Source organism: Nelumbo nucifera, chromosome 2, assembly GCF_055504915.1.
Source record: "Nelumbo nucifera cultivar China Antique chromosome 2, China Antique-T2T, whole genome shotgun sequence".
In the NCBI taxonomy this organism is placed as follows: Eukaryota; Viridiplantae; Streptophyta; class Magnoliopsida; order Proteales; family Nelumbonaceae; genus Nelumbo; species Nelumbo nucifera.
The window spans coordinates 109795466-109867554 of record NC_142650.1 but is presented as its reverse complement, the minus strand read 5'-3'; the positions used below and the strand labels follow the sequence as shown (position 1 = coordinate 109867554).

General features: G+C 37.8%; 1 protein-coding gene and 2 pseudogenes across 3 annotated transcripts; 1 reads left to right on the top strand and 2 right to left on the bottom strand.

Moving 5' to 3' along the window:
• The first annotated feature begins 17035 nt into the window (after positions 1 to 17035).
• LOC104613018 (sm-like protein LSM7) lies at positions 17036 to 41384 on the top strand. Its single transcript, XM_010280703.3, has 6 exons — positions 17036 to 17218; positions 17673 to 17757; positions 17933 to 18014; positions 19060 to 19131; positions 24318 to 24370; positions 40992 to 41384. Exons 2-6 carry the CDS (start codon positions 17755 to 17757, stop codon positions 41079 to 41081), a joined length of 300 nt encoding a protein of 99 aa, XP_010279005.1. The 5' UTR covers positions 17036 to 17218; positions 17673 to 17754; the 3' UTR covers positions 41082 to 41384.
• A 4989-nt stretch (positions 41385 to 46373) lies between these two features.
• LOC104613019 (serine/threonine-protein kinase UCNL pseudogene) lies at positions 46374 to 48451 on the bottom strand (annotated as a pseudogene). The gene has a single exon (XR_016082711.1). The product of XR_016082711.1 is annotated as a serine/threonine-protein kinase UCNL pseudogene (transcript).
• A 20175-nt stretch (positions 48452 to 68626) lies between these two features.
• LOC104613020 (zinc finger A20 and AN1 domain-containing stress-associated protein 5 pseudogene) lies at positions 68627 to 69558 on the bottom strand (annotated as a pseudogene). The gene has a single exon (XR_016082097.1). The product of XR_016082097.1 is annotated as a zinc finger A20 and AN1 domain-containing stress-associated protein 5 pseudogene (transcript).
• Positions 69559 to 72089: the final 2531 nt, after the last annotated feature.

The following is a 72089-nucleotide window of genomic DNA, read 5'->3' as shown; positions in this document are numbered from 1 at the left end:
AAAACCATAAGAAATCTATGGAATGTAAAAGATTGATCTGAAGGGGGAAAGATTAATTTATCAATTTCTTTAACATTTCCTAGTCCCACCATAACCCAGACACCTATTCCACAGAATGAAAGTGACTAGTAAATGACTGAGCAATGACCCTAGAGTTTCAACATTTTCCACTTGGCATCCACTTCCTAGGATCTCTTTCGTAGAACTGAAGTATTACACCAAATATACTGCCTATATAAAGTATCAGACTAGATAAATCTACTAGTACATCTTTTTGCCCAACAATATTTTCTACAACTCATAAACTTTTGTGCAATCAATCTCTTTTTAGATCTGTTTGTCAATCCTAAATTTCCCTACAACAGGTTTATGACCAAGTTCTAGCAAGCCTAAACCAATAGCAGATCCATATTATTTTTCTATAAATTTGCTCTAGATGATAAAGCACCAGTTCCAAAGTGCATAAGTACTACTACTAAAACATTTCTTCTTTTTCTTTCCTTCTTTGGTTCTTTCTCCTTTGTTTTTCTAATTTTCTCCGTTTGATATAAGTTTCTAAATAGCTAGTGCTTTTTTGTCCTACTAAAGTCCAATAAGAACTAAAAGGTCAAAACAAAATGTTTTTGCATGCTCAAAAATTCCACATGGATTATCTATGCTTTTAGGTATTTTCAGCTTTTTTTAGTCTTCATGATGACTTTGTTACCTGTATTGTTAGTTATTTATATCGTTTTTGACTCTTCATTGACTTTGTCATTTGTGCATTTTCAAAAATTAAATTAATAGTAGACAATTCTAGAATCTGAACTATCATATACATGTAGGAGATTTTGATTCTTCATTGTGACTTTGTCATTTGTGCATTTTCAAAAATTAAATTAATAGTAAACAATTCTAGAATCTGAACTATCATATACATGTAGGAGATTTCAGATCATTCATTACCAAAATTAAGCACTAGAAGGTCCAACACATAGCTCTCTATACACGACCAACTAGAAACTCAACATTCAAATAACCTTTGTATGAAAAACATCCAAAAGCTAGGCAACCAAAAAAACATTATAATAAGCGAACCAATTATGTACATTGTCTAGTATGGAGAGATAATAAGTACATTTTTCTTGGACAATTGCCTTGGTAACTAAATGGATAGCATGCCACTTATTGTTTTCATGAAAAAAATGATATAGATGTATTTACACCATGAACTATCCCCAATAATTGAAAAATTAAAATTGTTTCATCTATTAAATTTCATTATAAAAAATACTCCCCATCTGAATTGAAATCAAACTCAATTAGATGTTTTGTGGCATGCTTTCCTAAATGTGAATAATTCTTTCAGGTGTGTTTCTAGGACTGCAAAAATCAAACTTGGTTATCCCCATCTGAGTTGAAATCAAACTTAGTTAGATGTTTTATGGCATACAATAGAATGCTTTGTCATTAAACTCACAACAAAACCATTGTAGAGGCTATGCATATAGTAGGATGCTTTGTTTTATGGCATGCTTTCCTGAATGTGAATATCTCTTTTAGGTGTGTTCATAGGACTACAAAATCAAACTTGGTTATCCCCATCTTATTTGAGATCAAATTCGGTTATTCCCACATGAAATCAAACTCGATTAGATCTTTTAAGGCATACAGTAGGATGCATTCCTAAATGTGAATAGCTCTTTCAGGTGTATGTGGTATTATTTTTTATTGCTTTGAGAATTTTCTTTTTGTGATAACTTTGTGCTTTGAGATTGGGTTTTCTACTTCTGACATAGGTCATGCTTTATCATTAATAGGGGATTAGGAATGGCTATTGGAGATAATTTTGATAAAGCCACTTGGAAGGACCGAATCTTGCAAAAACTATTGTTGGACCTATGCCTTGATGAGGTGCCTACCCATGGGAAACAAGGTGGATCACTAAAGAAAGAATCGTGGACACAAATTCAGAAGAAGTTAATGGAAAAGATCCAAAAGAATTTCTCATAGAAACAACTAAAGAATGGGTTCGATTATCTAAAGAGAAAATATCAACTACGGGTGACACTTATCAATAGGACTGGAAATGGGTATAATCCATCCATTGGTACAGTGGATTGGTCAAATGAGTAATAAGAAGATTTCTTGAAAGTAATACTACACTGAAATTTTGTTGTTGGAAGGTAATGTATTTGTGTGTAGGATCTAATAGGATGGCTTATTTGTTTGTATGATAACAGGCCTATGCAAATGCGAAAATATTTAGGTTTGCAGGACTACAATTTGCCGATGAATGTAGAGCGTTGTTTCAATAGAGAAGTTGGTTGGACTCCATTAGCAAATAGGCCAAGACTAGTGGCCTCTACCAATGTAGATGATGATACACAAGAGGGTGGTCCTATTGACATTGATGACTCTCTTACCACACCTACCACAAAGCCCTAGACTCAAATATAATATACATTTGAGGAGTCTATAGGTCCAAGTGAAAGACCCTCCAAGTGGCAAAAGAAGTTCACTAATGAGATTGATATTAAGAAGGAGAAGTTTCTTGACATTATGATTGTTAAAAATGGAGGACCAACTGTGGAATAATGTATGTAGAAGCTAATTGATATCGGTTAGACAACTAGTACTCCTTTATATATAGGAGCTTCAATTATCTTTTTGAAAAATCTGAAATGTAGGAAGGAATGTATCTGTTGTATGGATCTTGTGACACACATGACGAGGAGGCGATGAAAAGGTGATTGTCACTTTATGCTAGGAGGATAAACTTATAATAAGAATTGTATGTCGGTATTTGGATTGATGTTTTGGTTTCAATCGTGGTTGTCACACCCGACATATGCAGTATACTTTTTGGCTTTTGTTTGATATTTTGAACATATTATATATGTTCTTATATTGTGACACTTGATGAGTTGATGTAGTTGATGTTTTGAATATGTTATACATGCATGAAGATTTGCTTTTAGATTAATCTCAATGTAGAAAGTAAATTACTAGGTACACAACAAATATGTTGACACTTAGGATGAAGAGGTTGGGTATGATTATGCTCTTATATTGGTATATAAAAAAAAACGTTACAGATGCATATTGTAAGGATGTCAGATTGTGAATCTACATTAGTCGGTTATATCTATATACAAAAGCTATTGAATGGAAATGACCAACAAACCATCGAGATGACGATGATGCCAGTTGAAGCATATGTACGGATATGTGGCCATTTTCACAATCGCGAATGGTTGTATGATAATCGATACATATCACTAGAGAAGAAGATGGTTATGTTTCTTTTGTGTTTAATCCATAATGAAAGGTTATCTATTTTGAAGAGAATATTCCAACATGCCATCCAAACAATGCATAGATATTTCCATCAAGTGTTAGCTGCTATGATAGAATTTGCATGAGAAATGATCCAACCAACTACATTTAACCCAAACCCAAACATCCCAAGGCACCATAAATGACTTCGACAGGTGTTTAAGGTAAAGAATTGGCAATGCCACACAAATTTCATAATTTTGAATAGTTTTATTTAGATGTTCTCTTTTATTATTGCAGGGTGCTATTAGTGCTTTAGATGGAATACTTGTTCAAGTTGTGGTACTACCAAGAAAACAACTAGCATACCGAGAAAGAGGGGAGAAGGAATGTTTCCAATATATGCTAGCAATTTGTGATTCTAATATGGTATTTACATATGTTTATGCTAGTTGGGAAGGAATAACACATGACAATAGGGTTCTACATGAGATTGCATACAACCCTAACAATAACTTTCCATTTTCACCTTCTTGTAAGAATGATGTTGTAGGGGTGTTCATTTTAAAAAAATCATTATTTTGGTAGATAAGTTTGATTGGCATAAGCAAATACTATCTTTGCGATGTTGCATATGCAAATACAAGACACTTTATGGCACCCTATCGAAATGTGTGATATTGGATAGCAAACTTTCGTCGTGAGTGTGCTAGGACAAAAGAAGAATGATTCAACTAGGCACATATAAAGTTGAAAAATGTAATTGAGAGATCGTTTGATGTTTTGGACACCTTTCAATTAGGCACAATTCTTAAATGGATGACACCTTTTAATTTCCATGTCCAATGGGACATAGTCATTGCATGCTTTACTATCCACAACTATTTGAGAAGGAAATCAATAATTAATACATTTTTCAATGACTATGATGAATATAATATACAAGTGTTAATGAAAATGTAGAGGAAGTAGAGATAGAAGAGCACGGTGATGAATAGACACCTCATGGTCAAGTTGATGCACAGTTCATGACCTCATTGTGAGAGGAAATTGCACAAGAATTATTAAATAGGAATATGCATTGAATTACTTATCTTTGATCCTAGTTATGTACTTGAACTATGTAGAACTTCTTGTTTGTTTGTTCTGTACTATTATGGTTATATACGTGAACAAACTTTCTTTTATGTAGGGAAAATGATTATTAGGCATTCCCCAATCATGTGTGCATGTGGGGTTGGTTATATAAAACCTTACAAGGCTAGACAAATGAAAATCAGGGAAGAGTTTTCTTGTATTGCCCAATGTGGGAAAAGCGTATGCGCTCTTTTTATTAGGTCGATGAATTGATTGTCGACCTAGTGGCAAAGATCAAGGAGTTCAATAAACTCACTTAAAAGCTTGTAGAAAATCTGAATATTGCAACCGCTCAAAGAAGAGATGGCACTTGGACGCAACGTGCATCTCTTATATGCAATGTCATACAATTTTTTATTATTGTCATATTATTATTTTTTTGTTTATTATTGCTGTTGCAATTACATATGATAGTTATGGAACATATGAACAAATGACAATGGCAATCGCTTTATTATGTGTAAACTTGTGTTTTATATTAAATGTTCTGTAACTTTTTTTATTTGTATTAATAATTGAAGATTTTATAATTATTTATTAAGTATTATATTACATTTTAATAAATTAATTTTAATTTTTAATTTTATATTTTTAATTAAATTAATTATTAAATATGTTATTAAGTAAACATGGAATTGATTCATATTTTTTAATGTCATTTGATTTTTTATAATTTATTCTTAATTTAAAATTTTGTATAAGTTTTATTTGAAGTTATTAGTTATTAATTTTAATTTTTTAAGTTAAAATATCTATTATATTTTTTATTATTTATTAATTTTTATTGTTTTATTATAATTATTAATTATTTTTAGTAATTATTACCAATTAGTATTTATTTTATTATTTTCATTCATGTTATTTAAATATTGTTAATAATTAAGTAATTAAATATTTATTAATTATTAATTTTATTGACTATTTGAATTTTTATTAAATTTAATTATTTTAATATTATTTGTTTGTTATTATTTATTTTTATTAATCTTTATTGTGTTATTTATAATTATTAATTAATTTTAACAATTATTATCGATTATTATTTATTTTATTATTTTATTCATGTTATTTCAATACTATTAATAATTAAATAATTATTATTAGTTATTAATTTTATAAACTTTTTTATTATTTTAATTTTTATTAAATTTTAATTATTTAAATATTTTTATTAGTGATTAATTATTTGTTTTATTATTTTTTTGTATAGCTTCAATAGTATTTTGATTTTGATAAGTTATTTTATATGAAATAGTGCTAATTGCATTCAAAATTACAAAATAGCATGTTTCAAGGGTAAAATAGTAAAACAAAGAAATTTTAGATGTTGGAGAATTGATCCAACACAAACAACATTATCTATTTAGATCATCTAAAAAGTAGAAAAAACATCTATGCCCCTTTTCAGATTTCAAACACTTTTAATATCTTTTTAACTTTTCAGACTTCAGATTTCAGATTTATCAAATGCCACCTTAAAGCATAATATATCATTCCAAATGGACATTTGTAACATAATGATTATAGTTTGTTTCGGTCTTGGTCGTCAACAGTGGCACTATTCATTTTCTACATGAACAAATAAGCCATTGTACTTTTCCTTGCAAGTCTTCAATAAAATATATCTAGAAATAAATATTCTGTAAAAAAAATGCATACATATATATATATATACACACATTTTAATTTATAAGAAATATAAATTATCATCATATCTTGTATTTCCTCAACTAATCCATTGTTGCCACCAATGTCATTATCCTCATCACTATTACCCTCTATTTAAATATCTTCATCTTCAAATTTATTTAACAAATAATTGGAGTAATTGTCTCATGGTTTTGTTTTTGATAAAGTTGTGTATAACTTGCAATCACAATTTGTCATAGTATATTAATAAAGAGTGGTGACATGTTTTAGAATTATGAACCTTGCTTTCAAAACTTCAAAAGATTATTTAATTACATTACGGAGTGAGGGATGTACTTGATTAGATTTCCCTTTTGCATTATTGGTCACCTTGTTCGCTTAAAATTCGATAGATGATATTATTCACCCCCAAAACTAGCATATACATAATGAACAAATAGTATTTACTTGCATTTCAATATCATATTGTGTTAATACTTGCCAATTTAAAACATGTTTTAAGGTTAAAATTTATATGCAACTTTTCAAGAGGTATGCATGGAAGGCCAACCAAGGTTTTTAAAACCGACCCAAAAATAGAACCGATTGGAGGTCTATTTTTTGGTTCGACAGTTCAACCGTCTGGGTTGAACAGTTCAACCCGTGATGTCATAAATCAATTAAAAATAAAAAATATTTATAAATAATAAAAATTAAATAAAATATAGAAAAATAAAACTATCTAAATACAAAATAATAATGTACAAAACACATATAAAATACAACAAAATACAGAAAAATTCTAAAAAATATAGAAAAATACAAAAAACATAAATTAAGATGTTCAAAAAATCCAAAAAAGTAATAATCAAGAAGCAATTAATTTAACCAAATAATTATCATTTGATTAATTAATTGAAAACAAAAAAAGATTGTATCATTCTTCATTTCTTTGACATCATCATCATCATTCTTTGGCATAGCAAATAAGCAATGTAATCGTACTTCAATAAATCCATGCATGAATCAAGAAGCAAAAATTAATAATAATTCAAAAATCAAGAAGCAAGAAACAATTAATTTAAGCAAAAAAACATCATTTGATTAATTAATTGAAAATAAAAAGGGATTTTATCATTCATAAATATCATCGTTATCATCATCCTTTGGCATAGCAAATAAGCAAGGAATTGGAAAAATGAATAGTGAAGCAAGATTAATTAAGCAAATGTGAATATGCGACTCTCTAAGTCTCTATAACTAATTAAGCGAAAAAAAGCAAAGAGTATTGGAATAGAGAATCTATGAAATCCAAATATTTTAGATGAATGCATACAAATTCAAAAGAAAAAACATGTTGGGCTCACAAAAATATCAATAGGAATTCAAAAGGAAAAACATAAATCATTTAAAAACATAAACTAAATTCCAAAAGCAAAAACATGAAAACAATCAAATGGTATGATGAAAATGGTGTTGGGCTCACAAAAATCGCCACCGGTTGATTTTACTTTGGTCGCCGGTGATTGCCGCTACAAATTCTAGCAAGCTCTGCAATGTAGAAAGCAGGAATTGCCTAGTCACCTATAGAAGCTACAAAACCGTCGTAGATGAAGCCTCACCGTTGTCGACGGTTGCCGCCAATTATCATAGGTCATGGCCGTTGTAGGTCGTCAAGGTATGAGGGCTAAGAGCTGGGAAGGGTTAGAGTTAGAATGAAAGTGAGTTTTGTTCTAACCCTAGCTCACAATTGAATTGGGATTGGGGACATGGGAGTCTTTTTTTATTTTTTTATTATTTTTTAAATCAGTGAAATTCAAAATTATAAACCCATGAACCGTTGCCCGGATTGAACAGTTTAGTGGTTCGATCGCCTGGGTCAGCGGTTCTCTGACTTTTTCAACGGGTTTTGGTGAATTAGTGGTTTACAGTATAACCAAGACCGAGGGCCTGAATGGTTACCGGTTTTTCCAGTCCGACCATCTGGTTTGATCCGATTTGAAAACCATGAAGCCAACACCTGACCTATTTAATGGCTTAAAGAATGCCTTAGAATCATTCATAAATCCTTCCTATTCAATATAAACAAATGTGAAACACATGACAAAACTGCATGCACACATCACATTTTAAGTGGTTACCAATTTCCTACCATGATATAGTATTTGTTTGTTTGCAAGAATAAAAATACTATGAAGAAAAAAAAAAGAATAAAGACACTAATATTAGTGTCATCAAAGACATTGACATAATCCTAAAAGAAGATAAACACTATAGTTAAGTGCAAATTAATGATAACACAAGTACTTTGAAATATGGGTAGTAGTTTGGGTTTGAGACAATCTCCATGGGAGTGTCCCATGTTGATGGTGGGAAAATGATATCCCGCCCTAACACCACATTTGCCTTTAAGGCCCATTCGTTGTTTGGTAAGTTACTTAGCCGGGTAAATGCAATTACCTAGATAAGTTTTTCTTGGGAAACACTTACCCAAGTAAGTGCATTTACCCATGTTCTTTTATTTCTCAGGTAATAAATAAGGCAATGACCATTTTAGCCATACAAGTCCATTATTAAAAGGGCATTTTTGTCCCATTCAGGTGTTGGCAACTTTACCCCTATGTGGGAAAGTTATTTACCCACCTAGGAGATGTGTATCACTTTCATGGGTAAGTAATACCCAAGAAAATAAGCATTCCATGGTCCCCACATTAATCTAAAAAAAACACCCCTAAAATTATCTTTAAGTGTTGATGGATCACATTGCTAGAGTGTTGCCAAAATTGATTTTCCTTTTTTATTCCTTAAAAGAAAAAGTATTAGGTTGTCAATTAGTTAAATTGAGTTTAACTTGAATTGACCTCTTTTAGGTCATTAAAGCCAATTCGGATCATGTAGGGAGTATTGGTGCAATTTGGGTTAGGTTATCCCAAGTCCAACCAAAAAAATTGGAGTGGATGAAAGTTTCTTATTAGAAAATAGGGTTGAAAAACATGAATACTACTTAGCTTTAGGTCGAGTTAGACTTTAGGCCTTTCTAATCTGACCTTTGTTTTTGGAAAATCTAAACATTCTTTCACTCAAAAAGTAAATTGTACAATGAAGTTAGGAAGCAATAGAGGTTCAACAAATCAAGTACATATGCTTTGAATAGTGCAAGCAAACTTCACAAATACTGTATTTTATATGGTTGAAATCTTAAAAATAAAAAGCCACAAATAGCAAAGGAATGGAGCAATATGGCTTTGGAAAGAGTATAAATGCAAATATGTACTTTGCAAATAAATAAAAAATAATGCAAAATATAAGATTTGATGCACATTTTCATTATCAAAGAGACAAGCAATCCATTTGAATACTCTACCATTATCAATGCATAAATCTTTATTGTTAAAACCTGCCCTAAAGTTTTTAATCATTGTAGAAACCTCCTCGAAAGCTTGGTAATTATAATTATGTCCCATGAACTCTTTAATACATTTGCAAGTAGACCCCATATGTTAGAATCCTACACAAAAATGTCATCTTTTGACCAAAATGTTTATCTTCCAAATTTTCTTTTCATATCAATCACTAACCTAAACCCTTTCAATCTCTTTTACGAAATTGATTTATTTTTCAAATTCACCCTTCATATCAATCACTTAAAAAGTAAAGTTGTAACTTTATACTCTTTTTTTATAAAGTTTGTATTTTTATTTTTATTTGTAGAAACCAGCCTCAATAATAAATGCATGGGTATTTTGGACATTTTAGGCCATTTATTAAAGGGTTCTAACATATGAGTTCTACTTGTAACTATGTTAGAAAGTTAAAGAAAGATTGTTGCAATTACAAAACTTAAAGGAAAATTTCTTAAATGGTAAAATTTTAAGGGGATTTCAATAATATACCCTAAAAATTAAGGTATTTTGGCTAACCTTGACAAACCCAAAACATTTGAGGGAAAACTCATATTCATAAACCCCATAATGAGCAATTAATAATTTTAGGCAAAAGCTCACAAGGTCTCAATTGCATTATGCAACCTTGCACTGGGAATATCTCTACATGAGGTACATAAATACAGAGTTTTATAGCCATGCATTGAGAATACCTTCGTACTGAATTATGTTGAAAATCTAAACATGAGGGAACACAACGTCTCTGAATTATGTTGAAAATTTGAAAAAAGCATGAAAAGATACCACCAAGAGAAAATGTTTAATGCCTTGTCTCCATCTAAAAACCTTTTCAATTTTTTTTTGTAGTTTTCCTTCTTCCCATTTTCTATTAACATCAGGTCAGATTTTGATTGGTACACCATCTATATAAAACCCAATAATCTAATGGAAAAAGTTGTACTGCATAATCGAGATCGCTGGTGGACTCCTCTAGAAAGAGAAGCTTCGAGTGCATCAAGGTCTCAACACAAACAAGTTCGACGGAATAGCAAATCATTCCAATTTATCAGAAAAATGTCGATTTGGGGTTTTGTGTTCTTTTGGTCCATGTCCATGCTGTTGCAGTTGGTATGGGTTGTAGGGGGTCCAAATTAGACGACTCCACTTGTGATTCTGTGTAGAAAGAGGAGGAATCTCATATCTATTGTGGATCAATGCTATGCCTTACCTTCTGGGCATGTTTCCTACTTTCAGTTTTTGCAAGACATCGATGAGGCTTTAAGTAATTTAATCTATTAATTAATTTCTTACTAACAGAAGAAGCTAGTAGTAGGCATTTTTGCTGCACTCATTATGTTTCCAGTCAGTGGGTATAATTAATTTCTTAGCAATGGAAGAGATTATAGAAGAGAGAAGTGTGGGTTTAATTAATTAATTATCCATGGAAGAAATTACAGAATAGAGAAGCGTGGGTTTAATTAGTGGAACCTCTCACTCATCTATCGTCTCTTTCCCCGTTTAACTGACCAATTTGATGACAATATTCAAGGCCTTTATGAATTATGGAACTTCAACTCTAACCGTCTTTTGCTAGCACCTTTTCGGCGAGGCCACTTTAAGTTAATTTTTTTTTATGCTGTAGACTATAACCAAATACGTAATGAAGGCCTATGGACTTTGAATGGCCAGTGGATCGTTATGGAACCCTGGGTCCCTGGTAGGCCCCAATACTCCTGGAACATCCACAACATAGAGGTGTGGGTTCAACTTCATGATCTTCCCTTCAAAACCCTCTCAGTGGACATTGGTCATCCCTTGTTTGAACGCATAGGACCTACCAAGCTGATCTCAATAGTACACAACTACATATGTGCAAAGGTCACTATCTCTGTCAACAGACCTCTCAAAACAGGTTGTTTTGTAAGTTTTCATCATTGGGTAACCTTTAGATATGAAGATCTCCCCTGGATTTGTTATATCTGTGGATGTATTGGTCACCAATTCCGCCGTTGTTCCCAGCCTATGCCCCATACTGTTAATTAGGCTTACGATCAGTTCTTCAACAAGAGAACAATGAATTCTCCTGGTCCTTGGCTGAAAGTAGAACAAACCCTACGACGCTCCTAGAAAAGGCCTTTGTTTAGTAGTTTTGTTGACTTTCCACCCACCACCCCCCATAAACCTTCACCCGGAAGACTCCTCTACACTGCCTTCTAATCCTATAACTCCCGCACCCCATCACTCCTTTCCAACTACTCCCCCAAGTAACCATCTGGCAATAGCCTCTCCTCCCAATCCTTCTCTTGTCAGAGTCTTAGCAAACACCTTTAACTTGGTGGCAAGTGCTCAGTCTCTATTAAATCGTGTCTTAGATGAACCTGAACCCTCTTCTGGCAATCGAGGTAAGCGACCTCGTATTGATATTTTGTCGAATCTACAAATTGAGTCTAACTTGAATCTTATCCCAACCTTTGATCATCCTGACATGTCAGATCCTTCTAATTCACCTGCTCGAATTATCAATGTGGACGATACTTCTTGTGCTAGTAACCTGACACCAGATCTTCAAGACTCGGTAATTCATTTACTTTATTTTCTTATCTGAGGGTAGAGGTGGCTGGCCCAATTCATTCCCACCCTCACCAATGTTAATTATAAGTTGGAACTGCCATGGGGCCTCTCGTCCCAAGGCTGTTCAAGGCCTAAAGGATTTAGCCTCTCAGTTCAACTCATATATTATTTTTTTTATGTGAGACTAAAATCCAAGATTCTACTTTAAATAATCTAATCAATGCTTTGAATTATCCTAACTCCTTTGTTATTAACCCTGAAGGCCGAGCCGATGACTTAGCAGTTCTTTAGAAAGCCACCCTTAATATATTAGTTTTTGTTCTCAACCCAGGTATGTTTTCTTGCAAGTTCATTATGCTTTTGCAAATTGGTTGTTAGGTTTCATTTATGGCTCATCTATTAAACATAAACGGAACTCGTTGTAGAGAGCTTTGAATAATATGTTGTTAACTGTCAATCTTCCTTTCTTTTTGATGGGTGATCTGAATGAAGTTGTGACTGTAACTACTTTTGACCCCTCTCCTTCTACCTCTCGCAGTAATCATCTAACCTCCTCCCAATATAGAAACTTAATTCTAACTCATAATCTTGTTGAACTTAATATCCAGGGAGGAGGTTTTTCTTGGACAAACAAGAGAACTGTAGGACATATTCAGAGAACTTTAGATAGAGTTGTTCTTTCCCCTGATTGGCTTCAACTCTTCCCTGACAGTTCTCTGTCCCTAGGTTCTAAATGGGGCTCTGATCACCACCCTCTAGTTCTCAATCTGCACCCCAAACATCAGAAACTCCCTAAGCCTTTCAAATTCTTTGAGACGTGACTTTCAAAGGACTCTTGCGGAAATGTGATAGAAGAAGGTTGGCACATCCAAGTTCAGGGTCATGCTGCCTTTCGAGTCACTAGGGAATTGGATGAAATTAAGAAACAATTAATTCATTAGAGAAAAAATTCATTTCATAGATCCCAAGCTAAAGATAGATATGCTAGAGAGACAAGTCATTCAGGCTGAACAATCTGAAGATCATAACTTAACTTAAAGCATGTATAAAGAGTTGGGAGCGGCATCTTGCCAATTATAAAGTTTTTAGAGACAAAAATCTCGCCATACTTGGCTGCTCCTTGGGGACAAAAACACTAACTTTTTTCATAAGAGTACTCTTTGTCGTAGAAAGAAAAAAAATACATAGAATAAAGGACAGTAATAATCAATGGAATACAGAGCACTGTGACATTGCCACTATTTTTATAGATTACTTCTTTGACCTTTTCTCTACTCAAGGTACTCAGGACATTGACAACCTTCATTCTCTTTTCCCTCCAATAATCTCCCAGGAAGAAAATTCTATGTTAATGAGCATTCCCTCTGAGGAAGAAATCAAATCAACTCTTTTCAGCATTGGAAGTCTTATAATCCCCGGGACCAGATGGGATGCCCATTTTGGTGCTCAAGGAATGCTGGGAGTTTATGGGCCCTGAAATTATCCAAGTGGTCCAAGAATTCTTTAGGAATAAGAAATTACTCAGGAGACTTAACCATACTTTTATTTGTCTTATTCCTAAAAAGGTTGATTGCACTAAGGTTCAAGACTACAGACCCATCGACCTTTGTAATGTTACTAAGATAATAGCTAAACTAATTGCCTCTAGGCTCCGTACCCTCCAAGATAAATTTATTGCTCCAAATCAGGTAGTTTTTGTTCATGATCGACATATGTCTGATAATACCATTCTGACTTAGGAAGCCTTTCACTACTTGAAACATAAAAAAAGAGGTATTGGCTATCTTGCTATCAAACTGGACATGCCCAAAGCTTATGATCGCTTGGAATGGAACTTTCTTTTACAAATTTTGTCTTCCTTAGGATTTTCTGAAGATTTTTGCCTAATTATTAAGGAATATATTTCCACAGTTTCCTATTCTGTCCTAGTTAATGGCTCCTCAGAAGGTCATTTTCAGCCCACTAGAAGCCTTCAACAAGGAGACCCTCTGTCACCTTATCTTTTTATTCTTTCTATGGAGGGTCTCAGTCGTCTTCTCTATTAAGCAGAATCTGAGAACCACCTCAAAGGGATATCTCTAGCTACAAACTCTCCATTCTCCCATCTCCTTTTTGCTGATGATGTGATGCTTTTTCTTAGAGTCCACAGGGAGGAACTAGACAATCTGAATTCCATTCTCTCCAAATTCCAATAAGCATTTGGGCAACTCATAAACTTTGAAAAATCAGTGATCTTTTTCAGTAAAAATATCAGCCCAAGGCATCAACGAATGATTAAAAGGCAACTTCATATAGACTCTCTAAACCCAAATTTCAAATATCTTGGCATCCCTCTGACTTGGTTGCGGAACAGACATAATCAACTTAGTTACATTCTCAACAATTTGAAAGCTAAGTTAAATAGATGGAGAGCCTCTACTATCAGTCAAGCTGAGAAAAAGATCTTAATCCAAGCGGTCCCAATTCATCCCATGAGTCTAATCCAATTCCCCCAAAATACCATTAATCAAATTACAAAAATAGTCAAACATTTTTGGTGGAATACTTCAGACTACCATAGACATTGTTACCGTTGGTGCTCTTGGAATATCTTGACTCTGCCTAAATCTTTTGGTGGCTTAGGTTTTAAAAATTTAACCTTGGTTAATCACTCCCTCTTGAAGAAAGTTGCTTAGAATTTCCTAAATGAACAACATAAACTTTGGGCCCAAGTCTGGGAATCCAAATACCTCAAAGCAGAGTCCATTTTCCCTTATTCTACTCCTTCCACTACTTCTGTTTGTTGGAAATCTATTTGTCCAAAGTTAAAAGAATTAGCTTCAGATGTTGAATATTCGGTAAATGAAAATTCTAATTTTCTAATCTCCCAAGTGCCATTCCTTTCCTTGTTTCTCCTCAGGTGAGAAATCTCCCTCTCTCAAATTTGATCACAGAAGGTCAGTGGAATTAGTCGATAGTTCAGCACTATTTCAATCAAGAAGAAACCAGGAAAATTTGCCAAACTCCTATATTTCCCTATGATGATTTGCATTGGATCTGGCTTCCTCACAAATATAGGAATTTTACTATCAAAGAAGAATACAAACCTAAACAAGCTCCTTCTATCCCTAATCTCCTAGATAATGTTAAACTTTGTCTTTCCAAAATTTGGAAACTTCCTATACCTCCAAGATATCAACTGTTTCTTTGGAGACTCTTTAATAATTTTCTCCCTATCCGAAGCATCATTTTTGCTGACCCTACAAACAAAACTTGCCATCTCTGTAACCAATTTGAAGAAACCATAGCTCAGCTGTTCATTCATTGTTCTTTTGCTTGTGCAATTCTCTTTGGAAATCCTTGGAATGTTGACCTTTCAACCATTCCTCATCAATCTTGGGATAATATTTTCAACCATCTTAGTAATCAAATTCAAGATAATCACCTTCTGCACCTCATTCTGAGTTGGTTTGCGATTGCCTGCTACTACATCTAGAATGCAAGAAATAATATTTTTTTTGAAAATAATCAGACCTTTCCTATGCGAACTCTCTCTACGGTCAACAAAATTATTTTTGTCAAACTAATATAGACAATTCAAGTTCCTTAACTTTGCATACCAAATCCTTTAATCTTTCTCTTAGCTCTACTACTGAATTAATTGTTTTCACGGATGTAGGTAAAATCTCTAACTCTTTTTTTTCTTTTGGTATTGTGATCTTAAATACCAACTTACAATGCCTAAAAATTCTTGGAGGCCGAACTTCTTATCTTTCAATGGTTGATCAAGTTGAACTGTTTGCAATTTTGTAGGTTTTTTTGGAACTTCGAAATTGGAATGAAAGAAACATCTGCCTATGCTCAGACAATCAGATTGTTATTCAGGCATTTGAAGAGACTACAATGCTTCCTTGGTTTTGCCAATGGATTTTGTAGAGAACCAAGCTTTTAATTTCCTCATTCCAATTTAATGTAAATTTTGAACATATAAACAAAACTTTCAACTTATCTGCTCACAAGGTATCCCATAAAGCAAAAACTTTCTATCAAGACTCTTTTGAATATAATGTCTATCCTGAAGGGATACCTCGAGTTGAGCATTATGTAAATATTTCCTCTTATTAATATATTTTCCTCTTTTATCTGCAAAAAAAAAAATTAATGGAAGAAATTATAGAGTGGAGAAGTGTGGCTTTAATTTATTTCAAAAAAAAAGAAGTGTGGGTTTAATTAATTTCTTTTTGGTCTGTGTAGCGTAAGGTTTCGGCATAGTTGGTTAGGACGTGTTTATAACAATAAAAAAGTATTGTCATTTTCTTAAAATATAACAATTACATGGTATGACATGTGAGGCGATTGTGACAAAATCCTAATGGCAAGGGGAGAGAATTAGTCAATTATTAGAGAATTTAAGGGTACTTTAAGTGGCAATATGTAAACAATAAGGGTATAGTTAGTCAATTAGTTAAACCATAAAGGTAGTTTAAGAAATTTGCCCTCGAGATATTACCAATGCATGATTGCAAAAGGTAGTTGGAATGGTGTGGACATGGGTTTGCCTTGATGGAAGTTGATCAGAGGCTTGGGTCAAGTTCAAGCCCGTTTGAGCCCCAGCCTTGCATTGAGATCGACTTCCATTAGGGCTGTTGGAACGGTGTGAACACAGACTTGGAGAGCGACTTCCATTAGGGCAAGCCCGTGCCCGCATTGAACTAAATCGGATTCAGCCAGTGCAAAAGCCTGTTCAAACACCCATTATACATGGCTTTTGAATTGTCGTTGACCCAGACAGTCGGAGCATTCGGCCCGGGAACCATCTAAGCAGCCGGTTCCCTTTTACCCCAAACCTGGCCTTTGACCAAAATCCATTGAAAAAGTCAAAATCCATTAACCCGGATGGTCAATCCATCAATCCATCCAACGGTTTTTGGCCTTTTTTATTTTTAATTATTTTTGTTAAAATAGGCCGTCCATTCAAACCGGATGATCAGACTATCAACCCGGAAACTGATGGCCAAAACGGTTCCGTTTCCGGGTCGTTTTTTAAAATGTTGCCATTATAGATATCTCCCCACAGGAAATGTTCGAACAGGCCTAGCACTGACTGAAGCCGATCTCACACCGAACTCGTTTCAGACTTTCAGTACTGTAATGCTTTGGTTACTTGTTATGCGAAGCGGGAAAAGGGGAAGAACGAAGCCAGACACTCGCGAGTCTCTCTCCTCTCGCTCTCCTCCGTCAGCGATAAAAGGAATACAGAAGTAAATCTCCAACTCCTCTTACTCTTCACTTGTCTCTTATCTTATATTGCTTCGATGAAATCTGCTTTATCTACTTGTTTTTTACCAACCATTTCTCCGAATTTTTGTCGAAATAATAATACGTTTATTACTTTGTTTTTCTCATTTTCACTAAATGGTCTCTGGAATCGGTGAAAGAGTTTTGTTCAGTTTATTATTATTATTATTATTTTTAATTTCATTGCTTCTATTCGTTTCGTTATGCAAATCTTTGATTAATCTTTCCGTTCTTGTTTCTATACGATGTTGATCTATATGGGTTTAGGGTTTATTGGTTTATGTCCAAAACAGGGAGGAAAGTCCTGGGTCTTCTTGATTTTGCTGTTATAGTTATTTGTTGTTACATTGTTACCTTTTCAATTCATTTGTGACATACTGGTGAAGCATGTGATTGCATGTGTTGTTGTTGATGTAGCTGAAGCAGAAGGTGGCATTACGACTAACCATCTACTAGTGTCTTCTCAAGGTTTGATAAACAGCAGTAATTGTACACCAACATGGTAAGTCTCTCTCTCTCTCTCTCTCTATCTATCTATCTATCTATCTATCTATCTTCTTTGTATGTATATGTCTGCGTGCTTATCATGTTTCATAGAATTTGATCTATATAGATTAGTAGAATTTTCCGGGGGATTCTGCTACTGATAGGCATTTTTACATGTTTTGTTGTTTCAGTCAGGCCGTAAAGAAACAGTTTTAGATCTGGCAAAGTTTGTTGACAAGGGTGTCCAAGTCAAATTAACTGGTGGGAGACAAGGTCAGTTGTATAGCTCTTTTTTTCCCTATTTTTATCTCTTTTTATTTTTTGGCAGACAAGGGGGCTAATTATTATCTTAGTGAACAGGGGATTGGCTGCCCTTTTTATGTTTCTATACATATTTGTATACTTAGAGTTTGGTTACTCCGGGATTTCATTATTTTCTCCAGCCACATTTTGGTTTAAGCAACAAATTTCTATGCATTGATGTTTTGGTTTAAGCAACACTTGAACGAGTGTTTCAGGATTTCAGGATTCTTCCCAAACTTTTGGCCTCCCTAACCAGGACTCTAAACTTCCAATCTGATTCAGTGTCAGAATTGAGCCATGAAATGACCACTTTACAATCGCCTTCAATGGTGAATCCCAACCACTTCTGCAAGGCCAGCAGTTTAAGTCCTTGTATCATCACCATCAGTTCAGCCCTTCAACAAACTCTTAACCCCAACAGCACCACATAGGCTTAATTTGATGAAACCCTGCCATTCCTTATCACACCCAAGGATCAAAATATGCCGCCTTTTATTTTTTATATTTTAGTTTTATTTTTTTTTTCAAACTGGTTCAGAGGGGTTGGTTTAAGGCCTGTCTACCCCCTGAAATAGGTGGAACCTCGAAACACTCAGTGTAAAGGCATATCAGAGGGTCACTGATATGATACATATTGGCTGATATGCCCCGGTACATTGCGATATTTTGATCCTTCATCACACCACTGACGAGGTTCATCTTGGTTGCCTAGACAGCAACCATCAAAGTAAAATGATGATTCAGCATTAGAGCATAGCAGTGCAAGAGTTGTATTTAGATTTCTTGGTTGTTCTCCTGTAGCTTGTCATGTTTTTGTACTGTTTTGTAACTTGAATGCGTCCATAATACTCTGGATTGATTAATCATTATGTTCTCAAAAGATTGACAGTGTTTGTATTAGCTATTTTCTTCATTCATCTTGCTTGCCTATTCATGTATTTTTGTGCGTGTACATTTTCTGAATATTAAGTTTGGTCTGAAGTTGATATGACTGTATAATCATTTTCTCTTACAGTGACAGGGACCTTGAAAGGATATGATCAGTTACTGAATCTTGTACTGGATGAAGCAATAGAATTTCTAAGAGGTATTCACCTAAAGTGTAGTAGTATACAAACCACATTTAATGAGCGGAAGTTTTTTTTCCCCTTAAAATCCTTACTTTTTTCTTTGGAAAGGTAATGCAATTCTATTGCTGTATCAGAAAGATCTGTAAGCAATACTGATAAAAGAACGAATCTGCAAGCATTCTGATAGAAAGTTCTGTAAGCATGTACATCAAATCCCGGTATACAGTGAATGGGTATGCAAAAAGGTATTAGATAAATCAATTTGTGTTATAAGCAAAAGAGTGAAAATCAAAGAAGAGGAATGAGGAATTTCCTTGAAGTCCTTGTGGATAAGTGTTTTAAAAGTGAAAGGCACACAAAAATTGACAGGTTCCATATGCGCCTGAGGCGCAAGGCGAGGAGGCGCACGCCTTTTTAAAAAAGGCGCACAAAATTAAAAAAAAAACTAAAAAAATAGAAAAAAAATAGAAAAAAACATGTAGAAATTCTAAGAAGAAGAAGAAGCCCCTGTTTTACTGTAAAAATGTTTTTAGAAAAAAGACAATGAAAAAACAAGAGTGGGCGGAGCCCCTGTTTTTCTGTAAACAAGAAGAACTGAAGAAGAAGAAGAAGAAGGTGGCCTCTGAAAGCTTGTTGGTCGTCCGACTAAGAGATGGCCTCTGATAGAACGTCGAAGGTGGCTGTTCGATTGAGAGATGGCCTGAACTTGTTGATCCAAGAAGAACGTGGGGGCTGAGGGATTGAGACTTCAACTGATACTGGGAGTCTGAGAAGCCTTGCATGGCAAGTTTTTTTTTCTCTCGAGAGGGTCGTGACTTTCTTTTGAATTATAATCTATCTATAAAAGGAAATAATCTATACACATAGCATTATAATCTATCTATTAAAGTCAATTTAAAAACAAATTAAAAAACAAAAGGCAACAAATATAGGTGCGCGCCTGGACCGCCTGGCACCTGGTCTGAGGCGCATGCCTTTGGCGCAGAAACGAGCGCCTTATTAAAGTGTAGGCGCCTTGACCCATGCGAGACGCCTACTCTCGAAAACGCCTCGCCTTGCGCCTCAGAGGTACGCCTTTTAAAACACTGGATAATAGAGTGCCAATAACTCTTCTAAGAATTACCTTTTCCTAGGTAGTTCAGGAAACAGCCAAGGGTCTTGTATACCAAGAAAGTCTATTTGATTCAGCATTGATTTGTGAATCTGAATTTTTTTGAAGCAATTCAGTGATAGAATATTAGTCTTAGGTTCCAGATTATTTTTGAATTAGTTACCTTAAATCAATGTGATATCAGAGCATCCACATTTTCTAATTTCTTTGTGAAGGGGCAACATTGCACCATTCACCCAAGAGCCAGCCCCTATTTTATACTTGCTTCCTTTCATAGTTTCATAATGGTATGAGTTTTCAATTCCTTTCCATACAACACATCCATATAGTTTTCAAGGTGTCTAGGCGATTCTGGGCGACACTGGGGCACCTAGTCACCTAGTCGCCTAGGCGATAAAAAGTTTTATAATATAAAAAACTAGCTTTTGGCTAGTTTCCTAGTTTTATATACCATTCAGCATGTATGTTAATTGAAAAAATAGCAATTCTCTTTATTAAGAACATTAAGTTTCCTCTAAAAATGTGGCAAATCATCACATCTAAAAGATAAAAATCTTTTACATATATTAATTTCATTATTTTCAAAAATAATACTACTATAATAAGTATTTAATAGAGCAAATTCATATTAATTAGAAGCTAAAGAAGGTTATTAACTTTATATGATAAATATTCAAGATGGAAAGTAAAATAGAAAAAAAAACAAGGATGGAGTTTCTGTTTTATTTAATTAGAGAGAGAGAATAGAAAAAAAGAACTTTATTATTCTATTCTTTCTTTCCTCTTTCTTTTCTTTCTTTCTTTCTTTCTTTCTTTCTTTCTTTCTTTTTCTCTTCTCAAAACCCTTTGATCTTTTAAATTTCAATAGTAAAACATCAAAGCAAAGTATAATTGATGTATATAGCATATAATAAAATGTATCAACACATGCATTAATAAGATACAGCAATATAAATGATATTATAAAAGCGGCCCACCTTGTCGTTTTTGTCGCCTAGGCAGGCGCCTAGTTGCCTAGAAGGGCATCTAGTTGATTAAGTCAAGGCGTTTGGGCGAGGTGCCCAGCCAAGGGCACCTAGTTGCCTAGGTGGGTGCCTAGGCGACGCCTTGACAACTATGCATCCATTTGACTGCTGAAAATCTCCCAGGTCCAACTTGAATTCTGTCTCTTTATCTTTCAACTATGGTTTCCCTTCATCGCCTTTCTTTCTTGAATTCCTAATCTATGAAATGAAATTTAAACTCTTTCTTCCACCTCTACATTAAATCCCTTATCAACTTTTCCGACTTGTCAAAGACACTTGCTGGAGTGGAGAAGACGGACAAATAGTAGGTAAGGAGGTTTAGTGAAGTGCTACTAGTGAGTGTTACCTTAACTCCTTTGCTAAGTTTCTAGTCTTCCATGATGCCAGTCTTTTGTTGAAGCATTTAATGGTAACCTCCTACATGAAGTTTTAGTTGCATACTTCATGGGTAGTGTTCTAATCTTGCAGCCCAAGGATGTAGTTAATCTTGTTCAGATTTGGGACTGTAATCACCATAATTTCACTTTTGTTCAGTTTGAAAATATGCCAAATACTTATGTTACTCAAGTATGCAATACATGTTGGCATCTAGACCTCTGGTGCATGCTTCTTGGCATCAAGTCGAAGTAATGAGATTATAGGGGTTCCCTACAAGCCTCAAAGTCCTTAACCAGATCACCTCGTTCTCTCTCTCTGATACCAAGTCTCTGTTACAGATGGCCAGAGAAACCAACTGATTCACTATCAGTTGGTTAGCCAAATCGCCCTGTTCTATGTTCATTGTAAACCTACTTGGTATTTTAGTAAAACAAGTAAAGGGAAATTGGGAAAGAGTTTATTGATAAAAAAAAATTGGGAAGGAGTGATCCCCTTGTCTTATATCTCTAGATGTGTAGAGTTTTCCTTGAGATGTTATATTTCTAAGTATTAAGAGTGGGTTAGTGATGCAAGTTCTGATTCAATTTGTTTTCTGCTGAAGTTCATCCTCCCCGACATGTTATCCAATAAGGGGTCTTGCTTCTAATGCTTGAATAAATCAATTTGTTGGTAGTCAAACTCTGCCTAGAATTTGCCTATCTATAACAAAAGCATGTCAGAAGTTATAATTTATAATCATGTTACTTATTGGGGGGGGGGGTACTTGGGTGAGCCTAGGTTGGGTATTTAATAAAATTTGAAGGGGTCTAATGCAGTGTAAATGCTTCAATTTGGGCACCCAATTTGCACTTCTACAATAAGATTGTCTTATCATATTAATTTTCTGTTGCACCAACCTCTAGTTTTTTCATGCTATTAACAATTGTGACATGGTTTGATATGTGCCTTCGGAGAGCTCACCCCTAAAAGCTAGCTGTTAAGAGGGAGGGAACCCAAGCACATATATATCACACAACAGCATCCCATACTACCAATGTGCGACAAATGGATCTTAACATTCCACCACGCTTTGCAGTCTCGACGCTCACCTAGGCGGTAGGCTGCAATACTGACGTCACCACCTGCGCCGCACGATTGCAACTAGGAGGCATAGTGTAGGCTCTGGTACCATTTTTTTTTTTTTTTTGATTGGAAACAATAACTTCAACCCCTAAACAGGTCCCTTGTTTAGTCAACATGTCAGCTCACCCATTAGCTGATCTCTTTGTCCATTTGAAGCACGCACCGATCTCCCTTGTTGTGTTGAGGATTTCCCTTATGGGCTGTCTATAAATCCAGGTCCCCAACTTGCCAAATTGCAGCCACTCCAATCAACAATTTAGACTCTCAATGAGCAAGGCCATCACCTCCGCTCTCAGTGAGCCCTTCACTCCTATTGGCATATCTTACACCTTGAAGCAAGGCCATCACCTCCGCTCTCAATGAGCCCCCCACTCTTATTGGCCCTGAAAACATAGCCACAATTCTGCCATTTTCATCTCTGAATACTCCTCCTATACTTGAAGGGCCCAAGTTACCTCTAGAACTTCTGTCAAAGTTCAGTTTCTCTCTTTGTTGTGTTGGTGGGGACCACAATTCTTGCACTGTAGGTTTTATGGAAGTTGTAGATGACACCACTTCCTAATTCCTATAAATGTCTTCAGTTGAGAAGTCTTTGAACAAATCCATAGTTTTCAACCATTGAATAGTCATAATGATTATTCTTTCTACAACTTCCCCCTTGGATTTCTCCTTTCCTTTAAAGATCCTATTGTTCCTTTCTTCCCAAACTGACCATAAGATAGCTACTCTTGTGGTTCTCCACATTAATCTTCCACATCTCTTCAGTTGCCTGAAAAATCTTGGGTCAAAAAGGCTTATCACGTCTGGGGGAGGAGTCCACCTGCAACCAAAGATAGAAGAGAACCAGGCCCAAATAAAGCACACAAATGGACAAGAAATTAATAGGTGTGTGATTGTCTCACTAGAGCCCAAAGGCTACAAACATGGGGTGATAGGCATAAATTTGGCCTTTTTCTTTGCAACATATCTAGAGTATTGATTTTTTTGGAGAACCACCTCCCAACAAAAAGCCCGAATTTTTGGGGGTACAGGATGTCACCAAATCTCCTTTGAAGGAAAGCTCCTTGCAGGGTTTGTTGACTGAACGAGGGCATCAAAAAAAGAAGAACAAGTGAACATGCCAGTTGGGGAGGGTTTCCAAATTCTGCTGTCCAAACAAGATTGTCTATGTATTATTCTAAATTATATTTGATTTTGTTTGGATTTATCCTTCTCTGGTGCATGTGCATCTTTGTGCAACTTTGCAAATGCAATTGAGAAGTTCCATTGCCATCTTTTGGGAAGATACATGACAAACTAGTGAATTACCTGAGCAGTCAGACTGCTTCAATTTGGCACAATGGCCTTTGCTCAACTTTTGGAAAGTCCTGCACCAGTTCTATATGGAAACGAAATACATGGGCAATTTATAATCTAGAGATAGTTGCATGTCAAGCGCTTCTAGTAGCTCTTTTTTGCATGCATGTAGGCATGTATATTTATAATTTTCTATTTCAACATGATAGTGGCTTCTAGTAGTGTATGATGAAATAGTTAACTGTTTCTTCTTATTATCCTTGTGCTGCAGATCCAGATGATCCACTGAAGACAACTGATCAGACTCGGCGTCTTGGTTTAATAGTATGTCCTCTTCCACTATTCTAATTTTTATCCATGTGAAATCTATTTTTCTCCTGTTATAAGTTATCATTTCATGTGAAATTCTTGATGACTGTAAACACATAACTTTCACTATTCATTGACGTTTTTTCATGCTTTGACCATGTCTTAGAATCCCTGTCTTCTCACCCATCAGTTGTCTGGACTGGCTTGAGGTCTTCTGGAAGGGATCTTTAGGATCATGAGAATGAGGAGGTGACGAATCTCATTAAATGAGATGGATGCTAATTGTGCCAGGTCAATCCTTTGGGTTCTTTCTTGTGTTTCTACCCTTGGTTGCCTCCCCCCTTTTCAAACCTTTTTGGATCATAAAGAGGACTGCTAATAAACAAGTTCATTGTTCAACTCTCTGAATTCAGCACTTCACATGCTGGGAGGGGGGGGGGACCATAAAAAGACATTGGACTTTGCCTTATGGTGAATCTTTTAATGGGCCTCACATTGTTTTTTTGGAATCGATACCAAGGTGTTGCATATGGTTTTGGTTACCGACATTCTTTTTTTTTTGATCAATAACACTTTCATTAAATCAATATGAGAATAATTACAGAAAGGAAGACAAACTTTCTTATCTTCAAAATACAAATTGAGCCCCCAAGAAAAGAATGGGGAAAAGGAAACATTAAAATTACAACCGGGCCCAAAACATTGATTCCCTTTTCACCCCTTGTTTAGATAATCCATCAGCAAAAGAGTTAGCTGATCTTTTGACCCAACTCATCTCAACTTCCATCTCTCGCACCAGCCACTTAAATTTCCTCCTCTCATTGCTTTAATTCCATAAGCCACTGTTATCTTTATTCAGCTACCCTATCACCACCTCCGAGTCCCTTTCAATTATGAGTTTTCTGATGTTCATCTCCTTAGCTTTCTGGACACCTTCCATAACTGCCAAGGTCTCAGCTCTAAGGGAGTCACCCACTCCAATTGGGCCTGAGAACAAGGCAGAAATAACCCCATCCTCATCCCTAAAAACACCCCCAATCCCTGAGTGACCAGGATTCCCCCTACTACTCTCATCAAAGTTTAGTTTTAAGAATCTAGCAGGTGGGGGGTCGAAGACACACTCAATATTGGTTTAATCTTGGTACAGTTTGCAATCTCACCCCACTTCTTCAACATGTCATCCACTTTGTAATCTGTGAATAGCTCAATGGATTTCAGCCATTGTACAACCATTATATGGATTACAACCTTCAGTTCTTCAGCCCCTCTCTCAACTTTTGAGAAGATCCTGGACTTTCTTTCTTCCCATAATGACCAACAAACTGCAGCCCTCAGTTCTCTCCACATAGTCCTTCCCCTTTTCATACGCCACTTGAAAAAAGAGGGGGAGAAAAGACTTTGCAAGTTTGATGGAGAGTTCCAACTACATCCAAAGAGGGATAAAGCCCACTCCCAAATAGACTTTGCAAAATTACAAGACACCAGTAAGTGAAAACCAGTCTCCCCATCAGCTTTGCAAAGAACACACCAGTGAAATGATAAGAAAGTATTGGGTCTCTTCTTTTGGAGCAGATCCCAAATAGACTTTGCAAAATTACAAGACACTAGTAAGTGAAAACCGGTCTCCCCATTAGCTTTGCAAAGAACACACCAGTGAAATGATAAGAAAGTATTGGGTCTCTTCTTTTGGAGCAGATCACTAGTGTTGAATCTTTCTAGATAGGCTTCCTAACAAAAACACCGAACCTCATTAATAGGGAAAGTGGGGGCTACAGGATGGTGGGTTGACTTAAGACTTTAAAGAAAGAAGCATAAGAAAATGAGCCAGTAGGGTTAGGGGTCTAAATTCTAGAATCCACCTTAGTAGGGTCTAAGAAAACATTATCAAGAATTTCAAGGAGGCTCGAAATACTGTCAAGGTCTGAGTCCCTCACAATCCTTTTTAAACCCAAGTTCCACCCGAGCCCAGAAATGGAAGAGGAAGGGGTGATGAAAGAAGAAACTGGCTAATTTTTAAAATCAGATAGGGCATACAAAGAAGGAAACAATTCCTTTAGAGGGGCATTCCCCACCCAAGTTTGTTCCCAAAATTTTATGGAGTTACTTGAATTCAAATCATACCTAATAAGATGGGAGAATATTGGCAACAACTCATGAATGGCTTTTCAAGGTGAAGTGCTTGTGGTCCTAGCTCCGATTCCAGCATCTCATTCATTTTGCTCCAACCCGTGTATGCTTGCCACTATTCTAGCCCATAGCTTCTCCTGCTCCAGTGGGAACCTCCACAACCACTTCCCCAAAAGGGCCATATTCCTTTTTCTAATGTTCCCAAACCCCAAACCACCACATTTTTTACTCTTGGTCACCACCTCCCAGCTTACTCTATGATTCTTCTCCTCTCCTGGCTCCCAAAGGAAATCTCTCATCATCCTCTCCAATCTGCTAGAAACTTTCATTGGGATTTTGAACACTGAAAGAAAGTAAATGGGTAAATTTGCTAAAGTGGCCTTAATCAGTGTAGTCCTTCCACCAAGAGAGGTAATTCTTTTTCCAAGAGACAAGTTTCTTTTCAAATCTTTCCACCACTAGGTTCCAAAAGCTCTCTCTCTTAGGGTTATCACCTAATGGCAACCCTAGATAATTCAAAGGCAATCCTGAAACTTTGTACCCTAGCACTTCTGCACTCTCCCTAATCTCTCCCTCCTCCATATTCACACTCACTACACAACTTTTCCCAAAGTTCACCTTCAAGTTTGACATTTGTTCAAAGAGCTGTATCACCAATTTCGTATTCTTGATGAAACTCACATTACCTCTATAGAACAGAATCGTATCATCAGCAAACTGTAAGTGGGTGAGGGGGGTTTCCTCCCTTCCAACTCTCCAAAATGAGGCCCATGGAAGCTGCCCTGTGAATCAATTTCCCCAGAACATCAGCAATTAGTATGAACAAGAAAGGAGATAGGGGGTCTCCTTCTCTTATACCCCTAATGGCTGGGAAGAAGTCTACTACTGTCCCATTCACTAGCACAAGATAATGACAATTCCGAACACATCCCATAATCCATTTGCACCATCTAGCCCCAAACCCAAATTTGGTCATAACTTTCCCCGACAATTCCCAGTCCACCAAGTCATAAGCCTTCTTCAGATCTAATGTACAAACCACTCCATTCTTTTTATCCTTATTGAAATTCTTCCACTCACAAAAGCTCCTTGATTTTGTGCAATGATGTATGGTAGTACTTCCTTCAATCTCAAAGACAATACCTTTGCAATAATCTTGTACAGGCTATTTACCAAACTGATTGGCCTGAAATCCTTTGGGTGGGATGCGCCTTTCTTTTCTGGAATCAAAGCTATAAAGGTGGAATTCACACTCGGGTTAACAACTCCTATGAAACTCTTCAAAGACCAACAGAAGGTCCTCTTTCAAAATATCCCAACAGTCCTGATAAAAAGCCATTGTGAACCCATCTGGCCCTAGAGCTTTTGTTCTATCCATAGATCTATAGCCTCCTTAATCTCTTCGAAATCAAACCTTCTTTCCAACCTTCTCCTGTTATCCACCCCTACAACTGACCATTCCATTCCTTTTACCCACACCCTCTACTTACAGGCCTTCTTAAAATGGATTTAAAGTGTTCTACACATGCCCCTACAATCTCCTCTTGTTGTGTCAACTCAACTCCATCCACCACCAATTTAGAAATAAAGTTTCTCCTTCTCCTTCCATCTTCCATAGAATGAAAAAAACCTGGTATTTCTATCTCCTTGTTGCAACCATTTACATCGAGATTTTTGCCTCCAGCTAATTTCCTCCTTATGTAGGTTGTCCTCTAATTGTCTTCTCAACCCTCTTTCGTGTTCCTTGTCTTCTTTTCCAAATTCTTCCCTTTCTTCTTTAGAGTCAAGGCTCTCAAGTTGGTCCATCAAAGCTATCATTCTTTCTTCTAACCTCCCAAGCTCCAAAAGATTCCACTCTTTGATCTTTGCTTTCAAGAATTTTAGTTTCTTACGAAATCTCATCCCCTCCCATTCCACCATTGGATTACACTCATTCCACCACTCCCTTACTCTTTTGATAAACCTGGGATGGAGTAACCACATATTTTCAAATCTAAAGGGGGCAGGTCCACTCCTTTCCTCCTTGCATATCATTATGGGTCAATGATCAGAGGTCACCCCAGGGAGAGCTCTAGATGCCAAGTTCCCCCAATATATTATTCCCAATCCAAAGAGAACAAAAACCTGTCCAACTTGCAACAAATGGGACTAGGGAGATTTGACCATGTAAATGTCTTGTGGGCTAAAGGTATCTCTTTGAGCTCAAAGGCATCCACAAACCTGTTAAACTTCTTCATGCTAGTTGTCACCCTCTGATTAGTATTATTGGTTTCCTCCGAGTATCTAATCACATTGAAGTCCCCACCCACACACACCAGGGCCCATCCCACAACCCTCTGACATCAACCAATTCCTCCCACAATTCCTTTCTCTCTCTGTAGTCATTTGGTTCATACACATTTGTGAGCACCCACACATAGCCATCCTTTTGCTGTTTAAATTTCATGGAAACCGAGTATTTTCCAATCAATTCCTCCAAGCCTTTGACCACATCCCTCTTCCACATTATCACTATTCCCCCTTGAAGCACCCCACGAAGGAGCAACCACCTAACTAATCCCCCTGGCTTTCCAGACACTCCTTGCCCATCTGTTATTAAACTCCATTCTCTTGGACTCTTGTAATGGTACAATGTCTGAGTCATACCTCTTTATTACCTCTTTCATTGTCGCTCTTTTCCTCGCACTTCCTATTCCCCTCACATTTCAGCTAAGTATCTTCATTCTTACTTCTTTCTTAGTTCCCTTCTTCACGTAACCACTACTTCCCCCCTTTCATTCTATCTCCTTTTACCCCAAACTTCTTGTCGCCTTCTACATCTCTTTTTAGTTCTCAACTTCACTCAATTTTCTCTTCTTTGTTCTGATATCCTTCTTCCTCTTTTGTAGGCCATCTTTCAACACATTCAAATCTTCCATCCTACATCCCAGCTTCCCCACGAATTCTGCTATTAGGTCCTCTTTCTTAGATTCCTCCACCACTATTGTCTCTACAGATTCCCCTCCAACTCTGCCCTCCTTTCCTTCCCTCCTCTCCATTGATCTCTCCCCTCTTCTCTCCTCTCCATCCTTCCTCCATATCATATTTCCTCCCTCCATCACTGTTTTCTCCACATATTCCCCTCCAACTCTGCCCTCCTTTCCTTCCCTCCTCTCCACTATTCCCTCCCCTCTTCTCTCCTCTCCATCTTTCCTCCAAATCAAATTTCCTTCCACTTCCCTAAACACTCTTTCAATAATTTCCCACACTTTCTCATTCTTATACCTCCCTTCCCATGCATCCCCACTATCCTTCATTCCCCTCTCCATAACCTTAAAATACTCACCTCCTCGATTGGCTGCAAGACATGGAGCGGGAATGGAATCTGGAACAAAGGACACAGAAAACACATTAGTCTCACAAACTGAATTCACTTGGTTACTTGGGTTTGATAGAAAGGTTGGAATAGGACTACTCCCGGCTTCCCTTTCATGTTCTAGAGATTGGTAATTATCTATCTTCTTGAGTTGGTTGGAAAGTCCTTTTGTCCTTTGGTCAACATGGTGATCTTTCCTCTCTACCCTTGGTTCACCCCTATCTGATGCATTCCTGCTCTGCTTCAGGTTCTCTTGATTTACCCCTTCTTTTGTGCCTTGCATATTCTGAAGTCTTGGGGATGAGTCATTCCCATTTATGTCTTCAGCCCTACTTGTCTCTAGAAGCCCAGATCTTCTTCCTTCATCTATCTGACCTTTCTGGCCATCTGTTTCATGACTCTATTTCTCCTCTATGTCACCCTGAAATAGGCTTGCTATGTTCCACATACCCATGCCACCTGCACAGTAGCTGACTTCGTCGTTCACACTGCCAATGCTGGTACCATCATGAAAGCATTCATCCGAATCTTCATCATCTATGCTACACTGTACCCACCCTTCGTCCGTCTCCTCCCTCTCTTTAGCCCTCTTTGTAGGGAGGGAGGGAGGGAGGGAGGGAGGGAGAGATTGTATTCCCAAAATCAATAATTCCTCTTCTGGCTTACTTTCCTTATTTATAACACTTCTGTTACAATTCTGCTATTATTAGCCTGTTATTTAGTTTGTTCTAGTGGTTGGCTGTCAGTTACATTACTTAAAGGCTGACGTGGCCTTTTCTTGTACACTTGTCTCTCTATTCCCTTTATTTGTGTCTCAACAGTCCCTCCTCCCTTGAAAGCGACCTTGCCCTCAAGGTCAAGATGTGGAAATCTATTTTGTAAGTCCAAGTAAGGTTCCCAAGTTGCATGTTCAAGTGGGAGACCTGACCATACCACCAATGCCTTTGGTTCGATGTGATTCCCTTTGCGTATCCACCTGAAATCTGTTATCTGGGTGGGCTCAATTTGAACTTGGCCATCTTCCGAGAATGATGGGAGGGTGGTTGTTGTTATTGCTCCTGTTTTAGGCCATTTCTTTAATAGAGATACATGGAATGCAGGGTGCAATTTTGATGTTGCTGGAAGTTCAAGCCTGTATGCCACAGACCCAATGCGTTCCACAATCCGAAATGGGCCAAAGTACCTTGGGCTCAGTTTGTTCCACCTGTGGCCTGCTACTGAAACTTGCTTGTATGGTTGTAGTTTAAGGAAGACTTGCTCCCCAATCTGGTGCTGGATAGGCCTATGCTTTTTGTTGTACGAGTCTGCCATCCATTGTTGGGCTCGATGGAGGTGGGATTTGAGATCTTGTAACACCCTATCCTGTTGGAGGAGTTGGTCTTCCATTGCTGCTACTGTTGTAGACCCTTTCTCATATGGGAGTAGGGGAGGTGGGTCCCATCCATATAGGGCACGGAAGGGAGTCATTCTTGCTGCACTGTGATACGTGGTATTGTACCACCATTCTGTCCAATGGAGCCACTTGAGCCACTGACGTGGCCTATCCTCTACATAGCACCTTAGATAGGTTTCCAAACTCCGATTGACCACCTCAGTTTGCCCATCTGTTTGAGGATGGTAGCTGGTAGATTTGAAGAGTTTCACTCCTTGTAGTCGAAAAAGTTCTGCCCAGAAACGACTCATAAAAATTGGGTCGCGGTCTGAGACAATAGAGTTAGGGGTACCATGCAGTCGTGCCATCTCCTTAGTAAAATTCTCAGCCACCATTAAAGCTGTAAAGGTGGGAAAGGGAGAAAATGGTAGTATTTGGTGAATCTATCAACCACTACGAGAATGACGGACTTGCCATAGGAAAGGGGAAGCCCTGTTATGAAGTCCATGGATATATCGCCCACACTTGTGTAGGGATTGGGAGTGGTTGTAGCAGACTTGCTAGAGATTGGGTATTAGCCTTATTTTTCTGGCAAATGACGCATTCGGCTATGAATTTTTGGACCGAATTCCGCATGCCTTTCCAGTGGAATTGGGTGGCTAGTCTCTTATAAGTGCGCAGAATCCCTGAGTGTCCTCCTGCTGATGATGAGTAGAACACTTCCAGAAGCTGCTGAATCCTGTGGTATCACCATTCGACGTTTATACAACAGCAAGTTATTCTCCACTGTGTACCCTGGGTGGCTAGTAGGGTCCTCTTGGACCTGTGAACACAGCTTGTTCAGTTGTGGGTGTCCTTCAGCTTCTTCCCTTAACTGACTCATGATGGAACATGTTGGGCCCGTGAGAAGTAATGGAAATAGTTGTGGTTGGCGTGACAGTGCATCCGCCACCTTGTTAGTGTGCCTTGCCTTGTATTTAATGACATAATCGTAACCGAGTAATTCGGCTATCCATCGTTGCTGTTTCGGGGATAGTACAGACTACTCCAACAGAAATTTCAGGCTATGGTGGTCAGTTCTTATGATGAACCTCTTCCCTAGAAGGTAGGGTCGCCACCTCTGAACTGTGAGAACAATTGCTATCAGTTCGCGTTTGTATACTGACTTGGCCCATTTTTGTGCTGTCATTGCTTTGCTGAAAAACACTAGTGGCCTTTCTTCTTGCATGAGGACCGCACCTACTCCTTGGCTTGACGCATCACATTCAATGATGAAGTCCTTTGAGAAGTCTGGAAGTGCGAGCGCTGGTGGGGACGAGATAGTTGTTTTGAGCGTCTCGAAGGCCTATTGGGCCTCCCTAGTCCAGCAGAACCCATTCTTCTTAAGTGAACTTGTCAAGGGGGCAGCAATCAGTCCATACCCTCTGATGAATCGCCGGTAGTACCCTGTTAGACCCAAGAAGCCCCGTAACTCCTTAACATTTTGAGGTCGGGGCCAATTTATCATGCTTGAGATCTTTTCCGGGTCTGCTACTACAATATGCCGTTTTCGACTACGTGGCCTAAGTAGTGTACTTGCGTCTGTCCAAATGCGCACTTTGACTCCTTTGCAAAGAGTTTACGAGTCCTTAGTAGTTCCAATGTGATTTGTAGATGTACTAGGTGTTTGTCCCATGTAGCGCTATATACAAGTATATCATAAAAAATAAAAACGAGTATAAATTTGCGCAAATGGGGTCGAAATATGTTATTCATAAGTGCTTGGAACGTAGCTGGCGCATTGGTCAACCCAAACGGCATGACCAAAAACTCATAATGCCCCTTGTGTGTACAAAAGGCGGTCTTGTGGATGTCACCCTCATGGACCCGAATTTGATGATATCCCGAGCTTAGGTCTAGTTTAGAGAATATGGTGGTCCGACCGAGTTCATCGATTACCGGTATGGGAAATCGATCCTTCACAATAATGTTGTTTAGGGCCCTATAGTCTATACAAAACCGCCATGTCCCATCCTTCTTTTTCACAAGTAATACCGGCGAGGAGAATGGGTTTTGGCTGGGTTGTATAATTTTTCTATCAAGCATATCTTGCACTTGTCTCTCAATCTCTAGTTTCTGAAAATAGGGGTAATGATAGGGCCTTACATTTGTGGGTGCCGTTTCGGGCAGCAATGGAATGCAATGATCATGGGCACGTTTCGGTGGTAGTTCCTTAGGCTCTTGGAAGATCACTGAAAACTTTTGAAGTAGCTGTTGTAGTTGTATGTGGGCTTCTTCGGATCTGCTGGAGTTACTTCCTTGGGCTAGCATTGGGCCGTTTCCGTGGGAGTCTATCTGCATTAAAATGATGTGGGCTGGGTTTGTTGCCTGTTTTCTTAGGGTGGCGAGACTAATGGGTCCTGGACCCTTGGACAACTGTCCTTGAATATGCACCTGTGAGCTGCCCACTTGAAAATCTATGGTGAGACGGGCCCAGTGACATACCATTGGACTTCGAGAATTACATCTGCTCCACTGATTTCCAAGGGATGTAGATCTACCTCGAACTCGTGTTCTTGTATCTTCATTTTTTAATCCTGTGCACGTACTGTTGCACACTAGGTTGCTCCCATTAGCTACGTGCACCCGGAATGCTGTACATGGTTGGACCGGAATCCCTAGTTGTCTGACCAATGTTTGGGTAATGAAATTGAGAGTGCTGCCACTGTCTATAAGAACCGACAAACGACGCCCTTGTACCAGTCCGATTACTCTCATAGTTTGAGAGGAGGCAAGACCGGTCAAGGCTTGTAGGGATACTTCCAGGTATTCCTTTGTCCATTGCCCCCATTCTTGGTTGTCCATTGGCTCGTCAATGTCTGTTGATTGCTCGACGATTTTGGTTTCGGGCTGAAGGAAGAATACTTGCGGGATCTTACAGCGATGGTCCGGTCCGAATTTGTCTCCACATGCATAACAAAGGCCCTTTTCCCGTCGGGCTTGCATCTCAGCCCATGTTAACCTCTTGGCTGAGCCGGGGCCTGAACCAGAGTTGGCTTCCTTGCCTGTGATTCCTACTCCTGGTCTGGACTTCGGTTTACCCAAGATACCCGGTTCTGGATTCGGTATACCTGGTCTGACCGCAACTCCCAAAGGTCGACTAATCCTTCTTGCCTGATTCAGTTTGTCTTCATGGAGTCGAGCTAAGGCTGTTGCGTCAAGAACGGTGGTGGGTTGCATGGCTTTCACCTCCAGCCGCAATTCTTCCCTGAGTCCACCAACAAAACTGCCGACAAGTGCGTTTTCTGGCCACCCTTGCACGCGCATAGCTAACCTTTTGAGCGCCATCTGATAATCTTGGACGGAGCCGGTCTGTCGTAGCTTAGCGAGGCTTTCATCACAGTTTTCAAAAGCCGAGACTCCAAATCTCATGGTTAAGGCATCGATGAAATCCACCCATGTGGCTCTTGGGTGCTGTCGCCGGTACCATTGGTACTAGACGATCGCCTCTCCTTCTAGGTGTGCGGAAGCTAATGGAACACGATCAGGTCCCTGTGTATCGTGGTAATGGAAGTACCTTTCGGTTCGTAGAAGCCAGGACGTGGGATCTCCCCCTGCGAAGACTAGACCTATTCATGGGCCGGGCCGGGCTGGGCTCGGGCCGGGCTTTTACTCTTCATTAATGGAAATATGTTAGGTCCGAGCTCGAGCCTGGCCCGACCAACGGGCCTACAACTTGGGCCTGAGCCCGCCCTGATAAAAAGCTCGAAGCCCGACCTAATAAAAAAAATTAGAATTTTCCCTATTCAATAATCAATATAAATCAGAATTTATTTACATTAAAAAAGAATATAAATTCAATATAAATCAGAATTTATTTACATTAAAAAAAGAATATAAATTCTGAATTCAATAATCAATATAAATCAGAATTTATTTACATTAAAAGAAGAATATAAAGAAGGGAAAGAGGCAAAGAGGTGAAAAAAAGAGGGGTATTTGACTAGGGTTTTTAGGTTTAATTATAGGTCGGGTCGGGCTGGGCTTGGGCCGGGCTATTTTGGCAAATCCCGAGCCCGACTCGAATTTATTGCGGGCCGAGCTTTTTGACCCGAGGTTAAGCCCGCGGGCCCATATACCTGTTCAAGCCCGTCTGGGGGCTGGATCGGCCCATCGGGCCACCCGGCCCATGAATAGGTCTAGCGAAGACGGGAAACTCGATTCTTGCCGTTCTTAATCCGCTTCGATGACTGGTGTCACTGCGTTCTTCCTGCCCTTCCCGATTCGGCACTGGTGGTGTCTGTTCCAGTTGCTCAAGCAAGGATGCGAAGCTTTCTTTTATTTCTTTGACGTCAACTGATAATCTTTGCATTTCTCCTTCCATGTTGTCGACCCTGTTCTCCATTGCGGTTGGCCTTGTGCTTAGCATCTTGGCTCTGATACCAACTTGTTAGGTAACTGCCTAACTCAGGGACTTTTTCGAGGAAGCCTGCCTCCTGAACGCGAGAGAGAGAGAGAGAGAGAGAGAGAGAGATTGTATTCCCAAAATCAATAATTCCTCTTCTGGCTTCCTTTCCTTATTTATAACACTTCTGTTACAATTCTGTTATATCAGCCTCTCCACTTGTCCAATTTGTTATTTAATTTGTTCTAGTGGTTGGCTGTCATTTACATTACTTAAAGGCAAACGTGGCCTTTTCTTGTACACTTGTCTCTCTATTTCCTTTATTTGTGTCTCAACACTCTCTCTAGCATATCTTGGGTTCGGCCTCTCTAAGAAGTGTCACAGAGAACTAGGGTCCTCAAGGTTTCGGCGTGGGACCCACTTTAGGTTGCCTTGTTTGTCCGTTCTCCGCTTCTGCAAGTTTTCCCCAACTTTCTTCGCCATTTGGGCCATTTGAGAAGAAGATAGACTGAGATTGCCCTCTATAATCGGCCTATGGGTCGTCTCCTTGCCCCAACCCACGTGACATTTTAAGTTGTTATGTGGGTCACTAGAAATGTGCTTCGACCCACCTGACCCGCCCACCACCTCAACCGGCTCGGACCAAACCTTTTGATGCCCTGGTCCACAACCCGGGTCCGGCCTAAGTCCAGCTTGAACCATTTCAACGAAAGATGTTTTATTCGCTCCTCTTGGGGCTAATTCAAAATTATTCGAATAATTTCTAATTTTTGTTAACCCTTTTTCTTGTTAATTGAGAAAGACTGTTCACCTTCCTCCCTTCTCCTGGTGCCACCTGGAAACCACCTTTCCAGCTCATATCCTTCCAGCTCTTGACCTCCCTGCCATAGCGATGCTTTGACTGCCGTTGCGAACCACAGGCGCCACCATCCGCATTCCACCAGGAGTTCACAGTACCTAGGGATTAAAAACGGCTTCACCCCGGCGATTCTCATCTTCATAGCGAACAAATTATCAAAACTAAAGTCTTCAAGCTTGCCTCCTAGAGCTGGAACGATTTTTTCAAACACTTCCTCCCAAAGATTGAATGGAAGGACTACAACCTTCACATCAGCTCTAAGGTCGTCGATTTCAATCTCATTTCACAACATAATCCACTGCTTGACCAGTGCCATGCCTTCCTCTGTTTTAACCGTTGCCAGTTCCAGCTTCTGTTCTCCGACATCTAGTAGAGCCCTGTTTTTGCAGAAAGGAAGTAGGGCCGCCGTTGCTTTGATGTGGAGCTCTTTCTTCATAGCCTCTTGTATCCCCTGCCAATCGTTCACCTTTTTCTGAAAGGTGATAACATATCTATTAGCCCAAACCCCTTTCTCTACCTCCATCGCAATTTTAATTGCAGACTGAGAGCTTGCGACAACCATAGAGATATTCTCCTTTTCGAGAGGGTCTGGTGTCCCGGTTTCGAAGGTTTGTTCTTGCTCTACTTCCACTTTCTCCATTTTCTTGCCAACCTTAACACCCTCTTCGAGGAACATCAAGAACTTCTGCAGGAAACCTGTGAACAACTTCCAGCCCCTGCTTTTCTTGCCTTCTGGTAGGCATATCATCTGTTTCCTCCCTCCTTGAAACTCTTCCATTACTGTAACGAACCACCCCTTCTGATTCCATTTGAGGATAGCCTTGTATTTCCGATCCAAAGATGATATCGAACTTCTCCATCCTTGCTTCTTCACTGATCGTACAGCTCCATCAACAAATCCTTGTAGCCACTGCAAAGCATCTCCAATTGGAAAAACTGTAGCCCTTCTCTCCTCCCTTATCTTCAAAAACCATTGTCCTTTGATTGTTTGTTCTTCCAAGACCATTTCTTTTGCCTCCATCTGCAGCACTTGTCTCCACTTGGTTGCATTCATGAATCTTCCTTCTGCCATTATCAGACCCTCCTCTTCAAGTTGGTTCTGCAACAACCATTATCTCCTCACTTAGGTTACCGGCATTCTTCCAAAACAAAAAATGGTTATCATTGTCAAGGCGTTGCCTAGGTGCCCTTGGCTGCGCGCCTCGCCCAGACACCTTGACTTCTAGCAACAAAAGGTGCCTGCCTAAGCAACAAGAATGACAAGGCACACACATTATTATAATATCATTTATATTGCTATATCTTATTAATGTGTTAATATATTCTATTAAATACTATATATCATTTATTACTTGTTTTAATGTTTTACTATTGAAATTTAAAAGATCAAAGGGTTTTGAGAAGAGAAAAAGAAAGAATAAAATCAGAGTTTGTTTCCTATTCTCTCTCTCTCTCTCTCCAATTAAATGAAACAGAAACTCCATCCTTGTTTTTATTTGAATTAGCTTTCTTTCTTAAATTTTTATCATATAAAGTGAATAGCCTTATTAGTTGCTAATTGATATGAAATTGCTCTATTAAATACTTATTATAGTAGTGTTATTTTTGAGAACAATGAAATTAATATATTTATAAGATTTTTATCTTTTAGATTGATGATTTTCCACACTTTGAAAGGAAATTTAATGTTATCAATAAAGAGAATTGCCATTTTTTCAATTAATATGCATGCTGAATGGTATATAAAACTAGAGACTAGCCAAAAGTTAGTTATTTATTTCATAAAATTCTTATCGCATAGGTGACTAGCCCTAGTGTTGACCAGAATTGCCTCAATGCCTTTTAAACTATGATGGTTATCAAGAATGCTATTACCAACAATTTCTTTGGGATTTATGTAAAAGATCAGTGTTATCAAAGTATTGAGAGCCATGCTGATTGTTTCACTAAGTGGTTGGTTGAAACTCATATGATGCAGTCAGGATGACATTGATTAGCTAGTCAACCTATTCGGCCATAAAGTTATTTTAAAACTTTAATTTGTTTGTGTTTATCTTTACCTTTTTTGATAAGTAAATGTAATTTTATTATAAAATCAATATATACAGCATTACGAGCCACCCGGGGAGAGGTGTAAGTTTTACATCATCCAAACCAGTGTTTTTGAACCGTCGGTGACCCGGACAATCGGACTGTTTGGCCCAGAAACCATCCAGGCAAATGGTTCTATTTCCTGGTTGGTTTTTAAAACCTTGATCCAAACAAAAGAAAGCTAACACGTTTATCTTTACTTGTTTAAAATAGTAACATATGATTTTATTTTGGTATATCAATGGTAGTTGCTATAAGCATTTGTGAATTGTGATGGTAATATAAATAGAAATAAGGCATATATTAAAAAGGGGACTGAGATGGGCACATCCCATTATGATAAACCGGGCATCTCTCACGAGAAGACAAAGAAACCATTATTGGTTATGACAAAAGGCAAAACAGGGGCTGTCTTCATCTTTTGATACATGTATGTTTTCTTCCAATCAGTGGTTTGCTAGTAGAGAGTTGCCACAGAAGGGCATGCTGAATGGTCAGGGTTGCACTCATTCTGAAAAACAAAGGCCACAACTCTATCCTAGCCTTTTCAGTCTTTTCTATATTTGCTAAACAAAGATTATAAACTGATTGCTCTTTTATTGCATATTTGACAGTGTCTCATCATCATCATGATCATCACTAAGCCTTGTCCCAACTATTATGGGGTTGACTACATGAATCCTGTTTTGTCATTCAGTTCTGTTCAATGCCATATCCCTCATCATATTTGACAGTTAATATAACTTATATATGAGATTCCATCAATAACGTAGCACCTAAGCGTCCCCCCCCCCCCCAAAAAAAAAAAAAAAAAAAGATACTCTAGGAGTGATAAAATACTTGTGACTTATTACAGAAAAAGCATAACGGTAGATTGTGCATTTCCCCCCATGTCTGTGTCCTTTGCCTCAGTAATGGAGATTCAGTTGAACATCTTCTTCATTGTTCAGAAACAATGAAGGCCATTTTTTAAACCTTGTTGGCTACATCTGGGTTTTTCTTGAATGTATTGAAGATTTTCTAAGGCAATGGCAAAGGAGAGGGTTAGGTCAAAGGGGGAGAATCTACTGGTACATGGTGGCTCAAGCAGTAATGTGGGGTATTTGGGAAGAACGAGACAATCACATTTTTAATAACAAAGCTAGATCCATGGAAGACCTAATTTCTCATATTTTTCACATGTGCAATCCGTGGGTGTTGAATTCAGAGATATACAAAGGAATCACTCTGAACATGCTTCAGCAGAATGGGGTGGAACTGTTGTTCTCTTCAACTAGTTCTTTAAAAGCTTCAGGCCTCCCCCAGTCAAGAGAAGAGGAAGTGACTCTGTACTTAGATGGATGTGCACTTGGAAACCTGGGATTATCTAGAACTGGTGGTGTGTTTAAGAGGAGGGATGGTAGTCTTTTGTGGTTTTTTGGTGGACCAATTGGGACCGCAGATTCCACAACGGCTGAAATTTTAGCTGTGCTAAATGGCCTCTGTATCATAAGAAGTCTAGGCTTGAACAACCTGATAGTAAAAGGTGATTCTAGCAACATGATAACATGGCTTGGGGAGAACTGAGAAGGAAGGTGAGCCTTTGGAGATTGGTTCACTACTTGGACGAGGCTAGAGATCTGTTGTATTCCTAGAATGTAAATTAATCTGGATTTCGAGGGTTCTAAACTATGTAGCAGATAGTTTAGCCAAATCTGGTGCACCCAGGGAAATGCTTATATGGTGATGGACTTATGCCTTTGTAACCTGTGTGTGGCTAGCCTTCTTTGTAGATCATCTCATGTGTTCTCCTTCATCTTTTTAATATAAAGTTACTCTTTTCTCAAAAATACCTAGCACCTAAGCACTGACTCACCACACTAACTAGGGTGCTCAAGGCAACTGGTCATTGCTTCGTTGTATTAATAACACCGATAAAGACATAAGTTCCCGCTCTCCCTGTACAGAAACTTTATGCAACTCTTAAACATGGTTGTCAAGGCAGTGAGGTGAAGTTCGGCTACAAGGGATTAATTTGCTGTCTACTCGATTCGGTGGTTTCTTATTTAAAAAGAAGAAAAAAGAAGCCATGTCACCTCAGTGCTATCTTGACAGTTGTGCTAATTAAAATGTTAAACACCATTTTCAGCTACATACAAATTCAGCTCTGTTCCTTTTCCATGAGTAATTTACAAGATAAATTGGTAGGTCATCTCAACAATTCAAAGGACCTATTATGTATGGAAAACCAGATATGTCTTCCTTGAACTCAATCAAAATTAGTTTCCTGTCATACCTTTGCATCTCAAGAAACACCAGCAGCTACAGTTCAAACTATCTTTCCCCAAGTAGTTCTTAGAAACTTAAACTGAAACTGATCCTCCCCCGCAGGCATATCCACGTGCAGACACAATAAATTTTAGCACTGATTACTATGCTAGTTATGCTAATTATGCTAATCTATTGCAGGTATGCAGGGGAACCGCGGTGATGCTTGTATCCCCAACTGATGGTACAGACGAGATTGCCAACCCCTTTATCCAGCCAGAAGGGGCTTAGCGAATCCTTATCCCTTGGCAACCCTGATAAGCAAATATTGTTTCACTCCTGGATTCGGGGTTTGGCCATTCATGTGAAGAATTTAAACCCAGATATTTGTGAAGGAAATGATCTTTCCATTTGACGTGCAAATATCATTTTTTTTTTCAATATTTAAACTTGCTGAAATTCCAGTTATGCTTCCCTGTAGGGAATAGTTAAGGCTGCGTTTGGGAGTGCTTTTTGGCCTAAAAGGGCTATTGAAAAAACCACTTTTTAAAATGGGTTGTTTAAAATAGCACTTTTTTAGTGTTTGCCTGATCATTAGCTTTTTTCTTTTTTCTTTTTTTCAAAATAGCTTATTGCAAGCGCAAAAAGCTAAGTTGAGGGTTTTTTTCCCTGCTTTCTTAAATGGGTTTTTATTTTTATGCAAAAAGCTGGTTGAGTGTGTTCATTTTCACCAAACAAATTTTCAATTGGCTTTTGGTTTCAAAAAGCACAAACAGCTGGTTGAGTACGTAATTTCAACGTGGCCTAAAGGATCATCCACGACGCTTTCTTCAGTTTGCTCTTGATTTTTGAATTGGCGTACAAGCTGGAAAATGGGACTTGCCATCCCAACGAAAATTTTGGCTTGTCCTGGTCCTGTCTCATGGTTGTCAGCTCGAGGTCTGACCATTGCACCAAGCAATGGTTTGAGGCTTTGAGCCTTGGGGTTTCACCCTGTAATTTATGGTTATTTTTTAATACCTTGAGTACCCATACTCCCATAGCCCATGTGTGAATGGGATCCAGCTGATGGGTTTTTGGCATCAATCAACCTCTGTTTAGGCTTCAGTTACGCAACTCAATGTCAAGTCAAAGTTGCAAACAAATGGGGTATTGTAGAAAGAAATGCGGTAAAGCTGTTATGGTGGCTTATGAGGCCAAATGGTTGTTGGCTCAGACCGCGTGGGGATCATCGCACAAATCCGTCTAAAACTGTAGTTTGTAACTATTTTGAGATGATACAAAATTCAGAATTGATGGTGGCAAAGCTCAACTGTGGGGAGAATGGAGACTGCCCTCTAGACATACACGGAGCGCATGACGATGGCAATTGGCAAATAGCGTTGTGAACAGAACGAGGCAAGGACAAGCTTTGGTTGTGGTTGGATGGAATTATCTGCAGAGAGTGAAGGAGTAGAGGACGAAACCCACATGGGTACGTTTGGTCCTTTCTGTTCTTCTGTAGCAGTAGCTCTCATCACTCATCAGACGGACGGAAGAAGCAGTAATATGTTGATTGTTGAGTCAGTGTAGACAAACACTGATGGGGTCGAGCCGGGCCATCTGTTATTAGTTGAGAGCAACACTCTAACAGGGCCTATGCCCAAGAAATCGGATTTGGTTCTTACAAGAACGTGGTCACATGGTTCGTACAATCTCTTGCAGTCTTACATTGAGAATATCTTCCCTGAAAAAAAATATACAATTATGAAATTATTTGCTATAAAGGCTTTGCGAACGGTATGACACGGTCTTATAACTCAAAGGCCCAACCCCTCTCTCCTACCCTATGGGCCCTTTCCCCAACCAGATCAGATCCGGTCAGATCAGACTACGTTTGTCTGCTCTGATAATAAATGCTTTACAAACACCAAGAACAGTTGGGTGGAGAGGACAATGCAATACAATGGAACCTTTTTGGTTTATAGCTGATGTGGGGAGTCAATCAAACATGACGCTGGACGCTGGGCTGTCGAGAAGGTATCCGATTCCCTCCCTCCCTCTGGTGCTGTTTGTGTTTGATCATGACTCATGAGCAGCTACTGCACAATTACACAATTACTTCTTGCCTGGTTTTGTTGCTTTCAAGTTTTCACTCTTCTTCATGCAAATTCAAATCCAATTGTGCCACCACTGTAGTCATGAAAAATCATAATCTGACTCTAAGTGCCCGTTTGGTTTGCTCCCCTTCATTTCAATTCCAACTATTTGGTTGGGTGGAATTGAAATCTCATTCCTATTCATAGTGGAATGACATTTTTCTATTTGAGAATGAAAGTATGAAACCCCATTTCTGTTAATTTTAATTTTCATTCCAATTCTTGCCTGAATTAAATAGATTATGGGAATGAACCATTACAACTCCAATTCTAAACGATTTTATTTCCGATTTCTGATTTCAATTGTGAATGAAACGGGCCCCAAGTATTCTAATAGGTAATAGGGTTTCCTTTGTTATTGGATGAGAGGTTTTCTGTTGGAGGCACTAGGCCTTGCTTTGATATTTGGTGCCATTTTGTAGAAATTTCACAAGATGTTCACTCCTGCTGCTCATATCACTTGTTTCGATGTCTACTCGTTTAGTCTTTGTAGGTAAATAAATTACTTGTTAGTATTTTGGTTGTCTGTTAATTGATGGTATTTTGGTTGTATTCTAAGCACAATTCAATACAATTTTGCCAACGGAATTCAAAAAAAAAAAAAAAAAACAGACAAATATTACTTCTCTGATATGCTTCTCAATGCTCTATTCAATTTAAAATTTGAACTAATGAGAGTTCCCACTTCATACTCGTACCAATGGGCCAATTATCCTATATATCAGGCTGACGACGCCCAGACCCAGTATCTTACGGTTGAATTTGGTTTCATGATCAGCTCGGACAGTGAACTGGGTTACTTTGGTATCGTTTGGCAAGTTTTGTTTTTTGAGAAGCTTAAAAAAGGAAAAACTTCAATTGGAGTTTCTCAAATTTAACCTAAAACAGGTTTTTCACATATTTTTAGGATGTGATCTTTCTAAGATTGGATCTCCCAACTAAATGGGAAAGGACGAAAACACGCCAAACTTCTAAACAGCCGACAGCTCACACAGAAAGATGCACCAAACAGGTTTATTAATTTGGGATAAATCATAACTCATATGTAGACTGCACTCCACCTGCCTTGAAATTACAACCCCCTCCTAATATACTAGTAGCCGCTTATAAACCGCATCCTGCCCATGAATTTGTCGTAGATCTACAGTCAGGATTCATCCCACCTGTACCATGGAACTAAGATTTCTGAAGTGGACTGAACATTAAAAACCCCTATTATCTTTTCTTCTTCTCCTTCTTCTTGGTTCTGATACCCTTTTCTGTTGGTTGGTGTACTATGGGCCCAGCGAGACATCATCATTCATGACTGTTGGATGTTGAATGATGATCAAAATGTCCAACGTTTGACATAGTAGGAGACAAGTCAGGAAATCCAACGGTTGAGATCCTAATCTCTGGCCATGAGGTCGAGCTTTTTCTGTTTTTCTTTATCTTTTATCTTTCCTTTTATTTTCTTAATTTTTTAATAAATTCACTAGGGTGTATTTGGATGGAAAAAGTACCACATTCCTTGTAGTGGGGGATCTCTGCTGCACCTTCCGTGCACTTCGTTAGATATGCGGGATGATTCCCTTTGCCGTTAAAGGTAAGGCTAAACTTGCCACTTTCTTTTTATTTATTTATTTAATAATAATTTTTGAAATAAATTACACATGGCCACCCTGTACTTACCCCCCGAATTTTGTTATACATCGAAGAATTTATTCAACTTTAGCATTGTTGACAACAAAAATAAAATTACAAATATACCCTTTTGAGATTCAATTGATTTTTTTTGGTATCAAACTATCAATTACTGCCATATGGTTTATAGAGCATATGCTATCTCTTTTTGGGCTAGCTTATTGTGCTTCTAAATCCTTAACTATGAACTTTATTTCTTCTACAAGGTTTTTAAAGCACGTCAAACCCAATCAAAAGAGATATTTTACTCTAACATGTCCTCATGTCCATTTTTGTCATTATGACCTCTCAACTCATTTATTTTTAAATGAACAATTTAAAAGATGTTTGGTTACATTTTCTTTTGTTGAATAAATGTTTCGTAAGTCATTTATCTTGAAAAACGAGAAAAATGTTTATTAGTGTTTTTTTTTTTTATATAATTAGGTGTCATTAGATGTTGTTAGGCGCTATACAAGGCAAATAGTATAGAAGGAACATTTTAGAAACATAATTTTTTTAATATGTTTTTAATGAACGGCTCTCATATAACTTGAGACAAATGTTTTTCTAATAGCCTCTTCAATCAAACAAAAATTTAGTCTCTAACTTAATGATGGGTGATTTGGCCCTTCACTGCCCTAGCGGCATATGGCATTTATCTTTGTCGCTTGACACCTCAGTGCTATGTGGATAGTCGTGTATCTCGTCAAGTCAAGAAGATGTACATCGGAATCAGTCCAGGGCACTTCATACATAACATAGGCACCTTGGCATTGCGGCTAGTAGCACTTTGTCCAGGACCGACCTATGGTACCTTTGGCACCTTGTTGTTATCGGTCTAAGGGACTTCGGCATGAAGAGCGACTTCCCTTAAGGACTTGCCGGTCTATGGTATCTCATCAGTACCAATTCAAGGGATTTCAGCATGGCGAGCGACCTCCCTCAAGGACTTACTGACTTGACTGAGGTCCAGGTGGCGACTTGCGAGACGTGCTTGCTGACCTCCTTTGCATGTGTCCCATAATTCTTGGGTCCTTCGGAAGTCCTCTCCCACACCAAATGTTTCGGAAGAAAGCACAAAAGTCTAGTCGGCATGCGAAACTACCTCCAAGGACTTCAAATTGGTCAACCACGTCTTCTTGGAGATCTTGGATGCGGTGCGTGAAGGTCGCACCGAATAATGCTTATATATAATGATTTTACTTCTAATCTCAGAAGGTACGTACGATTTAACTCTCAAGCATACTAGCTCTCAGAAGGTATGCACGACTTAAGCATCGGAGTGTCCACTCTAAGTAAAGCAACCTGGACACTTTGGTCTCTTTCTTCTTGTAGCTCGATCCAACGACCTACTCAATTCGGCATCTAAATTGTTCGCCAAGAAGGAGCGTCAGATCGAACACCACCACCAGAACCAAACATCATCTTATTAGTCCTTATTTGTTATCACTTATTTTAATTAGGTTATTTTGAGTACGTGCATTTAGCATTCCTTATTTTGAGGATTTAACTTCCTTTTACCGTTCGTACATAAAAGAAAAGCAACGTAGGGATTGCTTATTTTTAACACTTATTCCAATTTTTGGGACAATACTGTACGCATCAAAATCCCGGGTGTCTTTATCCATTTAAGCTTCAACACAAACCAGTGACGATATGTGACTCAGGCTAAGAAATTGTTCTACGTATGTGAGTTTCCTCCATTTTTTTACTATTTTTTGTTTCGTTTTAAACAATTTTTAGGGTGATTAAGTGGTTCATCAAAACACTATAACTCAATACTCAAATAAACACTTTTTTTTGATAAATCAATACTCAAATAAACACTTAAAATAGGTGTAAATGATTGGAAAAATGACCTCCCAAACACTAATTTTAATTTACCAAACATAGCCTTAAATACCAAACATAGCCTTAAACAAAGTTAATGAAACCCAAAAGTTCAGGAGGAATGTTAAAAACCATCAGGGGCTAAGACGCCAAGTATCACCACCCCTGAGTACAAGTTAGCAGTTCTGTAATTTATCCTACTTTTTTTTTTCCGTTGTCCATTGATAAATCATTTCTCTTCTAACGAATTGGGATCTGCACCTCACATAGCGCGTCTCACACCGAGGCCAAACCTCCTTTGCTACTGTACGGAGCAATGGAGCATACATTTTAGCCTTTTAGAGTGAGAAATATTCTTTGCAATTCCAGCTGGGTCGGGTCCGGTCCGGTCCCTATATGGGTCCCACGTACAATACAAGAGATGTTTGGTGTGGTGTGTGGGGCCCCCAACCAAAGACTGGAGTACAAGAGCTCTCTAATGGAAACATTGACCATTCGTAATCTTTCTTCCTCAGGCAATTTCTATGTACAAAAAACGGAGCAGAAAGCAAAAAAGTTTTACTTGGGCGAGTTAGAACTTAGAGCATATCATATTTAGAACTCTGCTAACGACACTTCTCTCCGACACTCCGATGCCGGCGACGGTGGCGCCCTTAGACTCTGGAAGTGCTCCCTAATGTCAATTCCTTTCCAAACCACCGCCGTCCCCGGCTCCTCCTCCTCCTCCTCCTCCTTTAACGCCAGGAACGGCGGCCGTGATACCTTCGTTAGCAGGTCCCACCTTAGCCCCCGAAAGAACGCGTGCTCTTTAATCTCTATCGCGCCCCTGTTGTACCCCAAGCGTCGAGTGGGGTCTTTCTCTAGCAACCGTCCGATCAGGTCCGTTAGAGACGTCCGTTCGCCAACGAATTCAGGCGGTTTTGTCAGCACGTTATGAAACGTTTCTTTTCGGTTCTTCCCCCGAAATGGTGTCTTCCCGTAGACCATCTCGTACGTTAGAATCCCGAGAGCCCACCAGTCGACGGCGAACTCATGCCCGTCACCTCGTACGACCTCAGGCGACACGTACTCCTCCGTACCCACGAACGAGTTGGACCGTTCTCCTCTGGAGACGAAGCTCGGCCTCCGGCGACTCACTGGGGAAACACGGGCGGACTTCGCTTTCTTTAAGCCCAACTCCGACATAACGGAAATGAGACGAGTCAAATTCCGGCGATGCTTCTGTCCACCCTTGGGTGTTTCCACCTCCACGGAGTTCAAAATGTCGGTGAGTTTCGACCTTCTGGGTGTTAGAGTCCGGGAGAGGTCGAAGTCGGTGAGGGTGACGTGGCCCGATTGCTGTATCAAGACATTCTCGGGCTTGAGGTCGCGGTACATGACATTCATACGGTGTAGCTGCTCGACAGCACACACAATTTCGGCAACGTAGAAGCGTATGACAGAGGGTGAGAACACGCGGTCGGTCTGACGGTAGCGGAGGACGTTGAGGTCGCCGCCGGAACAATACGGCACTGCCCAAGCTAAGAACTCGTCGGTTTCGAGTCTGCCGAGAAGGGTCGGAAGGAAAGGGTGGTTGAGGCGGGAAAGAAAGGAGACCTCCCAGCGGGCGCGTCGGTCAGCGTCGAATTTGGTGCAGAGGGTGGATTTCTCGACTACTTTGAGCGCGAACGGGCGGCGATCAGACGGGTCTGCTTCCCTGTCGTAAACCAAGAAGACAGTGCCCATGGCTCCTCTGCCCAGTACCCTGATCGCGGCCAGCTTGTCGAGGTCGAGCTCCGGCGAAGTTGTCTCCATTTCAGTAACACAGAGGGAAAGAGAGAAGGAGATATCAAGATGGAGGTTGGTTTGGAGGGGTGCAATGCAATTTATTGTTTATTTCTGCTTTTGTGGCTTTTTATAAGTATTAAGTAGCAACAAATGTTCGGTAGTCCTTCGAATCAAGTGTAAGAAAGCGGGGCCCATGAAAGAGGACAAAACATTGACGGTCTAAGATGGAAGATAGATGTCAGAATTGGGGATAGTGGGCCCGGTTGTAGGATAGGTAAGATGAGATGGGTAGTATGGAATAATGATTGCCAGTTAGTTAAATAGGAAGTTTTGTGGGGGAGAGGTCAAAAGAGGGAATGTACACGTGTGAGGTGGGAGGGGGAAAAAGACAAAAAGAGGGATGTACGGGGTTGGCACATGCTCTCCCGCTAATCTAAGTGGCTCGAATATTTATAAAAGTGAGAGTGGAGAGGGGGGTCTCTTTAGAGTTTGGAGGGGTCCGTTGGAATGTCGTTAAAATCCAATTTTTTAAGGGTCCGTTTGGTTCGAAAAATTGGCATTAGAATCGAAATCCAATTGTAATTGAAATCAGAATTGGTTAGAATGGGATTCTCATTCCCAAGGGAGGGGAGGGATCCAAGGGAATGGATTTTGATTTGGCGCAACCAAACGGTTGGAATTGTCTATTCCGATTCTGATCCTAAACTTCTATTCCCACGAACCAAACGGATCCTAAGATTTTTTTTTTTTAAAATTTTTGTTAAACAATTAGTAGGAAGCATGTGCAGAGAAGGATAAAGTATATATTGACTTTGTTTAATTTATAAAAAATTACTTGATTAAAAAAAAGAACAGACAAATCAAAAGGTTTGATTGTAATTGGTGAATTTTTTCTTATCAAGAATATGCATTGTTTATCCCCAAGGACATGGAATGAAGTAGTGACAAAAGATTATAGAGATCTGACTATTGTTTTCACATCCTTTATCTTAAAGGATGGGTAATTAAGAGTTAATTAAGCTGCATTTGGCAGTGAGTGAAGTAAATTATTGGAGCCTAGTGCAATGTGACAACACTCATTGCATTTATAGAGATCTGACTATTGTCCAATTAACTTTGACAACATCTATTAGGCCCTGTCTTTTATAAATTTCAAGTGTTGTTTGTAAGTGGGGTTGTATGTATTAGGTAAATGGGATGTAAGATTGTTCTTTCTAAATGGGGTTTATTTGAAATTTGAGGATAAAGAGTCTGAAGCATTTACCAAGAGAGAGCAAATGATTTTGACAGGAGATTTTTCATTCAGTTTTCTGTTTGCTCTTTTGTATATGATCCATAATAAAGTCACAAAAAGATATAGTAGAAGACTCCAAAATCCAACTATGCAATTCTTCTCATCTTTTGGGTAGTTTACATGGGCACATCCTGTTTTAATAAATGGGGGGAGCTCATAATGAGAAGGACAACCACCCCTACATATTTTAAAGAAAAATTATTATAGAAGGATACTTGGATATTTTGAAACAGATATCTGGTCAGTTAAAGAGGGGGGAGGTGGTCCATGTTTATCAAACTCAGGGTGTGCCCAAATCACCCCCTTTCCTGTAGTACAAATCCTAAATAGTATGTTAAGACTTAATGATTCATGGCTTTGTTTTGAGTGACTAAGTTACTAAATGAATTGTGAGCTCATTAATATCTGAATCTGAAGTTAGGTTGATTATTGTACCCATGCATATTTCATTATATAATTATAATTATTTTATTCAGTAAAATACAAAGCAATTTGTCATTCAGTTCATCCACTTCAGCCATTACCAAACTGAAATGGGTAGAACATACTTAATGTGTTCTCACTATTTTCACAATTTGAAAACAATGGAAGCCTGTGGGTCTCACATATATATTGTCATAGCAGGTAAGCAAAATAAATAAAAAGTGGACTCCACATGAAATGGCAACTTGTTATCTAAAATTTGGAAACTTCCTTCTCTAGCTTCTGAATCCAGTCATTTGAGAATAGAAATTTCCAAAATCTAAAACCAAAGACCTTATTAATGGGTTTCTGCAATTTATGGTGGAAATTCATTGCTACTAACTTGTATGAAGAAAAAAAAGGAAATGCCCACTTGATTATGCTTTTAGCAGTATCTTTATTATTGAAAATTTAACAAGAATCTATGGTGACCAGTAAGGAATTTTGAACCTTGATATACATGTACAGTCTTGTACAAACCAAGAAAACAAAGCTAAGTGTTTGCCTTTTAAAATTGAAAAATAAAGTGGAGTGAATAGGGAACAAGAAACCCAAAAGAAGAAGAAAACTGTTGAGTGTTCTAATCTTGGGTGCAAATTGGCTAGTTGATTACCTGAAATTGAGGAAAGGGCCCATTGGGTTTGTCAGCTGGTTAGTCCCAGTTCTTTGAACTATATATTGGGTTCTCTATTTATTGGTTAATGTGGGACTTTGGCTTTGCAACTAACTTTTGCTTCATAACTCCAACTTTCCATTGTAATCCCAGAGATGCCAATCCAGAACAGTTGCTGAAATCTATGGGCATCTTACTATACAGGCCAACCTGGGATTGACTACCATCTTCATCTCTAGCATCTAGCAAGTGGGACCTATTTGTCTCATCACCTTGTGCTTGTGCTTGGTCCCACATGAGCTAAAGCCAGATTACCTTCAAGAAAGAATTTCCCCTTTTCCTTTAGTTAGAGTATATATTCCCAAATTATTTCTCTTGTCTTGTAATATGTTGTCTGTTTTAAGGGAAAAATAAGTTTGACATTCTATTTCTGAAGGTAAGAATGCAGTCCCTGGAAACTGAGGAAGAAAGTTCCAACACAATGGATTTTCTAAATTAGGGCTTTCAAAAGTCATGAAAGCTTAATGTGTTCTACCAATCCCCAGGCAAAAAGTTGCAATAGTCTGAGAAGGACAAGCTCTTTTGTCTTCCTCCCAAACAGCCCATTACTTCCTAGAGACCTGTTATTTTGATAGTCCCTAAACACTTAGTAGTTAGCTAGGCTATTGATATTGATTTTTGAAAATGACAAACCAAAAAATTTTCATTAGTAGATATGTCAAGGCTTTTTCCTATTAATGTGTCCTAGAGAATTTTTCAATGTACCATCCAAGTTAGGCTCTTTTAGGGGGTCTTCAATTAACAACCAAGACACCCATGGTTAATTTCTTGTCATTTTCTGTCTCTATGGCTAGTCATAGAGCTCCTCTTTTCTCTTTTAACAGTTGATACATTACAGTTAGGGTTGTTCATTATACTGTTCAGACTGTCAAACCGAACCGAATCAAATTGAAATTGGTGGTTTGGACTTAGAAACGGTAGGGTTCAGTTTGGGGTAATTTTAAATTCTAGATTTTTTTTCCAATTTTAGAAACTAAACCAAACCGTAAATCAAAATATATTTCAATATATATAAAACCGAACCAGACTGAACACCCCTAATTACAATAGGGTACAATAAACCCAACGCGGATACCGTGCAATGTAAACATGGTCTGCCTGCTGTTTGGATGTTGTGGGCCTAAGGAATTTGAATTTTCCATCTAGAATTAAATCATTCAATGTCAAGAAAAATGATTTTCTAAAGTTACCCCCTTCCTACAATCAAAAAAGGGGTGAAGGGGTACATATATACTAACCCTTCCCCATCTGACTTTGCCACAGAATCAGGACAGCTCTAGGGTTTTCTGGTACAGAATCTAAAAATTATTAGAGGACCCACAATAACTCAAGTTGTTGTACTATGTGTTTGTTGAGGGCCAGTCTAGTGAATTTGGGATGTAAAGCTTGGCACAGAGTGGGCATCAGTCAATTGATCATTGGTCCCATGATTCCCCTCTATAGTTTGCCTGGTCGGGCAACATTATCCATCTGACCTATTGTTTTCTTTTGGATGGCCAAGATTAATTTGGACAAGAATTTAATGCAGTTTACTTCCTACTGGTTCTTTGAGACCATCTAACTAAAACCAAGTTTTAGTGTAGATGATTTTCTATATTGAATTTGTCTTTTAGGCTCCGTCCTATTTTCGATAAATTATTTATATAGGTAAATACATTTACCTATGTTCTTTTATTTCTCATGTAAATAAGGCAATGATCATTTTAGTCATAAAAATCCATTATTAAAATGGGCATTTTTGTCTCATTGAAGTGTTGACAAATTTACTTCTAGGTGGGAAAGTAATTTACCTATTAGGAGATGGGTATCACTATACCCAGGAAAATATACTTTCCCTGGTCCTCACATAAATCTGAAAAAAAAAACAGGGGATTCTTTGTCAATGAGAACCAAAATCCCATCGACCAACTTTTCCCCTCTCAAATCCAAAAAAAGATCGCCCCCTTAGAGTTCTTTAGTTCATTATGTGGACTATCTGTGCAAAAGTTTGGGCTACAAATTATCAAAATTTAAGGGTGTTTGGTTGGAGAAATTGATTTATCAAAAATCATTTCCTCGACAATTAGTGATTTTAAGGGTGTTTGGCAGCTTCTCCAAAAGCAAAACATGTAACCGTTTGCCAAATTCACAAACTTATCTCCTAGAACTTCAGGCATCACCCAAATCATGAAAATCGGGATTCGGAACTAACTGCTTGTTAGTCTACTGATTTTTTGAGGTATCAGACTTAACAAATGAGGGTTCTTTTTATTGAGGAATGTTCAATCTGTTGGGTCTCTTCTGTTCAAAAACATGCACTTTGTCCCTATTATCATCTAGGGGATTTTGTCTTTGCTCCTAAGATTGATCAAATATTCCCAAATTTACCTAGATACCAATCGAGTCAATTTAGGTGGTCCTATATATGGGCCCTACTGAGTCACATGATTGAATCTGCATACCTTGAATTGAAGTTATCTACCACCTTACCAGATATAAAATCCTGCCTTTTGACTGTTTTTCAGCTCCACTTAGTTAATTATGCTTAAGTTTAATTAGCCACATCATCCAAATGATCTTAGTTCAAGTATTAGTGATTAGTTCATTGGTTGTGTAATTAAACAGACTAACAAACCTAAGCCTCATTGTAGTGATAATCTCTCCAGATAAATCTGCAAGGTTAAATCACCTTGGTCCACGTAATTCAACATTCAGAGCCTTAGTCCTATCTTGCAGAGTTGCAGTCTATCATTTTGGTTGCAGCTTGCAGACTGTCGATAAAGCTTAATTACTTACAAATCAAGGACAATGAGAGCCTGCCAAACTCTCTAAAGGGAATTCTGTGTTGGCCAGTGGAATCTTGATGGCCCATAGATTTACATATAACCTCTAACTTATCTAATTACATAGAAAAAAATCATGAGAGAGAGAGAGAGAATGTTGGAGAAATTTGCATCCTTCCACAAAAGTTATGGCAGGAAGGTTACTAATTTATAGTATTCCTCCACCTATGACAAAGTTAGGAACTTGTGTACTTAGAAAAAAAAAGGGAAGCTTTGAAGAGAAAGATATGTACTCTTTGATGAGGATTCCATGGTCGGCCATACTTCTTCTAATGAAAAGAATTCTTGTGATTTGGTCATGTAAAGGGGAACATCTGGAGATAATCTATACATATATATGGTATATCTTTATTCATTTAGTTTAAATGAAATATATTCTGTTCTTGTTGTAGTGGAGGGCTCACTTGGCAAATCAAGATCATCCACCTGATAGTGGATACCCTACATTAGTCATAAGTCCCCTTATCCCTGCTAGCAACTTCATTGCCACTATAAAAATTTCCCTTTATATTTTTAACAATTGCCAATTTAATTAAGATTAAGAAAACAATAAAGCTTTTTTTTTTTAAAAAAAAGAAAATTTGCTCGAAACAATACTAGACTCCTTTTTATTGTTTCTTGGGAGCAATAATTGAATTGGGTGAAGATAAATAGTCATTTATAATTGAAAATTACAAAATATTTATTGGTTTGTTTGGCTTAGTGCATGGCTAGAACTCTTATTTTTTATCATTGTTTACATGGGATGATGCAGGATGCCAGGAGGGTCAAACAGGTACTCCATCAAGTACCTGAAAAGACACTCTCCTCTGTGCTTGCCATGTTCTAAGTCTCAGTGTTAACTTGTGAAGACTACAGAAGCAGAGAGAATATTCAGTACCCAGTTCTGCATCACAGATCAGACTAGAATGGTGATCATCTATTGCTGAAGAGGGGTTAAGGCTAATTAATGCACTTCCCAAATCCCAACTAAGCAACTTGGAATTATATTTCATCAGAGAGTGAAGCTAAGCTGGTTCTCTTGGCCAGTGTTTTTAAAACCAACTCAGCAAAGAAATTATTATTATTATTATTATTTGGGTGGTGGGTTAGAGGTTTAGTTCTACCCATTAAATGGGTCAATCCATGATATCATAATAAAATAAAAAAAGGCAATTCAGTGAACAAGGCTCCCTCCAATGTAAGGTCCGGGGAGGGACAGATGTATACAGCCTTACCCATACACATATAGAAAGGTTGTTTCCAAGATTTGAACCTTAGTCACTCAAGACACAATGGAACAATCCAACTGTTGCACCACCAAGACCCATACCATCAAAACATAGAATTTGTAAAAAAAAATTGAGCATATATATATATATATATGAAGCTTTTGCCAACCAAATCTCCCTGGTAAATTTTGATGAACACTATTAATTGATTAATCACCACTTTTACCATACCGGTTAATTGGACTATAAGTGTTTTAATCACTACTTTTCTGGTATCATAGCATATTGAGTTACATAAAATGTGATTTTTATTTACAATGGAAATGGATAAAAGTACAGGAAAAAAACAGAATTAATATCTAACCCATGGCCTGTTGACCAGGCCAAACGATTCAGGTTCAACTGGCTGAGTCACCAAATCATTGACCGAGTCAATGTTATTTTTGAAGACAAATGGGTTAGTGGTGAAACAGATCCGAAGTTATGGCTATATGATGGGTCAACCGGTTTAACTGCAGGTAAAAACACTGCAGTCTTCATTGCTCTCCGTGTATCCCTGTAACAAGGCATTGGATTTGGGCTCTAACTAGCAAACATGTAGCTTGTCTGAAAGTGGTCTGGGCTCCAGTTAGTCAGCCAGGCTTCAGACTGCATCAGCGCTGTACCTTGGTTTTGTTGGATCTAAACTTCCACTGTGAACCTAAGAGGATGCCAATAAGGTTGCAAGTTTAGGCCCAACCCATTAAAGTGAGTGGGTTGGAAATGGGGTAAACCTCTCATTGGGTCTACTTAAATTGTTCTCGTAACTGATAGCCCATTGGATCTTCTTCAGTAAATCAGTAGGGCCGTGATTTTATACTGGTTCCATTTCCATGGAAGTCTCTTTATTTTGTTCAATTTTTTGTGGAGAAAAAACTGACCATCTTACTTGTAAACTGTAATGAGAACTTATCAAATTAACTAAGTACCTATTTTTAATGCCTAAATAAAATACCCAAAACTATGGTTTTTCCTACATCTATGCCTCATGTTGGAGAGAGAGAGAGAGGTTTACCCAATTACCACCACCCCCATGACATCACAAATAGATGTTAACTTTTCTTTTAACTTGCAACTGAAGCATATGGATTTGTATCTATAGGGATGTCATGGGTTGGGCTAATCGGTCACTGGCTTTACCCAACCCCATCAGATTGGGTTCAAAGCAATAGTGTAAGGTTTGGATCTTTCTAAACCCTCTCTCTCTCTTTCCTTTTTATTCTTTAAATGAAACTTGAACTATATTTACGAAGAAATTTGAATATTGATGGAAACTTCTATAATGAGGGCAGAGTTGCATTGAACATCTTTAAAGGTATCCTTCACCAAAAATAGGGTATCAGAAGGGACCGGCATATTGGGTCAAGATAGGTTAAAAAATCGGGTTAATTACTTTATTATATCCTGTACGTTAGAAACAACTTATATATACCTTTTTGAACACTCCAAGGTCAAGTTTAACAGATAAGATAAGATGTAAAAAGATAAAAAATATCATTAACTCATCATTAAGGTGTTGTTTGGCACTGGAGCATTTTACAAGCGTTTCTTTTTTTAAGGGGATTTATAAATGATTCATTTCACTTGCTTTTATTGAAAAAATAAAAGGGATCTGATTAAGTGTTTAAAGTGATTTAGCTTAATATCATAATATATTTATAATAGCAAATGTGTAACATTTTAAAAAGCTTTAAGCTTTTTTCAAATTTCAATGTATCATGTCATCACGGTGATTCAGGATCATTAAGACAATTCAAGAAACATAAATTTAACATTTCAATAAACCCTTCCTTTCCTGAATCCCAAATCTAATCATTGCCAAAACTCGTTTTTTTAGAAACAGGGCTGTCAAATACTGTTTTTAATAGATTCTATTTAATTGCTGGTGTAGCATACATGACACATCAGTAGAAAGGGAATATTTGTAAAACGCTTCAATGCCAAATACCTACTAAATTTTCAAAATCTTCCATTCTCTGTTTTTTTTTTTATTTTTTTATTTTTTATTCTTTGTTCGATTGGGTAGGAAAGAGTGAGAATTTGTTTTCCTGTGGATACTTCACATTGTGGCAACTATTATTCTTCCCCTCATCTTCTTCCCTGTTTCGAAGATTTGCCCAATGTTTTGAAGATTTAGGGGCATAGGTCCAAACGAGAGGGTTGGGCAGGAGCAATACAATAGTGTGGTTTGTTTCTTAGGAGTCTCGAGGTATACTGGAAGATGCACTAAAAGTAGCTATAGATCCTACTTACAGATTTGATCTGGCCATTCAGCTTGGGAAATTAAAGGTTGCAAAGGCAAGATTGGCTTTGGTCAGTGCAGTGTCCATTCGAACAGTCTTGTATTGAAACTACTTTTGTACATATGTGCTTTATTTCATAGGAAGATATTCTTAATGCAAAGTTGCAAGAGACTGTTCGAACGGTGTGAATATGGAGTTGACCTAGTCCATACAATGATCACCTTACATATTGTATATATCTAATCTGATCAAATTCATTTCGACCATAGTACTTATTTGCACCACCTTACATATTCTAAAAGCCCGTTTGGAAGGGCTTCTACATTGATTGAACTGTATCGATAGAGCCATTTCGAAGAAGCTATGTTAGACATTTGCTTCATGGCTTCCAGTTTTCTCAGCTCATGGAACAGCAGAAACCACTGCGTGAAAGACCTTCCAAACAGGCAATAACGCCATCCAAAGAAATAATTTAATGCAGCTATTGTTTTTTCAGAATTTAAAGATCATAGAGAAATGCTAAAGGAATTGGTGGGCCTTTCCCATCATTATTTGTTCCTTAAATGGCTTTATTATCTCCTGGTGGGCCATCACAGATTCACAGTGCCCTTGGACTCTTGGTGGGTTATCTATTCTATCTATTTTATATATAAACCAAGGTGGTCCATATAGTGCCTCTCCTTCTCCAAAACCTCTTCTTAATTTTTTTAATTTCATGCAATTACCCATTAAATCAATAAGGAAACAACTTAGACAATAATCCCCTTATCTTATTCCTAAAATCTCTCTCTCTCCCTCTAACAAATACATACACACTCACACCCACCCACCCACCTCTCTCTATCTCTATCTAAAATACTAATAAGATGAGTAAAAAATATCTAAAAGACTAACAAGAATAAAATAAATAACACAATAAGACGAATAATAAAAGTAATAAAATTTAATAATTAAAAAATTATTATAATTACACATAATATTTTTCATATCGCCATTGGAAATTTAATGAATAATTATAATAATTTTATATTATACTATAATTATTTTAATTAAAAATGATTAATATAATAGAAAATTCAAAATAGATTACTATTTTTAATTTTAACAATATTAATTGTTAAAATTAATTACAGTAATATAATACTTAATTTATAATAACAAATTCTAACAAGATTAAAAATTTTAAACCGTAATAAACTTAGCATAATAGCATAACTTAAATTACACATCAATAACAATTTACTAAATAATTAAAATTTAATAAAAATAAAATTATTAACTTAAACTCTATTTAAATTTAATTTTAAAATAATGAAATAAACACAACAAGCCAAGTTCAATACTGTTTTACCTTCACCCAACCCAGGTCCTTCATTTGCCACGTGATCTGACTCTTAGCCTTTAGCCATGTCACCCTGCCTCCCATTTTAACGTTACAACAAAGTTGGGAACTTCCTAAATAAAAAAATATCAATTTATTTTGATATTTTATTAAATAATAATTCATAAAATACATAAATGTTTCAAAAATAATTTATTCATATGAATAATTATTGAATAATAAAATTTTAATATTTAAATATTAATTTATTATTATATGAAATTAATTATATATTAGTATTATCTGAAATTGATAATTATTACATGAAAAGTTCAGTAATTTAAAGATAATTATTTATTTTTACAATTTCAAAAAATTAACTTCCATTACTATTAAGAAAATGTAATATTTTTTTTTGAAAATCATTAACTTGTAAAATTTTAATAATTTTCATAAATAATTATTTGTAATTTACATTGGTTTTTGGTAATTATGAAATTAAAAAATTATTGGGGACTTTTAACATTGATAATTTATATTTGGTAATTATTAATAATTTCTATAATTATCATAATTTACGTTAGTTTTTGGTATTATTGGAAAGTTTTAATTTAGTGATTTCCATAAAGTAATTTTTTCATGTTTTTGATAATTTAATTTAGTTAAAGTTAATTTTAAAAATCTATATTACTGAAATTTTTATATTTTTACTAATTAATTATTCATAAATTCATTTTTTTGAAAATTATTTTATTCATATCAATAAATTTTGAAAATTAATTTACTTATTTCAATATTTGTACCAAGGATTTTTAAGATATTATAGCTTTTCTTTCTATTTTTTATTTTTTGTTGTGTAACCAATAATAAATTATAAATAGATGTTTTTATTAATTTAGTTTTAACATCCTTTTCCAAAGTGTCAATTGGTTGGTTGCTAAGGTCTCTTGTTGGTTGTAGACTTAGGATCAAATCCAGTTTGCACTAGGGTCGGGAGGCTTTGTGGATGATCCCTCTGTTTATGCAGCACCGCAGAGAAACAATTTTTAAGCCTTCACTATATTTTAGCTTCTGCTAAAAAAGAAAAAACCCTTATATCTTTCAAATTATTTGATTTTTTCATGCATTGCACGGGGCCCTACTAGTAATTTATAACTAGAGATAGATATGAATTAATACAAAATACAAGGTTTTGCACTCTACATATTTGTATTTGTACTCCTTACAAACTGAGCCTAAGGCTGAGTTTGGATGGAGTACAAATGCAAATTTGTAGAGTACAAATACATACAAAATAATATAAAATACAAGGTTTTACACTCTACAAATTTGCATTTGCACTCCTTCCAAACTGAGCCTAAGAGACAGAAAGAGTACAGATATGAAATTGAGACTAATTTCCCATTCTTTCTGCCATTATTTTCTACATAACCTAGTTAAAATTGAGAAAAACGTAAAACAAAATTTCATAATGATTTGCAGTGGAAGCAGATGGTCCACCATTGACAATCTCTAGGGGTACAGGGGCAGGGACAGGGCTCCTTTGGTATGGATTCACAGTCATATGGGAGTTGAAGTTTAGTCAGTCACACACAATACCCTTATATCTTGTACAGAAAGCAGTCTTATATCTTGAGAGCGAGAGAGTGTTTGAGATATAGCCAGAGGTAAGTTCGGGTATATTGGGAGTTATGGTTTTGGTAAGAAGGTGATAAACACGGTAATTCTAGTCTCTACTGTTTATGGTAAATTTCCTATCGTTCGATACCTACGGACGTAGGCTATAAGTCAAACCATGTAAATTTTTAAATCTGTGCTTTGCATTGCTTTATCTTACGTTTTCCTCTTGTTTTTCTCTGCTTGCCAATTCATTTTTTGTTCTTGGGTTCATTTGCTTTGCAACACCCATGGTTTTGTAAATATAGCCACATGGAACGATTTGACTTGTAGACTACCTTTTCAAAAAAGATGCAATTAGTGGGTGTCAATTGGACTGGATTTGGTCCAATATGATCTAACAAACAAATATGAATCTATTATAGATGACCAAGTTTAATCCGATTTCATGAATACTTTGGACCATTTTGGACCAATCCAATTCAATGTCTAGACTATCCAATCTGTTCAAATTGATTTTAATTTAGATTGATTCTAACCCAAACTTAGTCTATTGACATTTGTATTCTTATCTTTTATCAATGAACTGGACATTGATTCAATCTGACCTAATCCAATACAAATCCATTACAAATGGACCAGGTCCAATCCAATCCACCAAATACTTTGGATCATTAAGTTTGAACTTGTCGAATTTAATATATTTTATTAGTTCGTTCAATTCATCAAAATTGACTTTGATTTAAACTGGATCTAACCCAAAACCGGTCCACGGATAGCCATAGATACAAGGGTGAGATAGTTGAACACTTGAAATGGGCAAACATTGCCCCACATCACCCAATTCGCCCTGATTTGGTCCATAATTCATTGCGATTGCTTTCCCGTGGGCCAAAGTTGGACTCCACTTCATCCCTTTATTACCTACCTACTTTCTTTCGGCTAAGTTTCAATTTTAAAGTAACAAAAGTAATGAATGATAGGACCAACCCAACCTTCACAACTAGGTTTTCAACTCCTCAAGATATTATTGTAGGCCCCACTAGCACAAAACTCACTTTTCTATTTCAAAGAGAGTGATTGCTCCACCAATGTAAACAATGACTGAAAATCTCCTGTCAATATATGATTTTAGTTGTATAGCTTCATCTTCTTTGCTTTTGGAAAACTAGAAAGAAAGGAACAAAAGAAGAGATAAAACATAAAAGTTTGACATGTTGCGTGAATAAATAGGTCTTGTCAAAGATATTTTATTGGCTTTCTTTGATTTGGATTCTGGTTCCGATAACTCATGCGCGAGGTTTCTTTACACCACACGGGCAATCAAATATGTGATGGATGGATATTAGGGTAAGTGTCCGTTTGGATCGTAGTCGGAATTGGAATTGGATTGGTCTATTTTAATAGTTTGTTTGGTTCAGATAGAAATATGAATTAGAATAAATAGGAATGGAATTTCATTCCTAAGGGAGGGATAGGGAATGACCATTCCCTCAAATAGGGGCATGCCATTCTAGAAGGAATGAAAATGGAATTCTGATTATGCCGAACCAAACAGTTAGAATCAAAATACCCATTCCAATTCCGATTACAGATTCCTATCCCCATGAAACAAACAGGGCCTAAAATTAATTGTTTAGTTGGCATTCTACAACATGAATATTTTTTTTTTAATTTATTTTTGGAATTATTATACAAAAACATGTTCTTGAATTCTATTTTTTGTTTTCGAAGGGAGAAATAAGTTGGTTTTGTCTCAAAAAACAATACATGTTTTTGAAACCAAGGCCATGTTTGGGAGTGCTTAAAAATAAGTGCTTATTTGGGTCATTAAGCACTTATTGATATTTGGGAAATAAGCCCAAAATAAATACTTATTTTAAAAATAAGGGCTAATTTTTTAAGCCCAAATTTCCAGCTTTTTTTAAGTGCTTATACAATAAGACTTATTCAATTTTTTTCTTCCAAAATTATCCCTAGTTGAATTTTATAAAAGTATTTTTATGAAAGCACTTTTATAAAAGTACTTTTATTAAAGCACTTTTACAAAAACACTTTTATAAAAATACTTTTATGAAAGCACTTTTATGAAAACACTTTTATGAAAGCACTTTTACGAAAGCACTTTTATGAAAACACTTTTGTGAAAGTACTTTTATGAAAGCACTTGTATGAAAATACTTTTATGAAAGTAGTTTTATGAAAACACTTTTATGAAAGTACTTTTATGAAAGCACTCTTACGGAAGTACTTTTACGAAAGCACTTCCACAAAAGTACATAAAAGTGCTTTCATAAAAGTACTTCCAAAAGAGTGTTTATAAAACTACTTTCACAAAAGTGCTTTCGTAAAAGTACTTCCGTAAAAGTGTTTCTATAAAACTACTTTCATAAAAGTGTTTTTATAAAAGTAATTTAACAAAAGTGTTTTCAAAGGGTATATTTTGAACATTTGAAAGAAAATGAAGGACAAAATAGTCACAAATGCTTAAAGTGCTTATTAGAGAAAAAGACTATCAAACGCCTAATATAAAATAAGTTTTTATTTTAAAAAATAAACACTTGAAAAAGTTGGATGTCAAATGCAAATAAGTGATTATTCGAATAAGCACATGTTTAAGCACTTATTTTTAACTTAAGCACTTCCAAACATGGCCTAAGAAAATATTGGTTTTTAAAACAAAAACAAATTTTCTAATATAGAAATCATATGATTTATGGAATATAATGTTGAATAATCAGATAAAATATGTGTTGGAAACCATATTCAAAAACATGTTTCTGGTTTTAGTACTTTTGAAGATAAAAAAATACACATATTTTTTTGTGTTTCTTTTCAAACAAGATGATTTTGATTTGTTTTTAGAACTAACAAGTAGAAAAACAATTCCTGTTGTAGAACGCCTCTTAGTGTAGTGAATAACTCCTACACTAATTAATTTTGAACACATATTTAGTTATTTTTTTGTGTTTAAACATTAGAACTCCTAAGGTGTTTATAATAAAAGTTCAGACAGAAAAACTAAAAAGAATTGTATAATCGGCCTTTTGAATATACACAATTTTTTCGTATCCAAGTGTCGAGACTTTGAAACAAGGTTTTTAAAACCGATCCGGAGAACGGACCAGTCAGGGCACCATTTTCCGGTTCGGCGGTTCAACCGTCTAACTCGAACGGTTCGACCCCATGACATCATAAGTAAATAAAAAAACAAAAATTATTTATATGTAATAAAAAATAGCAAGTAACTCTCTCGTCTCTTCCCTTTAAAATGAGTCTTGACTGCGAGCTTGGTGGCGTTGAGCCAGGTTTTTGTTAAGCTCTAAGACATCCCAAATTCCCAATCCATCTTTTGGATGCAAGAGGAGGTGAGCTGCTTGATTCCGAGACGCTAGAGACCTTTGATCTCTTTACCGTAGCTCGAGGAAATCATGCAATCAGCGATGGACTTGAGATCCGAAATTGTGAGCGTTGGAAGCTTGCTCGACCTTGGAGGTAGAGTGAGCGACAACATGGACGTCGTCTTCATAAGTGTCATTGTAATCGGAGGTGCTGGATGGAGGCAGAGACGAGGGAGGAGCGGCCGAAGATGGATTCGGGATAGAGATGATCGAGACGATAGCAATTCGGGATCGAGATGATTGCGAACGGCGAACGGCGATAGTGGGCTTGGTCACCATTGCCCAGTGTCGAGTGCCGCTGCAAGCTCATTATTTGCCGCTGCAAGTGCTGGAGAGGGTGAGGTATTTTATTTTTTGTTCGCCGTTGCAAGTCGCAGCTGCAAGTGCTGGTGAGGGTGAGGTGTTTTACTTTTTGTTCACTGTTCGTCGTTTGTTGTTCGCCGTTCGCCGTTCGCCGCTGCAAGTGAAGGGAGTAAGGGATTCGAACTGGGTTGGGGATATAAAAGGTATTTTATTTTTTGTTTTTTTATTTAAAACATTGGAAACAAAAATACTAACCCGCAAACCGTTGCCCGGGTCGAACGGTTTAACGGTTCGGCCGCTCGAGTCAACGGTTTTCTGACTTTTCAATGCTTTTTAACAATTTCCGGTTTTTTGCAAAACCGGACCAGGAGACTGACCGGTTACCGGTTTTTTGGTCTAACCATCTGATCCGGCCCAGTTTTAAAAACCATGCTTTGAAACATGGTCCGAGTCAGATCACATTAACGTAAACAACATGGTTGCATGGTTTTGTTTTTGAAAAACAAGAACAACAACCAAATCAATATCATTTTGTTGCAGTTGTCTTTATTTTCAAAAAACAAAACCAATCATGTTGATTGTTGAATATCCATCCCTACATCGTTGAAAAAAACTGTGCACCGAGTCAAATTCTAAGGTTCTGTTTGGTTTATCCAACCAGTCAACAACAAAAAATCCTCCCACCTCTCCTTGTAAACCCTCCACCAAGCTAGAAACCTTCTTGTAAGTGATTGGCTTATACAAAAGAAAAAAAAAGGTACAAATTATTTAATTGTATAATTATTTTTCAAAGTACAATTATTTTACCCTTCAAACAATGACCCACTAGTTGAGATTGTCAGTTGGCGTCTCTCCAAATAGGTGTGGGATCAAACCCACAAAATCACATGCTTTTTGTAATATGGTTAGTTGGCTGCCTGTTCGCCCTTTTCTGTCCCCAGACCTTATTCCAAGGTTTTAATAACCTACCTAGAACTGCAACCGTTCTAGCCACTGGTTTTTATGTCAATGTTTGGCCATCTGGTTCGAATTTATGGCCTGTTCCAATTGAAAAAAAATAAAAAATAAAAAATGGTCATAAATTGTTGAATAGGTCAATGGTTTGACTATCTGGGTCAGTGGGGTTGTTAAACAAATTAATGGTTTTTGGCTAAGGACCGGGTTCCTAGGTTGAGCGGTCCTATCATTTGGATCAACAATGGTTCGAAAACGCTGCCTTTATATATTTTCCTATAATATGTACTATTCATCATATCAAAAAATGTTTCATAGGGTTAAAAGTCTTGATTCTCCTCAAAGATAGACTTATTCTATAGGTATTTTGCTTGAATTTGTTCCTTCCAAAGATTTCGCTCTCTTATTGGTGGCAGAACATCCTAAGTATTAGGAATAGTCTCACTCCCACTTTTGTTGGAAAGTAGGGGATGGAGCTCGAATAAACTCTCATAATGATCTCTGGATCTCGAATCTCCCCTCCAATAAACCCCAACCCCAACAACTAGAAGATCCCTTTGGCAGAGATTGGATTGTAAAATACTTTATCACCTCCCATGGGGTTTGGAATTCCCAACTCTTATACCATGTCTTTATAGACTTATTAGCTGAGGCTATTTTAAACACCCCCCTGACCCCCCAATGTCAAGCAGAAAAGCTTCAATGGAAAAGATCTAAGGATGGAGAATACTTGGTTCAATCGGCTTACAAAAATTTCTCAAGCACTGAAACCATGGACTCCTCTCGAGAACAAATTAAGTGGTCAAGGTTGTGGACCACAAAAGCACCCTTTTGATGTCAACTCCTTGGATGGAAATTCCTAATGAACAGAGTTAAGACGAAGCAATCCACTTGGATTCTAAGACACTCAGGGGATTCCTCTTGTGTCCTTTGTGGCAATGCACCAAAAACACCAGCACACCTCTTCTTTTAATGTCCTCTAGCAAGGGCAGTTTGGTTGTCAGCACAAATTGGATTTAATCCAGAAGCCTTCATAGTCTCAGGAACACTATACTTCCTATCATGGTGGCTTGAAAGGAACCCTGGGAAGAAAAGTCTTGCTGATTTCTTTTTGGCTAGGCTGCTAGCCATCCTGAGGGCTATATGGGATTATAGAAATGAAGTGATCTTCAAAGAAAAGTCCCCAGACTCCCTTGAAGTCATAAGGAAAGCAAACTTTTACATCCCAGATATAGAAGATCAAAATTGGTCTCAATCTCACCACCAACCTGAACAAAATGACATACCTACCCACAATCTACCCCTCGATAGCTATAGCTGATGGATCCTAGAACCCAACAACTATTTCAGCCTCCACAAGTTTATATATAGTCAGTCTCTTACACACATAATGTTTGCTTTGTAGAAGGACAACAATGCAATGCCATTAACGCCTCATAAGTTGAGATCTGGGCAATCATTAGAAGCCTGAGAAGACTTATTTTGCTAGGTATCAACCATGTAATAATTTTGTAGGACACGAAGGAGATCCTGCAAAAACTCAGAGAAACCAAGGGAAACACAAGGTGGAATGAACAGGCACTGATCGAGCATATCAAATTTTTTTCTCTTTTTTTGTGGAACTTAAAATTATGTATGTAAACAAGAATGATGTAGGCCTAGCCCATGACACAGCAAAAAGGGCCAATGTAAATAGAACTTACATTTTGACCCCTAGACCCCTCCCCCTGAGACAGCTCGTATCTCAGCATGAGGGGTCTTCTTTTGTATCCTTATTGTTTTTGCAATGGATCTCTTTGCTTACAAAAAATGGTGAGACGAGTCTGTAAAGTCAGTGTGAGATGCACTATGTGAATAGTAGATCTGGTCTCCATGGTGGTATGTTACAATCTTGAAGGTTAGATTATTAGAGTAATTACTTTTGCTTGTTTCGTTTCAGTGTGGCAGTGCCTGTTTGGGGAGTTGTGGGGGGCTGATGAAAAAACTCCAAACCAACTTTAACTGAATTAAAAAATTGATTGTACCGTAAATAGTTTATTGAAGGTGTCTCAATCAATACAGCTCAATTAGAGCTAAAGTCCTCTCAATCCCAAGAGGGCTCTTAGTAAGCCTAGAGCCTTTGGCATGTTAGCCTGGAGTTTAAATTAGCACCTCCCATAATGTCCCATAATACATCTTTGTCGTGTATTGAGAACATCTCCTAATAATAAACCAAGAATGATGATATCATCATTGGGAGATGTTTTTAATACATGACGGACAATCCATATATTTCAAAATACAATTTGGAAATGGGTATAAATCATATAATATAAAAAATATAAAAAAAAATTCAAACAAAATAGCATGTGTCGAATATCATATATTCTTTATACTAAACAAAATAAAATAATAACCGAGAATTTCATCATATAAAAGGAGATTTAATATCCAACCCGTGACCCACGAACTGAGTTAAACAGTTTTAAAATATGACAAACTGGACCATTGGATCATTGGCTCAGGTATCTTTTACTAAGGAAGGGCCAAATGGGCCTGAAATCCGGGTTGGATTGTAAAAATTGTTTGATATGGTCAAAAGGTGGTTCTTCCCACAAAAGATATCTATCCAAATTCCATCTATGAGTAAAGAAATCGATAAACTCGAACAAACAAAATTCATCGCATTCAATCCTTTTTCAATAAAAAAAGTATTATTTCAATTTTCAAAGCGGTTGTTGTCGCAAAGGTCCGTTTCCTTGGCCGTATACTGTGGGCTATTACATCGTGGTCCATTTTAATAAATGTCACAGGCCTCACTTCTCCAATGCCGAATATTGATATTCCTCCTACTTGTCCATTTTAGCTCTTAGAAAACGATATGATTCCAATAAATCTAATCTCTCTCTCCTACAAACAAAAGGACGTGGGAGTTTGGCCCATATATATTTCCCTCTCCAAATACCCAGTTTAAAGTTTTTGCCACGTGTAAAAATAAAATTTTTAATAGTTTATCGTATACTGACGTAGACTTGCATTGATGCAAAGTCAGCATAAGCTGTGTTTGGTTCTGTAGGCATTTATTGGAAGAACACCACCACCACATTAGTATGAAGCAAAATAAAACATTTCACCATCTGTCAAATAAATGATAGAAAATTAAAACACTTTGCTTTTTGTAAATAGAGCATTTGGAAAAACGTCATATTCTTGTTTCCCCAATGCCCCAATATTTTTTGAAACCAAATAACTATTAATCTAAGATAGAGAATTGAATTCAACCAAACAAAAAGAATGAAAAATTTAAAATAAAAAAATATAAATAAACATTTAAAATGAAAAAGATACAAATAAACAGCCCAAGCAACCAAACACATACTTCATGCGGTGGACTCATGTTGATCCGATTAGACTTAGAAAGTCGAAATAATATATATGTAATTTTGTATGTAATATACAGTTCAATTTACGGTTTACGATTTGATTTCTAAAATCAAAACCGTAAATTATAATTTAAAAATCACAAACCAAACCATTTTTACACTCAAATCAAACCAAAGTTACCAAACCACAAATTTCAATCACATTCGATTCGGTTTGGCTGGACCATATAATAAAGACCCCAAGAATTGAGAATATCTATATTTCATTAGTCTCTCCCTTTATTTAGGTGGGCCCTCGCTTTAGGGCGATTTCAGCGTTGGGTTAGAGGCTTTCACTACAACTGGCTAGGGTGGTGAGTCGGGTCGGCTCAGGATTAGACCAAAGTGGGCGAAGTGCAATTGATTAGTGACCCACACGGTGAGTCCGTGACCCAAGAGGAGGCTCCCAGGTTCAGCTTTAGGAGGGGAGGCGTAATTGAAGCGAGAACGTACTCAAAAAAAAAGTCAGAACTCAGAAGCATGGTCGTCTCTCTTTATCCACACATGGCAGTTAAAGAAATTTTTATGCCGATATTACCCTCCTTCATTTTATAAATTTCCAGAAACATGCCCCTCAATCTGTCACCGTTTTCCAACTCATAATTCATTCCCAAGCATTAATGGAAAAGCAATAAATAAATTAAAACAAAATCTGAACCGAACAGAAAATTAAACCAGAAGCAAATCACAAGAAATATAGAGAATAAAATAATTTTTTTATAATATAAAAATAAAAACAAGGTAAACCAGAGAGAAATTCATTATACTTTTTGTTCACAGTTCCACAAATCTCCTCTTTCTCTGTCTCTGTCTCTCTTTCTCTCTCTCGTCTCTCGCTCGCAATTAGTCGGTCGAGAGCGGCGTAACCAGAGGTCACGAGATCGAGTCTCCAATTCTGCACACGTCCTTAAGTTTTCTTCTTCACAATCACACGATCCTTTTTTGCCCTTAATTATCCTCAGACTCTAACGATCTTGGCAGCTTTAACCACCGGGTTTTCCCTCGCGATCGCCTCCCGACCGGCAGCCTTGTAATCGAAACTGCACTCGTGCCGGTCGGAATACCTGTGCTCCGAACAGAACAGCTCCCCGCACCGACACCTGAACCCAGTCAACCCCACCTTCCTCCGGCAACCCGAGCAGCGGTTTACCTCTCGCTTCACCACCGCGGCTGACGCCGCCTCAGATGCCGCCGTCGTATCGCGCTTCGTCACCTCCTTAAAAATCCGCGTCTCCGCCGGACGGTCGGATCTCTCCGGCGATCGGACCGAGCTGGATCTGGGCTTGTCCTTTCCCGAGAACTTAAGGGGCGTAAGGACCCCGGCGGAGGCCTTGAAGCAGTTCTGGCACATGTTATTTGTGGTGGGGTTGCCGGGGAATCCGCAGTTGTTGATGCAGAGGGTTAGGGTTTCGGGGACCTTGAATTCGGTCTCCTCTTTCTCTCTTTGAGCCATTCTTTTATCTTTCCTTTTCGATTTCGATCTGCGCTTGTTCGAAGCGGAAGAGAAAACAGCGCCGGTGAGAGGGAGTGGTGGGTTCTCGGCGGAAACGAACGAAGAAAGATTTGGGTTTGGGGTGGGAGAGGGGGGTTTTTTATGGGGGGATTCCAAGGTCGGTAATGGCGATGGAATATGGGCCTCTTTGGAACGCGCATCAGACGTTTTTCTTCATTACTTTTACTATTATGCCCCTATTATTTTTCTCCAAATTACATCACATGCCTGCGCTCTGGATCAGCTCTGACGTGTTGACGTTTCTCGTGCGGGAGAAGAATTGATGTATGGGTTTACTGTATATCAACTTTCGTGGGTCCCATGGAATCGACGGCTCTCCTTTGGAGATGAATCGACAATATTGAGATGATATAGGGGTGAAATTGGAATTTAGAGAAATCATCGGTACCCCACAGTTTTTTAGTGATGGGATTTCCTGCTCTCCAGCCGCCCTATCTGACCGCCCTTTTCTCTTTCTTTTCACGGGGTGGGGTCGCTCTCGTCCCTAACTTGCCGAACACGTGGGATAAAATCATCCGTACACGTGGCACGCGGATGTCTACTCCTTGTGTTACGCTCCCCTACCCCTAGTGAGCTGTCCGGTCCGAGGTGGAAGGAAAGTCGTCTAAACTCTGAAGTTGGTTGCAATTTGCAAATAGAAAACGAGTCGTTTCTCTGGTAATTCCGCATTTCCGCGGCTCAAATGGCTTCTGCGAATTAGGGGGTGCAAGTCAGCTGGGCTGGGCTGGGTTTAAGGTCCATTCAACCCAAGCCCAGCCTACATTCAAACAAATGTTACATACTTCATTTGAATTTGGGCCCGGACCGGCCTTAATTTGGGTCCAGACCTAGCTCGAGGACCAAACACCCAATCCCAGTTTGTGTAAATTTGCGAGATGGCCAGATGGGGTCAACTGAATCCTTTACTGCGAACTAAATTCGACGGAGGATCAGTTCTCTTTTTTCCGTGTAGAGCCGATTATGTGGCTTGTCTTGGATTGAGCTGGGCCTGGAAAGGATACTAAACATGTTAGTGAGGCCGGGTTCCCAACCTTTATTGTTCCTACTGTTTTAAAATTTACACTTTATGACTCATACTATCTCTATTATTTCTGATAATTGATCTCTTACCATTAGGTCCGTTAATAAAAAGACAAAAAAACTATTTTGCCCTTTATTCTTCTTCAAGTTTTCAAAATAAAACAGGGAAAAAGGAGAAAAACGCTGGTTCATCAAACCCTATTGGAGCTCGAGGAAGTAGAAAGAAGCCCTAACAGTCCTAGAAGCAGATCTGAAAATAATCTTCCAATTGTTCTAGCAGAACTTAACAGGAAAATCTCAGGTCCAGCCAAGGGGCTCTATGCTCCTTCTTCCTCTTCTTATTTTTCTTTTTCTTTCTCCCCTGTTCCGTCACCACCGCTACATCTGAAATGATCAGCGATCTACTGCATTCATTGCCCCCGACATTAGAAAGGTCAAACTATTTAAGGGAGCTCGTGTTTCGGTCTCCCAAAGCAAATCATAGGTGCTCGAACCAGTGGCAGTAGAGGGCAGACCAACTTAGGAAAATGTGATTAGCCTGCGAAAGCTCGGACGATAGGAGAGGCATTAGAGAGGCAGTGGGGTAGCATCAGTCAATTTCCCAATCCGGGATAAAAAATCCAGGCACAATCAAAGTAGGGGTGCAAGTCAGGTGGGTTGGGCCAGGTTTATGGTCAACCTGGGCTTTCTTTCTCCCCTGTTCCGCCACCACCACTACATCTGAAATGATCGGGGATCTACTGCATTTATTGCCCCCCGACATTAGAAAGGTCAAACTATTTGAGGGAACTCGTGTTCCGGTTTCTCAAAGCAAATTATAGGCGCTTGAACCAGTGGCGGTAGAGGGCAAACCAACTTAGGAAAATGTGTGATTAGCCTGGGAAAGCTCATTTGATAGGAGAGGCATTAGAGATTTTTTATCTCCAAGATTGAGGGTTCAAGAGTTCGAATTTTAATCAGAATGTTGAACTACAGTAAGTTCTCTAGGAACGCTGATTTCTATAGCTCCATGGGAATCGAGATGAGGGAGGGGTGTAATATTGGGTTTTAAAAGAATTTTAAACACTATGGGGTCTCACGTGTATATGGGTTTTGACGGAATAATAACGGATGCTAACGGTAAGGAAAGTATTAGTCAATTGTCAAAAACAATAGGGATAGCGTCAGTCAATTTTCCAATCCAAGGATAAAAAATCTAGACACAATAAAAGTAGGGGTGCAAATCGGGTGGATTGGGTCGGGTTTATGATCAACTCGGGCCTGACCCTAAAATTTGGGCTTAAGGCCCGAGCTTGAACTAAGACCTATTTTCTTAACCCGAGCCTAGCACACACTGTAATTTGATGAACTCGGATTAGGCTCAGGCCTGGACTGGACTTGCGTTAATCAATACAAATATGTAAATATTTATGCATAACTAACATATATATACATGTGTATAGTTGGGCCGGGGTCAGGCCAGGTTTGGTCTACCTAAAAGCTAGGCCTAGGCCCGGTCCAAAAAATTGAAAAACCCAATTTCTTGGGCCCAAGCTGAGCCTGAGGACCAAAAATCCAAGCCCAGTCCGTGTAAAAATTTCGGGCTGGGCTGGTTCGGGCTCGGGTTGGGCCCCCCCAAGTTGCAC

What these genes read in the sequence shown, in the direction of transcription:
- LOC104613018 (XM_010280703.3), top strand. An exon ending in ATTAACTGGTGGGAGACAAG is followed by an intron (nt 18,015 to 19,059) that starts GTCAGTTGTATA and finishes TTTCTCTTACAG; the next exon opens with TGACAGGGACCTTGAAAGGA. An exon ending in CTCGGCGTCTTGGTTTAATA is followed by an intron (nt 24,371 to 40,991) that starts GTATGTCCTCTT and finishes AATCTATTGCAG; the next exon opens with GTATGCAGGGGAACCGCGGT.